This window comes from Protomyctophum bolini (assembly GCF_963924005.1).
Source record: "Protomyctophum bolini genome assembly, chromosome: 12".
NCBI lineage: Eukaryota > Metazoa > Chordata > Actinopteri > Myctophiformes > Myctophidae > Protomyctophum > Protomyctophum bolini.
This window is the reverse complement of record NC_137873.1, coordinates 23,326,850-23,398,938: the sequence shown is the minus strand read 5'-3', so window position 1 is coordinate 23,398,938 and position 72,089 is coordinate 23,326,850. Positions and strand designations below refer to the sequence as shown.

The following is a 72,089-nucleotide window of genomic DNA, read 5'->3' as shown; positions in this document are numbered from 1 at the left end:
TTCATCTCTTATTTACGTGTTTCACCCTCAGCCGTCTTGCAAAGACATTAGGGCAGGCAGGAGAGATCGAGCCAGAGACTGAGGGCATCCTGATAGAATATGATGTGGATTTCTCTGACTTCCCAGACGAGGTGCTGGGCTGCCTCCCCCAGAACCTGCCCTGGACCATCCCACCCGAGGAGCTGACAAAGAGGAGAGACCTGAGGTGAGACTGTGCAGCTTCGGACATGCTTTTATTCCTTGAGAGAGTGTTAAAGGTCTTCGGATCACTAGTCTGTTTTTGAAATCCGCTGTCATAATATCTTTGTAGTTTTCACACTAAACGATTGATCGCAGACAAGGGATCACACACTGCAAGAGTTCACCAATTATGCGCTCCAGACCCGATACATTTGGTTTTATTCCAATTAATTTTGACGTCTCGCATACATGCAGGCTCCCGTGATACATGCGCGAGACCGACACAGGACGCTTCTCTCTCTCTCTCACACTATATGGAGTTGAGTGGGTGGGGCTTAGCGAAGGGCTAATTATTGTCTCCACCAGGCAGAAGGCATAGGGAGAGAGTATGTTTTTAACTCCATCCATGTGTGTGCGTCCGTCCGTCCGTCCGTCCGTCTGTTACCAGCTAATCTAGTCATGTGTTCAAGACGGATCTGTCCAATATTTCATATTCCATCCTAATTGGCATAGGGAGAGAGTATGGCTGGAGAGTATTGGCTTTCAAAGTTTGCAGGATTGGCCCGTTTTGAACAAAAAGCCTCAAATCATGAATGCAGAATGTAATTTACTTGAAATCTTTCACAGACTTTCCTACTAGGCTGAGGAATATATCCCACCCTTTTCACATTGGCCTGTTATAGCACCACCAACAGGGCAGATGTTTTTTTTTTTTTTTTTTCACTTAATTTTTATTGAAGGAAGAACAGACGAGAAAAACAACAAACAAGACTATACGGAAAGAAAAAGAAAAGAAAAAGGCTGCATTTTTCATATTACAAAAAACATTCAATTAAATCCTATTGCAATATCGCTAGGCTGAGAGAAGAGATTCCACTTTTCCCACTTTTTATAGAATTTATCCTCTTGTAGTCTAAGTATGAATGTTAGTTTTTCCATAGCATACAGTTCCTCAATAATGTCCATCCATTGATCTTTCGTTGGTGGTTCCTGTTGACACCAGCGTTGTGTGATTGCTTTTTTACTTGATGCTAAGAGGATCCTGATTAAATATTTATCATGTATTAGAAACTCTTCCCTGTTTTGTTTTTTTTAACACATTTTTGGAACAAAATGCCTCAAATCATCTGAAATATATTTTGTGTGTGAGCTTGTAGATCGGCTATTTTCAAATAGCCAATGTAGTCTACTCTACTGTATACATGCTTGAAGTGGTTAAATAGATTTTCATGATATTTATATATTTTGCTGGGGACAGGAAAGAATGTATATTCACCATTGACCCGGCTACTGCCAGAGACCTGGATGATGCATTGTCTTGCAAACCACTCCCAGATGGTAAGTGTATTGGAAACCAACTAAGAGGCGGCTGTGTCTCAGGAGGTAGAGCAGGTCGTCCAATGATCCCTGGGTCGGCGGTTCGAATCCAGGCTCCTCCTGTCCACATGTCGAAGTGTCCTTGGGCAAGACATTGAACCCTACATTGCCTCCAATGAGTCGGTCGGTGTAAGCTTGTCACCATTGGTGTGTGAATGTGGGAAGTGAGGACGCTGGCGTCGACTGTTCGCCGCTTCACCTCCCAATGTATGAATGAATGAACCATTGTAAAGCGCTTTGAGCACTTGAAAAGCGCTATAAAATGCAATTCATTATTAAGACTATTTTTGAGTGGTGGCACACTGTCTCCAAAGAACAGCTTTGTGTGTCCATATCCCATATGCATGTTCACATGATTACGGCAATACTATGGCCCGAAAGTGTCACTGACACACACAGACTCATTGACCACTGCAGCACACGCACACACACACAGACCAGGAAGGAGTGGTCATTACAACCCGCCATAGCTACCACTCACTTCACATTATGTTGTGATTTATTTTTATTTTTTAACCAGTAGCACTAAATACAGTATACCTTCAGAAGGCAGTGATCAGAGCTACTGCTGTTGCGTGGTTGGCTTTGCTAACCATTTAAACCGATGTTCATGTTTTAGGTTAGGAGAAAGTAAAAGATGAGTGTTAAATTGTTTTCATTTGCTGCTTTCTTTTGTTTTAGCGATTTTAGCAATTTTTGACGGGGGGGGGGGCCTAATTTGTGTATTGTTTTACAAAGATTTATAGCGATTTTTTCATTTTATTATTTACTATAGTCCTTCTAGACCCCAGGAAATTACATCTGGCCACAAAAGATCACAGGATCTACTGAATGAAAGAAAGCAGCAAATGAAAACACTCATCTTTTACATTCTCATAATAACATAACAACCTAAAACATGAACCTTGGTTGAAAAAAACTAAAGTTGTCCTTTAATTTAATAAGCTCTTGGTGTTATTTTAATCATACAACAATGCATGCTTTACAGCAAAAACTATGAATCAGATAAAATAACCCCATGTTAATAAAGGATTGTTGTTTGTTTATTTGGATCCCCATTAGTTACTATCTTAGTAGCAGCTTCTCTTCCTGGGGTCCACATTACATAACATGAAAACATTTTACATGACCGTATAAGAAAAACTGTTAACCATGATTTTTGTAATTCATTTTATTTATGTAATCCCTTATGTATTGGCAGGTAATTTTGAGGTGGGGGTCCACATTGCTGATGTCAGTTACTTTGTGCAAGAGGGCAACGCTCTGGACACTATGGCCAGCAAGAGAGCCACGAGTGTATACATGGTCCAAAAGGTTTGTTCTCCATAACATCAGGATTATTATTTGTTTGATATTTTGTAGGCCTCTATACTTGGTCCTCTCCTTTTTTCCTCTCTTTGCCAAAAATCGACGGTAAATGTACACGCTCGCAACATGCTGTGGGCTTGTAGACCTGCTCTATTTGTCGATAGTTTGCCCCTTATGACATGCACAGACTGGGGACCCTATAGGGTTTATGTGGTCCTTATGACATGCACAGACTGGGGACGCAGGGGTTTACAGGGTATGTGGTCCTTATGACAATATGACATGCACAGACTGGGGACCCAGGGGTTTATGTGGTCCTTATGACATGCACAGACTGGGGACCCTAGGGTTTATGTGGTTAACTTTGTATCATCCTCTGTCAACACTGTGCTCCTCAGGTGATCCCCATGTTACCTCGGCTGCTGTGTGAGGAGCTGTGCAGTCTGAATCCTCTCACCGACAGACTCACCTTCTCAGTCATCTGGACTATCACGCCGCAGGGGAAGGTATACTGTGTGCCAGTGATTGCCAATCTGTTTTTATTTTAAGGACCCCCGGTTTGCTATGCATTAGGCCCACATAACTCCCACATAACTCCATTTGTACACTCAGAGTTACAAATCCTTTAGCTGGTTGCCCCCTGTAACCCCCTCAAGGACCCCTAGTGGTTCCCCTGACCCCACCGCTTCATGCTCCTCTACAGCTTCATGCTGTGTCTGTTCTCTGTAGAGTCACTTCTCCACTGCAGGTCTCAGCATACTCACCTTTTAGGTGTTATTGATAACCTACTCACCTTTTAGTGAAAGGTTGATCACCTAAAAGGTGATTTTTGTGCGCTGAGTATTAAAGGTCTCAGCATACTCCACTTTTAGGTGTTATTGATAACCTACTCACCTAAAAGGTGAGTAGCTTAACAGCTGAAATGGTAGCATGCAGCCACATTTAGTAAACCTTTAATCAATATTGAGCAACTCCATGACCTATTTCCTGCCTAACCCTTTATCAGAACATTTTATTTATTTATTGGGCTGTAGTGTACAGGTTATAACAAGATAATTTATTAGCGTTGGCTTTAACTTAGCATTCTTTTTTAACCATCCGGTCACTCTACTCTGAGCCACTGCTGCTCTGAGTAGATGCTAAGTGCATTTCCAGCATGCAGTGCGTTTCCAGCATGGCTTAAAAAGTATAATGATTCAAAACTTTGTGTGTGGTTTGTGCCTGTATTGTGCCATTTTAACACTTTCCCATTTCTCCCAGATATTGAGCGAGTGGTTCGGCCGCTCGGTGATCCGCTCGTGCGTGAAGCTGAGCTATGACCATGCACAGGGCATGATCGAGGCCCCGGACAAGATGTTCTCTCCCGAGGAGCTGCCGCCCGTGGCCTCCGAGCACCTCATCGACCACATCCATCGCGCTGTTCTAGACATGCACGCTATCGCCAAGAGCCTCAGAGCTCAACGCTTCATAGACGGAGCCCTCCGGCTGGACCGGGTTAGTTCTGGTTGATTCTAATTTGATTGTTGTTTTTTTTAGTTTTTGTTGTTTTATTCAGCAAAGGTTGAAATGGAACCGCAATGGCACACATAAACAGATCTGCGTTAACCACATGAACCCTAGTAGTTATCCAGTAATTTGAAGAGGCACAATTGTTGACGGGCCAATTGTCTTGTTTTGGTTTTCATAAATGAGTACCTACTATGTGTCTGTTTTGTGTTTCAGCTGAAGCTCTCGTTCACCCTGGACAAAGAGACCATGATGCCGCAGGGCTGCTATGTTTACCAGTACAGAGACAGCAACAAGTGAGTGACGAACTCTTCTCACAAACATCTGTGTCAGCCTCTCACTCTGTCCCCTATGTCAGTGGTTCTAAAACGTTTTCGTGCCAAGGACCCCAAAATGATTCAAAAATATAAGAAATGTGACCTCTGAGTACTTTTCCGCCAGTGCTGCCTTCACCATGTGAATGCAGAAAAGTAGTTTCCATGGACTCTCTGTCGTCTGTGTCAGGCTGGTGGAGGAGTTCATGTTGCTGGCCAACATCGCCACAGCGCACCACATCTACCGCGCCTTCCCAGAGCAGGCCCTGCTCCGACGCCACCCTCCTCCCCAGGCCAAGATGGTGGAGGAGCTGCAGGAGTTCTGCGACCAGATGGGCCTCGACGTCGACTTCTCCTCGGCTGGAGCTCTGCATGTGAGTGTATTGCTGGAAATTTTGTGTGGTGTCCAATTATGTCTGTGTTAGATGTGTAAAAGTGAAGGAATATTACTTTTCCTGTCAATCGGTGGTTTTTGTTTCGCACTGTGAGGCCTATCTGTATGTCATTAACCTCCTATAAATGCGCACACAGTGGGCAAAGCTTAGACACAAATACAGCCATTGTTAGGCTCATTGGACACTAACACTGCAAGCTTTCATGGAGGTTGTAGTGAGGTTTAGGTTAAATCCTTCAACATTGCTATACGTGGAACCTCGTATGCATTTTTTTATGTATTATAGAAGGGTTTCTGGGTCACATGGAAGCAATATGTAATTTATTGCACCCTGCTATTTAGTAGTGTGCCACTAGACCAGAATGATTGCTGCTGTAGAGGTAAATGGATCGCTTCCAGGGAAGTCTCTCTGAGGGGTTATGCCTGATTTATACTAGAAAATGAGTGTGAAAAATATTTTCACTTTAGGGACAGTGTTTTCCCCAGGGCCCAATTAATTAGTAAAGGAACGTTTTCACTCAGTTTGGAAGTCTCAAGCAGACATTGTTTGTTTTTATTAATGACTGTAAATGTGTTCTTGTCCTAACCCTCAGAGGAGCCTCCGTGATATCTTCAGTGACGATGAGTATGCCACTGCTAGGAAGGAGGTCCTCACCAACATGTGTTTCAGACCTATGCAGGTTGGAGGAGTCATACAAAATACAATATACTGTACACACATACTGTGTCTCACTCTGCATGTGACCAGCCTGTGAGTCATCTATGACGTATGACTCCAACTTTGGGAAATGCTTCAGCCCGGCCACAGCCCCTTTGACTTCCATTATGAAATGAAAGTTTAAGATTTAAAAAAGTATAAAGCATATGTGACAAATGAATAAATGGCGCAGATACTTCTGTAGCTACTGACAGTGCGCATATAAAGTTTGGCACTCATCGGTCCAGTGGTTTGCGAGATTAGCTCCACAAAGCCTCACACAGACGGTTACAGTAGCCTTTTGCAGAGCCACGCCATAAAATCAGAAATTGCATAAATATTCAACTGCCATGTAAGCTCCAAGTTTAACAGATTAAATAAATTGCCCTAGCGAGGACACTGCTGTTGACCATTTGATAGATAAAAACCTACTAATTAACCATCCGATCAACATTATACAGCTGTCAAAGCTAAATTGCTGTTACAAAGCCATCTGATCAGAATTTGGTGGCGTATAAAGCCACCAGTGCTGTCGCATAGCTTGCCATTCAGAACTGCAGTGTTAACACAAACACATTTTTTGGCATATTAATTACACAAAAAGAGAAGTTGGATTGTTGGGGTAAAAAAGATACATTGTCAAAAACCATTTGCCAGTATGTTTATTGTTTTTGTGCATGCTGCCATTCCCCTTGATAATAATCAGTTTTCCTCTGTGAGCCTTTCAACAATAATTAATTGTTATCTTCCAGATGGCACTGTACTTCGGCACAGGTGTTGTCCAGGACGAGGCTCTTTTTAAGCACTACGCCCTCAACGTTCCTTTCTACACGCACTTCACCTCGCCCATCCGACGCTACGCTGACGTCATCGTACACAGGCTGCTGGCTGCCTCCCTGGGTGGGTTTCAGGATTATTCAATACTTTCAAGATTTGTTTTAAAAGATATACAAGCTATTATATACAGATACTGTATAAATCTGCTATTTTTGAATAGCAAATGTACGAAAAATAGCTTAAAATGATTGTGACAGCATCACAATCATCACAATCATTAACACATTTTGCTAGAGACCCTCTGGGACACCCCCAAGGCTCTGAGCCTATGTCCAGTTTTGAGGGTTTGTGTAAACTCGAACATTGTTTTGCTACCATTAACTATGACTAGTTTTGAGTGTTTGTGTAAAAGAAAGTGTTTAAACAAAATGAGGACGCAAATTGTGATTGGCCAGAATGGTTATGATGTACAGTATGATGATAAGAGCGCCCCTCACTTCACACAGGCGTGATTTCCTTTTTACTTTGTTACGATGGAGGGGTTGGGCTTGAATTTGTTAATAGGAATCCTAATTTTCAGGTCTGATTATTTGTCTGTATACTTGTGAATTTAGCCACACATTGATTATTTAAGTCAGTACTACACTGTTCAGTAGACATAATGTAACATGTTTCCTTTCTGTGTGATGCCTTTGTTTTCTTTTTGCTCAGCAACACATCATAATTTAAGCTTAAACTGGGACTACAACACTATTGTCAGTTTGTTGTCTACGTTATTTGATCTCATTCTCTCTAAACGCAAATGGCGATTTTCTACAAAGGCATGAGACAAGCGTGTCTTGTTTGAACAGTGATTTCATTTGTATCACTTCAGATACAGAGAGTGATGTGGAATAGCAATGCAGAAGGACAAAGCAACCTCAGATCTCACACTGGCTGAAAAAGTGGCTTGCTCCGTTGTCTATAGTATATAAGTGTTGTGTGTGTGTGTGTGTGTGTGTGTGTGTAGGTTGTGGCCATCGTGTAAGGCTGACCGGAGATGCGGTCGACAAACAGGCATCCCACTGCAATGACAAGAAGACCGCCTCTAAGAGAGTCGGGGAGCTCAGCACAGAGCTGTTCTTTGGTGTATTAGTCAAGGTATTTAATCAACAAACCCACTTAACATAATCTCACTGCTGAATGATGCGTCTACCATTTTGCTTTGGCTCTTAAGTGACATGGGTTTTAATGCCTTGAGACATAATGCTGTCTTCGGACGTTGATACTCTTTCAGTTATTGGAAAATAAGCTAATCATATCGATAATGCATGGCTGGCCTTGTAGCCATTTACATAGTTCAAGGTTAATGCCCATTTCCTTTATACATATTGGGGGGCAAAGACACGCATAGAAACAAGCACAGACAAATGTTTATGAATAATAATCAAAACAGGTGTCACTGGATGCCAGTGATTAAATTGCATTGGTGGTGGGTGGGGCAGTCGCGGCAGACTGGTCTGTTTATTTTATTTGATCCACCATCGTTCTTCTCCTCTAGGGTGTCCAGTTTGCAACCCAGAACCAAAGGATCCCAGCCCTACTCATCATCTTGTTTAGCCTGTTTTTATCCACAGCCTTGATGCCCCAGCCAGCACACAACACAAATACATAGAATGGTTGACGCTACAGCCGAGTCGTAGACGGTCCTCAGTAATGAAATGCAGCCTCCGAAAGACCTGAACCTCCTCTTTAAAAAGAATGCACTCTGTCTTGTATATTGTCCCTATTTGTCCAGCTTGCCAAAGAGAACTGCTATTGATTGATTGAATACATTATTAGTCAGATATGTCAACAGCTCGAGGTACCGTCAGACATTAAGGCTAACAGGATCCATGTCCATTGTGGTCTTATGTATTCCGACCTTGTTGAATCATAAAAACGAATGAAAAATGAAAAACTACTAACTCGCATAAGCCCCTCTAGGGTTTCTTCTTCACCGGCACAATATATCGGTCGTCTTTCCTAGGGAAAGACCTGCTAGTATGTCGTGTATGATTGTCTATATATGTTCTGTTGTGCAAATTCTAATGACAAAAACAAACCCTGCCCTGCCGGAGAGTTGTCCGGGTGTTGAGTTGACCTGCTGTCCTTCTGTGTGGGTGCTGACCTGTAGGAGTGTGGTCCACTGGACTCTGAGGCCATGGTGATGGGAGTACTGGACCAGTCCTTTGACGTGCTGGTTCTCCGCTATGGTGTGCAGAAGCGGATCTACTGCAAGGTTGGGCTGCTGGCAATATTTAACATTTCTTTGCATTTTTGTCCCTCTCTCTTAGTTAATTATGCTTAATTTGTATTCCTATTAGTTTATTTTTAAAAAAAAGTTCACTGCAATGAAGGTAAGCACAGCAAATGGCTGTCGATTGCACTCCTATACCCTTTATTATTTAATCCTTACAGAATGTATTACTCTAGTCTAGACTAAGTGAACTAGACGATGCAAGTATGGAATACATGATGATAATCATACATGTTATGATGACCTCTCTACAACTTCCCATACTGTACCTTCTGTTCTCACGGTACCACTTGTATTTGAATTTGATGAAGATGCCTTCATTTTCCTCCTCCATCATTACGCACGTTCCAGAATATCGATATTGTGATATAACACGATACTCCTATTACTGCAAAAATGATCGATATACTGCTGGCAAATATCTATGTTGTTTTACACTATGCATGTGGTCTATGGATTTCCCCTGTTTTACACCATGTTTTACACCATGCATGTGGTCTATGGATTTCCACTGTTTTACACCATGCATGTGGTCTATGGATTTCCCCTGTTTTACACCATGTTTTACACCATGCATGTGGTCTATGGATTTCCACTGTTTTACACCATGCATGTGGTCTATGGATTTCCCCTGTTTTACACCATGTTTTACACCATGCATGTGGTCTATGGATTTCCCCTGTTTTACACCATGCATGTGGTCTATGGATTTCCCCTGTTGTTTTACACCATGCATGTGGTCTATGGATTTCCCCTGTTTTACACCATGCATGTGGTCTATGGATTTCCCCTGTTTTACACCATGTTTTACACCATGCATGTGGTCTATGGATTTCCCCTGTTGTTTTACACCATGCATGTGGTCTATGGATTTCCCCTGTTGCCACAGAGTGTCCTGTCTGTGGTGGGGGTGCTATTGAGATATGAGGCTAAAGTGGGCAGGAGTAAACAGTGAAGAAGGGAGCCATGCACAGTTGCACACACAAATACATGCTTGCACAGTGCACACACAGTCACCCACGTAAAAAACACTTTGAAGTCAACTGAACACACACACACACACACACACTCCATTATTAGATCTGCCAATATAGCAATACTAATAATGATAATATGATTTCTGGTTTACTTGCATATATCCTAACCTCTGATATTAGCCCAGGATTTAATTTCATTTTTATTGTATTCAAACATGGTAACCACTGATAAGAGCCCAGGATTTAATTTCATTTTATTGGATTATCAAAGCAATGAGAACTGACATGGACCCAAGTTTACATTAAACACACATTTCTTGTAGTTTTATTGTATTCTTATCAAAGCAATGAGAACTGACCTGGGCCCAAGTTTACATTAAACAAATTGGTGATGCTTGCTAAGCCCTGCCAGGTTTACATAAAACAAGTTGCTACTTTGTATCTTTTCTTGTGGACAGTTTGCAGTCAGTGTTGTACTGTTAGGAGGAGGCACTATGCATGCCTCTTAGTAATGCACAACAATCAAATACATTTCTGAATAATGCATAATTCCAGATTTCTGCCTTTTAGATTTTTATTTTTATTTTTCAGTTACAAATATTGTGAGTGATATATTGTTTATTACATTCCTTGCAATATATCGAGTACTGCAGATATCATGTATCGTGATATTATCGTTATCGTGGGCCACATATCGCCACAGATCCTATCATGGCTTATGCCTAGTTTCCTACTTTCCGTTCCATTGCAGTCGTCAGTTGTCACTTATTTTGCTGCTTATGTTATATTGGTCATGCGGCACAAAATGTTCCGAAGCTTGACCAATCAGTCAAGACCTGGACACTCAAGACACGCTCCATATATGGCCACGGCCAGTACAGAATTCATTCCATATGTTGATCTGCCCCCCCATGCCAAAGAGCCAGCGCTCGTCCAGCAGTCTGCCGTCACGCAGGCGGACGCGTGCACACAACCTCGCCCTTTAGGGCTTCTCACCCTCAGCGCATCTTACTCGTAGTATTAATATAATTATAGATAGATATTACGATAATGTCACACAATCCTCTGGTGTCCACACAGCCCTCCCTATGATTATATGATATTGTCAGATTGAAATGGTCTGTATCTTTTGTCTCCATCAGTCTGTAGAGGGTTTGGAGACATTCCAGCATCACAAGGTGGGCAAGAAGTCTGAGCTCACACTGGTCTGGGCATCAGACGATCCACAGAAACCCTCAGAGCGACAGGTAATGCCTCATTTACACATCTTCACACACTGTCATGCAATGGAGTATAAATTGAGCTTAAGAACAACAGCTAATAAGCATAGTGAAAGCCATGTGTTACTAAAATGGCATAGGAAAAGTGACATACAATAAAGATGTTCTGTTTAAAATAGCATACAAAGCATTAAATGCTGAGTAGAAAGGTGGCCTATGTTGAGTTAAAAAAGAGCTTATCAAATGGGGGTCTGTAGCCTAATGCATATTACATTTCATTGAAATTTTTATATTCGAGACAATCACTGTATTTGATAGTGTTTAAAGAACAACTTATGCTACTTTTGTTAAAGTGGACGATGTCCAGTAGAGGACATGTACATTTACTTACTTAAAAATATATCTTAATGACTTTGACTCTACATTTCAAAGACACCCACTTTACCTTTGACTTCACTACATTTTAGGAAGGTACCCTTCGGACCCAGGCTTATGGGAAAAAAACATTAGGCACTAAAGTCCTATTTTTATTTTATGTACCTTTTTCCCCCAATTCAGTAATGCATTGATAATAAGAAAATTTACTTTAATTTGTACAAAATCACAGTATTTTGTTTTATTTAATTACGTCCTGAGACTCCTGACTTTAACAGTATTTTTAAATGTAATTACTCCATGACTTTAACTCTAAAGTACAAATTTGACTGAGCAACTTTCACTAGCAGTTGAGTAATGCAATTTGACCATGAGTATCTATACTTTCATTCAAGTACTAGAGTTGAGTAGTTTTTCCACCACTGACTGGCTATGTCCCGTACGTTTTCTGTTGTGTTCATTACAGGTCATTTCACTCTTCACCTTAGTGGAGGTGCAGCTGAGAGCCGACACCGTGGCCATGAAGTACACCGCTCTGCTCAAGAGACCCGAGGAGAAGGCATCATAAAGCCGCATTAACATGTGTCATAGGTACATCACATGTCATACATCGTTCACATATGTCATACATCGTTCACATGTGTCTTAGGTACATCATGTGTCATAAATCGTTCACATGTGTCATAGGTACATCATGTGTCATAAAAGAGAGAGAAAGAACTGCAAAGATTTACTTGTATGCTTAAAATCAATCTTCATACTATTCGTGCCCACTGCCCAACACTCCCTGCTGACAGGTGCTGCTCCAGCCTGTAGAAGTATGTGCAGTGACATCCCCGCCCAGCTTCCCTTCCCCCGAACACGGGCCAACTGTGTTTGTATATAGACGCTCGACAAAGCCGGATGCACCGCGGTGGATTCGAACTCCCATACTCCACTGACAGGTATTTTATCACTGCCCCACTTCCGACGGCTTGAATCATGAGTATTTATAATGCGTGATAATTAGTGAAATGGTTTCATGATAACCGTAGAGGAGGAATGTCTACAGATTTTAATACTGCTCAACAAGTCATTCAAAGAAGTCAGTTCAAAGTGTCCGGCAGTCACTAGGACAATTTACCACCTCAGAACCTGGATATAACTTTGTCACTCGAGACCCAAAAGATACATTTTCTCCCCGGGACCTATAAAAATGGGTCTGTCACCCACTGTTTGGGAAACACTGCTTTAATAAAGAGCAATTCTACATTCTAGACACAGATCCATTTATATCATTATAGAGGTTTCGACCAACTGTAGTGCCCACTAAGGCATTACACCCTAATGAAATATTGGATTATTTCTGTAGTATTGTTTAACACAATGATGGGAATGACTTGAATATTTTTTGCCTCATTAATGCTGCTGTAAATTGTGATTGTGTGGCCTTGTTGTCTAAATGAGTTTTATTTTCAGTTGCTTTGGTCTTATTTATTTAAAGTAACCTCCATCCACAGTGGAAATGTACAGTATGTGAAGTCAATGCTGAGCCCTGTTTTCTTAAAAAAAAATCTATATTCATTTGCCACCTTCTCTTTTGAGTTCATACTTGAACCCAGGCCTGTTTCTATCTGGCTTCAATGTGATGAGCTGAATAATCCTTGCTAGCAAATTGAAGTAGCAGTGTACTGTGTGGCCTACCTATCCTTTTTTGAGTGTGCCTTTCTTTGATTGAATTCTCTTATATTGCACACACAAGTGTCATGATCCTAACTCAAAAGGGATGATTTATTTGCAGTTAAAATGCACACCGTCAAAAGTTAAACTTCTTAGTTATTTTTGGGTTACACAATTTAGATTTTATTTTATTTTATTATTGACACATTTTATAATGAAAGTGCGTTAATAAAATGATATTTTAATTTTAGTTAATATTTTCATTTTATGTTTTTATTTTTTTATCCTCAAATGTATATGGTCTTAATGCAAAGATTGACTGAATTGGACATCAAAGCATGATACTTTAATGTACGGTATTTTAAAATGGCAAATGTTTAAGTTTGTGTTTTTCAAAGACTGGAGCTAAACAGACGTTTACTTTGACATAATGTGGGACCTAAAACTGAAGGGGGAAAATATTTGTGCAGTAGTTGACTTACTCAAATGTACACATTGGGTCCATTAAATGTCCAAGTAAAAACTGTTAACATTTGACATTAGTATTCATCACTGTTACATGTAACTTTTGCTCTGATCTAACAGTACTGTTCTATAACTTCTGTCCTTGTGCAGATCAATAAATAGATCCAAGGGATACATCAAACTGTGATTATTTTCTTTAATATTGAGTATAACGGAACCTAAAATCATGTGGCTACCTCATCTATATCAGTAGTCAGTCATATTAGGAAAAGTACTGAACATTAGGTTTACTTACTGCAGTGACTCCCATCTGTTTATTCAGGAAGGTGAAGGAGTAGTATATATTCTTGATTATCATGGTGTCTGAAATTGATAATTCATAAACACACCATGGCAACTGCAGTGAGCGGTTAGAATGCTGGTGATAAGCTATTGCCAATCTGTCAAAGTAGTGTACTGGCTTTAATGCCTTCAACTATACCACCTTTGTGAACTTGATTGGGGGTAAAAAAAAAAGTCTTATCCATATCTGTTTAATTTATATTATACTATTGATGGGCTACTCCTATAGATTAGTGGCCTGTGTAAACTATGGTTCATCAGTCCAGGAGCCTACCCGTGTTTTAAAGGATTTATTGTGATGGTGTCATATCTATTGCACAGCCAAATTGACACTCAAGGTTGTACAGTGTGTAGTATATTGGCCCCAAGCTACACAGTGTATAATAATAAAAGTACTTTGTAGTTAAATGAACACTAAGAGTTTTATTGTGTATATTACTAGTAAATAGTAACCTGAACCTCCTGCATCATCCACCCAATTTTTCAGAGAGTTCATTTAAGAGTTCATTTACCTGATTTATTGAGACCCACCCAGAGTTTTAGTAGAAGCCTACCTATGTTAATGGACTTTCTAAGAACTTGAAACTTTCTTCCAGTAACTGACCAACAGTCATTCACCCCCTCTGAAGCATGTACCATTTTCATATTTGACAAGATTCACACGGTAAGCTAGTAATATTTATGAGATTTGGTAACTCCTATCAATGTGTAGCCCATTATTGTATAATCACTATTTAGTGTGAACCGAACGAAGAACCATCTAAGTCCCTACTAATTATCCATAATCAGTCAGGACAGATGGGCCTTTTTGGGAAGTGGTCAGAATAAATGATGGACTTAGATGGTTATGCGTCTCATCCAACATATTGCTTAACAGTATTTTCACTTTAAAAGTGGGATATTATAGACTAATAATTGCTAATTTCAAGAAGGTTAGAAGTTCGCAAGGCTAGAAGGTTCCGCAGTCACCTATTATTGTGATACATTTCATATACTTTTATATACACCGGAAGCCCATATTAAATAAAAGTATCCAACGGATATTTATGTCTGCTGGCAATTCCTCTGACTATATTAATTTCTACTCTACTGGAAGGTATACCTGGTCCTTCGATTACATAATTGTGTATTTACAGCTTTATTGCTTTGATTGTCCCAGAGTGGTTCACCAGTGGCCCTTCTGATTCACATCGCAGAGGTCCAAAGGCTGTTCCTTGGTTTCACAAGGCATTTTTCAAGGTAAAAAGGAATTAGTTAGAATGTAGCCTACTATATGTTCTGTTTCATAATAGCAATGTAGCCATCTACAATATATACCCAACATGTTTGACTGAAATGTAGGCATTTACTGTATTCCCAATCTGCCATTTCTAATATATGCGAATAGCATGGACGAGAGACCTTATAAATCACAGTAGGCTAATTGTTTGATTCCTTATGTGTGCACATAGTGACCAGGAAGACGAGAGGTTTCACTTTTTCCGACTTGAGTGTGCAGTTCAAAGTCAAAGTCCCATAAACTTTGAGTTGACTGTTTCCACCTTATGTTAACGACACTCGGCTACTGTACTAACACAAGATCCCTTTGTGTGCGAATGAAGGACTGGAACTAGGATTTTAATGAGGAATCAACTAGAAAGTGATTTCAGGTAAACCTGAATTATTAAATGTTTATACAGGATATTTGCTAATTTGTTGGTTTAATTGTGTTTTCTTTAATGACACTGAGCATCGTCATAGTCAGAAATGCGATTCTATCTAGTATATCCCAATGAAATATTTATGAATTCATCAAAATGTAGTCAAAAGAAGCCATTAGTCAGCTGTAACATAACACCATTCCTAGATTTCCTACACACATTTTATAAATATGTATAGGAATGAATGGAAATATGGAATATTCCCTCATGTAGGCTATGCTTATATTCTGTTTAGGGAATAGGAAAGCTGTGGTTTGGTGATGCTGAGGAAGGTAAGCCCCCCCAAATCTATTTCCTTACCATATTCTGTACAAACTCATGAGATATACAGTATATGGGCTTTAATGAAGTCATAACTTTGCCAGGTAATTACTTTTCAGTTTGATAATAATGACTCTGGATTTAGAGATAGACAATTATAGGTTTTTATTTCTCATATTTCTCGTTTAAATTTGTTTAGTTTCAGTTAGTTTCCAGAGTGGATTTCCTCGTTTCATTTCAGCTTTTGTTTCAATATTTTGTTTTTGATAGTTTCATTATATATATTTTTTTATTATTACGTTTATATATTTTATTATTATTTACTTATAACAGGGGTGTTTGTCAGGGAAAAAGGTTAAGACATTCAGAGTAGCTATTAAATACACTGTACAATACAAACACTTTGTGAAGGCAATTGACTCTAGTCTCAATCAACACCAATGCACCTTATGCTTGTTCTGTTTTTGAACAAATTGACAGAGAATAGACACATTTTCCTGACAGTTTTACCCTTGTGCTAATATGCTTGCTCTGGGGATAAATGTAATCTTGACAACCAGGTCAAAATTAATGTCTAGGTGAGACAATGTGAAGATCAGGGCGACTAAATACAATTACCGGTATATTGTATTTACATACTCTGAACAGATCACACAAAATATTTTATTCCTAAAATATTTTATTCCTAAAATAAATAAATAAAAGTGAAACTTATTTTTTGTTAGATAGATAGGTCTTTATTTGTCATTGCAACGTGTACAACGAAATTAAAAGTGCCAACCAATCAGTGCATTATATCACAAACAACCTATACAAGCTAAAACAAAACACACATGACTTCTTGTTATTGCACAACCCCAGCAGCATAATGCACAAACATGTAATTCCATCTATTATCGCACAACAACAAACCCTTATTGTACTTTAAGATAGCAGATAAAAAAAAACTAAAAGTGTCGCAGTAACAGATCATTTTTTAGCAGCATTGAGTGCAACTACCGCTGTGGGATAGAAGCTATTACTGAATCTGTTGGTCTTGGACTTGATCACTCTGTACCGTCTGCCTGATGGCAGCAGTTCAAACAGTGAGTGAGCGGGGTGGGAAGTGTCTGTCATAATGTTCAGAGTTTTTTTATGACAGCGGTCTCTGTGTAGTTCTTCCAGTGTGGGGAGAGGGCAGCCAACGATCTTCTGTGCTGTATTTATGACCCCCTGGAGCTTTTTCCTCTGCGCCACTGTACAGCTGGTGTACCACACACATATACAGTACGTCAGTATGCTCTCTATGGAGCACCGATAGAACGACACCAGCAGTCTCTGTGTGATGTTGTTCCCCCTGAGCACCCTCAGGAAGTAGGCCTTCTTCAGCAGCTCAGAGGTGTTTGTGCTCCAGGTCAAGCCCTCCTCCATGTGGACTCCTAGAAACCGGCAAGAGGACACCCTCTCCACACAGTCCCCATTTATGAACAGGGGTGGAATGACAGTTTTTTTCCTCCTGTAGTCTATGACCAGCTCCTGGGTCTTGGACGTGTTCAAGAGCAGATTGTTTTCTCTGCACCAGTCTGTCAGCTGCACTACCTCATCCCTGTAGGCAGACTCATCTCCCTTGGAGATGAGCCCTACTACTGTGGTGTCATCCGCGAACTTCACCAAGGTGTTGCTGCGGTGGGCGGGGGTACATTGGTGAGTGTAGAGGGTGTAGAGCAGCGGGCTCAGCACACAGCCCTGTGGGGAGCCGGTACTGAGGCTGAGGGACGTTGATAGATGCTGTCCCACTCTCACCCTCTGACTGCGACCAGACAGAAAGCTCTTGATCCAGACAGAAAGCTCTTAATCTTGGATAAACCATCGTGTTACTGTTGAAATACAATTCCTTCAAGGAAATACTGTAAAGTGGAAACTGTGTGGTGGACCGTGGTAATAACTGAATCATCATGAAACATTAACCCTACTTGTACTGTTTTCCGTGTTCCCAGGGGGAGTGGGTGTGGGTGGACTCCAGTATTGGGGTGCCCATCGGAGCCAGGGTCAAAGTGACAGATTCTGGTCACCAGATTCTGGTCGACGATGAAGGAAACGTAAGTGTGTGTGTGTGTGTGTGTGTGTGTGTGTGTGTGTGTGTGTGTGTGTGTGTGTGTGTGTGTGCATGTGTGTTATTAAGACCACTGCTGTTTTTTTACACACCATATCACACCTCGCTTCAACCTTGTCAGTCAAGTTAGTCTTATTCCAGGAATTTAAAAGACAAAAGGCGCCCTTTAGAAAACACACACTCCACATCTGAGATCTCAGATATTTACACATCTGCTGAGTTGAATCTAAATTCAATGTAGTTGCTAACGAGTGGAAACAATTCTGAGATTATCGGATCAGTGACACGGTTGATTCTCAAAGCAGTGGCCGTACTGTAGGTATGTTAAGCCCACCACACACCGGCTGCGTCCGTCTGCGGCGCGGCGCGTTGCCGCGCGGCGCCGCGCGGCAACGCCTTGAAAATAGAACTGTGTTCTATCGGCGCGCCAGGCGAGGCGTGACCGCGCGCCAGCGCGCGTCGGACGCAGCCGGTGTGCGATAGGTTCATTGAAAATAATGGAGGCGGCTGTGTGCGCCGCGCGGGGGACGCAGCCGGTGTGTGTCGGGCTTTAGTGGTCGTTCTTGCCGCAGTTGTAGCAACATTGAAATTAGGCAGAGATGTCCAATCTTCTGCCAAAATAAGATTATACTTAACCTATTTGGGGTCCCATCATTGTCATTGTCATTGTACTCCACTGTTTGATGCAAAGCATTCTATATGTCGGTGGTTCACAAAGTTGGGTCTCGGGACCCAGAGGTGTCCTTGAGGGACTTCCAGGTGGTTCCCCAGCTAAATGAGTTAAACACAAATTAACTTTAACCACTTTAACTCTACATAGGCTATTTTCAAAATGATATGGAATATTTTTGAAACACTAATCTACTATGGGGAGTAGGCTACCTGGGACAAATGGGGGTCCACAGGCAAAAACATTAATTTGGGCGTCCTTTAGGATAAACACTTTCACCGCATGAGTTTTCCTGATGTGATAAACTGTCAGAATCAGCTTTTGTTGCGTTTGTTTATGTGCTAAAAGAGTGACTTTGAGAGCTGTTTCCCCATTACAATGGAAGTCAATGAGACCCTATTTTTTATTTCTTAAATAAACAACGCAACGGAGTGAAATAATTCTAGTTTTCCCATAATAAGGTAAGAAAACAGCCCAAACCTCTAAAAAAGTGGCCTTACACTTTAAGTATTTTTGAGGGGCGTAGGTTAAAAAGATGATAAAAACACGAAAATGTCACGCGCACGCGCCCTAAGGGGGCCCTGAAAATATTACCGGCCCAGGGGCCCTCGTAGGGGTTAATCCGTCCCTGCTAGCCCCTCCTATACACAGCTTTGTGTGTACTGTAGGTGTGTTTGAGTGGTTTGAGTGTGCCTTTTTTATCGTATGCCTGACTCCATTCATTCCCGCAGGAACACAATCTCTCCCTGGAGCAGCAGACCTCGCTCAAGGTCATGCACCCTACGTCAGTGGAGGGGGTGGACGACATGATCCGCCTGGGTGACCTCACTGAGGCTGGACTCCTACGGAACCTGATGGTCCGACATAAGCAAGGCATCATCTATGTAGGTTCCTTACTTCCTTCCTCAACATACCAGTATACTCTGTAAAATCCTGATTGTTCATTTAACTCTGAGTGTACAAATGTAGCCAAATGGATCCATAAGATCCAACATGCTACCACAATATGCATTCTCTGAATGGGTTAAATTAACCCTGATGATTTTGCTGTGTAGGCCTATCTAAGCATACACATTATGCATGAGCTACAACAGGTTTGGCCTGGCATGATCATCATATCATGGCGGTCTGATAGACACCATTTTCATTCATATATCGACTGTCCATATTCATTGATAGATGTGCTCACTCAGAGATCCCGTGGAGACATCTAGTGCCAGCAGCTCAGTGATTTATGAATAGTTTCTATGGTTTGTTTCTTGACCTGTACCTCACCTTTGTTTCTTGACCTGTACCTTACTTAGTGTTATTTTAAAATTATATATTAATCATCTTGTTGGATTATTTAGAACCTGTTTATTAGCCATATTCTACTCTGCGATTATTTGCATGTTATGTAGAAAGATGCCAGGTCATTATTGAGCTGGCATCCTATAGTGCATTTGATGTATTACCTTGTGTTGTCCTTGCTTATTGTAAGCTCTGAATTAAAGGAGCATTCAGTGATTTAGGTGATTTGGAAAAAAACACGGTCCGCCCGGTAACAAGATGTGCACATGCACGCACTACAGTGGGGGGGACACAAGACAGGCCAACAGCACACACACTAAGGCCCGCCCCTGCTCGATCATGATTGGCGGAAGGCCCCTCTCTATCCTGATTGGATGAAGGCTGGGCCACCTAGCCAAAAACGAAACCTACGGGTTTTTTTTACCCTCAGGGGTTAACTGAGGACATGTAGCAACTTCTTATATGGTCAGCACACTCGGGAGGATTATCACAACAAAACAAAAAGTGATATTTGTATAAGTGAAATCACTGAATATACCTTTAAGAGCGTCTGCTAAATGCCTAAATTGTAAATTGTTATTCTGGCGAGGAGTGGGAAACCCCACCCCATCCAGTCATATGACGTAAGAGGAGTGGGAAACCCCACCCTATCTAGTCACATGACGTAAGAGGAGTGGGAACCCCACCCCATCCAGTCGCCTCTGTACTGTATGACAGTATGAACGGTCAAACATTTACAGGCAGAGAAATGCAAGACACTTCACCTGTCCCTTTCTTGTCTCAGATTCCATGGCTGTCAGGTGGAAACCTTGTATGTCCAAAACAGATTACTTTTCTGGAAATGTAAAGAAATCACCTGCCTTCCAATGGATCCAGTGTAGTTCTTATTTTTTTGTCTGTGTTAATACTTTTCATTGATTAGTTTAAATATTTATAAAATCCAGCACAGACTAGACTTAACCACTTTCAGCCTGGTTCAACCTTGATCAATAATAACAAAATACGTTCTCATTTATTAAAAAAATTAAACAATAAATAAAATATGGAGATACAATGTTTCTGCCCGGACAGACAATACAGTATTGCTCTACTGTAAATGTAACTTTCTCATGAAATACTGTATTACCACAATAAGGACATGTTATTTTTAACATAAGAACATGACCTTATGTTTATGTTATGTTTAGGTTATGTTTAACAAAAAGACATGCTATCTTGGATTTATATTGACAGCCATCAAAGTTTATTGTCGCGCTGTTATTTTCTGTTTCTTATCAGACATACACAGGCTCCGTGCTGGTGGCAGTGAACCCATACCAGGAACTACCCATTTATACTGGTGACCAGGCAAGTCTGAACCTAGAACTGATACATACTTTCTGCCTTAACCCGTTGAATTGTTTTAGCAAAATGTTGACATTTTCAGGTGGGGATCATGTGGGTTAAGTGGTTAATATTGTGCTTTGCTGCAGGTGAGACTGTACCATGGTCGCAAGCTTGGAGAGCTCCCCCCACATGTCTTTGCCATTGCGGACACTTGTTACCACAACATGAGACGCAACCAGAAGAGCCAGTGTTGCATTATCAGGCAAGAATATCCACATTCTAAAAAATAAGTCTCCAAGGTTTTTGGTAACAGGCCGACATTGATGGATAAAGGATCAAGCGATAACCATTACTAGTTGTAGTAAAAGGTAAATGGGGCATTTATATAGTGCTTCATCCAAAGCGTAGATTGTGCATTACATTCACCCATTCACACACCGATGGCGGAGGAAACCATGCAAGGCACCAACCTGCACATCAGAAGCAATTAGGGGTTCAGCATCATGCTCAAGGACACTTAGACACTAAGGGCCGATTCATACTCCTATTTTAGAGCCGAATAAAAGTCGGTTCGGTGCTGTAGAGCCTACAATGTGACGTCATTTGAGGTTCATCCTAAAGTCACCTCTTCGGTGCTACTGAAAATTTCTGACGAGCCGAAATCATTTCGGCACTACAGCGCCGAAACAGCAGGAGCCAAATAGGAGTATGAATCGGCCCTAACTCGGGGGGAACCCGAGATCGAACTGGAAACCTGAGACCCTGCCGCCGCTGTGTAGTAGGAGCAGCAGTACTAGTAGTAGTAGTTCCGTTTTCAGAATATAAGCTCCCTCTATTTTATTTTTCATTCATCTTTGGTTTGGTTCATAACTTCTTGACTCATAACTTCTTGACTCGTATGACCTTTCTTGTGTTTCATTCTTATTACTCTTTCTGGTGCTGTCATATACCTGCATTCCCCTCCAGAGATCAATAAAGGTGTATCTTATCTCATCTCATCTTATCCCATCTTATCTTATACTGTATATACGATAATACGAAATACTTTCTGTTTCTGTGAATTCCTTCCGCTTTTGACTTTTTAAAATGTCTCTCTCTCTCTCTCTCTCTCTCTCTCTCTCTCTCTCTCTCTCTCTCTCTCTGTTTCAGTGGTGAGTCCGGAGCAGGAAAGACAGAGAGCACTAAGTTGATTCTGCAGTTCCTTGCTGCAGTTAGCGGTCAACACTCCTGGATTGAACAGCAGATACTGGAGTCCAACCCAATTCTAGAAGGTACTATATAATGGCGGTACAACACGTGCGTGTGTGTGACTGTGTGTGTGTGGTGTGTGTGTGTGGGGGGGGGGGGGGTGGCACACACACACAAACACACAAACACACAAACACACAAACACACTAAAACAGTAAAAAAAAAAACTTTTTTGCATCCTACTACAGCTTTTGGAAATGCCAAAACTGTTCATAATGACAACTCGAGTCGGTTCGGGAAACACTTGGAGATCTTCTTCAACAAAGATGGAGTCATTGAAGGTGCATGTGTGGAGCAGTACCTCCTGGAGAAGTCCCGTGTTTGCCATCAAGTAAATACACACCCAGTAGTCAGAGCTTACTTTTCCTTATCGTTCCCTATGGGCAATCCATAAACTACATCAATAATTGTATATAGTATAGGTAATTAAATAATGTACATAGTTATTGCCTGGGTCAAGAGTTCAAAACGTTTAATCCCTATCAGAGTGGATATCTGATCTATCCACTTTTTGGGTGTTAAACATATTTGATTATGGTAGTTCAACTTGACATATAGTACTGTTTGTAAGATAATTCTATGGTCATCACAGATTGGATGTCAATGTTACTGTGAAGAAAACAGACCATTATGCTATAGCTATAAGTGTATTTCCTCACAATATTGTGCATACACGTAGGGAAACATGAAAGCAGCTTATTTCCTTGATTTGGTTTTGTGTGTAATATTTAAATCACTCATTATGTAGTTATTTGTACACAGTAAAATCCTCAGTGTGCAAATGGACCTAAAGGGTCAATTTGGCTCCATTTGCACACTCTCAGAGTTAAATGAACATTTTACAATTGTAAAAGTGAACTGTTGTTGCCCAACCCCAGGCCCAGGGGGAGAGGAACTACCACATGTTCTACTCCATGCTGGCAGGCATGACAGCAGAGCAGAAGAAGACTCTGTGCCTGGAAGACGCCGCAAAATACAAATTCCTCACAAGGGTAATTACAGTTCCATTTGGAAACCCAAGTTCTAAAATAAAATTAACCAGACTCCCCAAAAAATGTTCTCAGCAAATTCGTGACAGATGTGTACAAAATGTTGATCTGGTATTGCTGTGTAAGATACATCTGACAATTATAATCAATATAGCATTTAAAAGTAGGTAAAGCAAACTCATAGAGCCTTTAAACATACAGTAATACCTTACTGAATGTCACAGGCACACTATTTCCTAATGACATTTTCCACCCCTGATCACTGTGATTGGCTGAGACGTGCAGACGGAGCGGGTGGATGAAGCACGGACCGAGAGACGCACAGAGGGAGTGCTTGTTTAGTTGTTTTGTTTCACGTGATAACCTATGCTGGCACTCACTGGCCTAGCGGCTTGCTGGAGCGGGCCTCATGAGCCTCAAGGCCTTGCTGGCTTGTTTACGAATCTCAAAAAAATTGCGTGAAACAAAACAAGTGCTCCCCGAACAAAACGAAAAAAAGAGAATCACATACAACCAAATAACAGTTGATATGATCTCCCTATAACTCGTCTGATATCATTGTGCAGGGTGACTGTATATTGTGTGAGGGACGTGAAGATGCCAAGGACTACACACGAATCCGCTCTGCTTTGAAGATCCTGACCTTCACAGAGACCCAGTGCTTGGAAATCCTCCAGCTGCTGGCAGCCATACTGCATCTGGGGAACGTCGGTTTTGAAGGTAGAGCCTCTCGTTGAAAGTCACACACTCACTTTTCCATATTTTCTTTGCAATTTTGTTATTGCCTGTGGTCCCTGTCACTGCCATTCACTACTGCTGGCCTGGGGACACACAGATTTGTCAGCCGTGTTTTGACAGTGAGTTTCACTGAGACAATTTAACAATTCTCCCCCCCAGATCCACTCTTCCTGTACTTTTAAACAGCTTTCAAACAATTACTTTGTCTATGAATCTCCTTCCTCTGTCGTAACCACATGAGAAACCCAAATCAACCCACCTCCTTACCAAAGACCAGGAGAACACTGCAAGATTTCTAAAGTGACACTACCTGCCACTGAATCAGAGAGAAAACTGCGAGAAGATTGGTACAAACCCTGACAACTTCGGCAGACATTAACAACAAACGTGGCCCTGAATCTAACCATAACTATTTCAAATTTGATTGTCAATTGATTGCCAGGGCAGTGCACAACCTGGTAGTAAGTGCTGCCCAAGAAGCGAAATTCAGGGCAAAAAAGTCCCTTAACCAAGATGCACATGCACATTAGGCTATGTATTGTACCTGCTCAAGAGCTTAATACAATAGAAATATATATTATATAATTTATCTACCTAATAGTCAAAAATTGTATAATGCAACTTTACTCTTTGTTAATTTCTTATAGAAGAGATTGATCCTCTTTTCATGTTTCCCATCAGCTACGACCTCCAGTAACATGGATAGCTCTGATGTCAGCACCTCAGAACACTTCAGCCTTGCGGCTAAACTCCTTGAGGTGAGCCTTTCTCTCCTTGCGCTATTATTTATGCCTAGAACAAAAATAGCTCACATCTGTGTCATGGGGATATGAGTGAAGAGGAATGCTTCTAACACAGTAAATCAGTGTCTATTGTCTCTCTAAAATTAATGGTAATAATTCAAATAACAGAGTGAGAACGACATTTGCAAGTATGAGGTTTATACAGAATACATTCATTGGATTTCTTACTTGCTGAGCTATTGTTGCAGATTTTCCTTTTTTGGGGTTGAAAGAAATAAACACAAAAGGTAATTGGCACAGAGATATTTGGTATCTCTGTACTTTTGGTCCAATATTTCCTCCTTTTTCTTCAGGTACAGAGTGCATCGCTTGCTAAGAGTCTGACCCATCGGTCGTTCCGCACCAACAGGGAGAGGGTGACTAAACCGCTCAGCACTGAACAGGCCTCTGACTGCAGAGACGCCTTTGTCAAGGTAACGGTGGCCAGCTGTTCTTATTTACTATCAGAACAAAACATAACACAACATAACCCAATCTGGTGTGATGGCTTTCATTTTTCAACATCTGGGTCCTGTACATTACAACTTAAATGATGGGTCTGTGACTCTTCCAGGCAATATACAACAAACTGTTCATATGGATCGTCAAGAAAATCAACAGCGTCATCAATAAGATGGCAGCCAAACGCCCCAAACATGCCTCTCAGTCCATCGGCCTGCTGGATATCTTTGGCTTCGAGGACTTTGAAACAAACAGGTGATGTTGAGGTCTCAGTTCTAGCTGAAGACTATACTCAGTGGTTCTCAACCTATGGGGGAGGGGGAAGAAAGAAAGAAAGAAAAACAAAATTAAGTAATCAACAAACTATACTATAAAAACTGGTCTAACATTGGCCAAATTGTCAAATAATATAAGAATGACGCAAGAATTGTGAAAATAGCCAATCCACAAGCTTGTAGATCACCTATTTTCATAATGTTTATCTGTGGAGCTTGTAGATCGGCTATTTTCACAATGTTTAACTGGGGAACCGAGTCAAACAAAATTGAATGCCTCAACTCCTACAGGCAAGACTTGCCTGGGTGGGGGTCCCCAGTTCATCTTGGGGGGTCATGGCCTGAAAAGGTTGAGAACCACTGCTCTACCACAGTAGATTACATCTATAGCCATTTCTAAATTAACTCAATAAAATATCACCGCTTGATTTGACAGCTTTGAGCAGCTGTCCATCAACTTTGCCAACGAGCAGCTCCAGCAGTTCTTTGTGCATCACATGTTCAAGCTGGAGCAGGACGAGTACCTGAAGGAGGGCATCGTCTGGAACTACATCGGGTTCTGCGACAACCAGCCGACTCTGGACCTGTTGGCCGGGACATCCTGTAACCTGCTGGCGCTCATTGATGAGGAGAGTCATTTCCCAAAGGTATCGTCCTGTTGTTGTTCTCATCATGTCAAGTAATGATTGAGTATAGGATAATTTTAGAATATGTTCATGCTGCTCAGTATATATTTTTACGCTCACTCAGTTTTAACTTATGAGTTCAGGTAGCCTAAGAGCCCAGGTGTCAGGGACCCAGGATTTCTAGCCTGGCTGTAATTCATATGATGGGTGAAATTAGATTTGGTGGTTCACTACACTAGTGGAGGGGTTATTGATGATTGTTTTTGTCGGGTCAACAGGGCACAGACATGACTATGTTGAACAAGATGAACCAGCAGCATTGCAGAAACATCATGTACATCCCCTCTAAGAGCGAGCACGACACAGATTTTGGGATCCACCATTTCGCTGGAGTAGTTCACTACGAGTCAGAAGGTACACAAACTAATCACTTGACCTTCCTTATTTAATATCTCATTAGACATAATAATCCTGGCCCGCAAACAATAGCTGCAGAGTAATGAGGTTTGAGGTTCTTTTTTCTTTTTCTTTTTTGTATTCAAGGATTCTTGGAGAAGAACAGAGACGCGATCAGTTCTGACATCATGAAGACGATTGAGTCGTCCACAAATAAGTTACTTCATGTGATTTTTGAGTCTGAGCTTAAGATCAATGGAGTGAAGAGCACCGGCAACAGCAAGTTTGTCATGACACCCAAGGGTTCTCTGCGGGTATGAAACAAGTGTAACTTTAATTCTAAAGAGCCAACAAAAAAATAGTCTAATCTATGATCATGTCAGAAACCAGTGTATATGGACATAGCATTTAACAGTCACAGTTGCTATAAAGTTGCTAATCTGTGTGATGGACTATGGCAAATCATCATTGTATCCGGTGAGCCAGTAGGGTAGGCTACAATAGCAGTCTGGAGACAATTGGCGTAACGCCTACATTGGGAGAAAAATGTGGTAAAAATAATTGGCTATTTCTAAAACAAATACATAAATAGTCGTTATTGTACGCGTCATTGAACAGTAGTGGTCTTCCTGCTGTGACTTCACAGGGCAATAAGGGCATGGCTGATGGCCGCAAGCAGATGCCGACGCTGAGTGCTCAGTTCCGCCAGTCTCTGGACTCCCTGATGAAGAAGCTGTCTGCCTGCCAGCCGTTCTTCATCCGCTGCTTCAAGCCCAACGACGATAAGCAGTCCAATGTGAGTTCCTAAATGCCCAGAACCCCCAAATAGCATAGCCTCTGGCCCCCTATTGGAAAAACAGATATCAAATAAAATAAAATATATATTATATAAAAAATAGTGAACATATAATATATAATAACACCACACAAAGTGTCTCTGTGTTTCCAGAGCTATCCTCACAAACCTCTGTACTGCTCAGCGGCAGAATATTTTGCACATACCCTGTATTCTAGTCTCGCGTGGTCAGACTCTTGCCTCCCAAAATTTGCTTACAATGCTACAATTCCAATGCTTCCGTCATACAGTCTGGAGAACGGAAGCTCTGATCATGAGCAAGTGATAAAGTGGAAGTGAAGCCTCCTCCCCACATCTATCATCTAAGCATGTAGCTTGCTGTTTAGCAGAAATGGTTATGAAAAAAATAAAGATATATTAAAAAAATATGCCATTGTGGAATAGTTGGGCCAACGAAGAACCTCTGTGCATTTAATTCACCTATGTGAATTTATCGGTACCTTTTAAAATATTTAACTTTCATATTTTATAATGGAAATCAAAGGGGCTCCCTTGCTTACTGACGTCATCAGTATAGTGTTATGATTATCCATATGTCAGAAATAAATAATAAAATCAAATGGCATGCAACCTTTATTGTCCCTCAATACAAATCGAATCATGCAGAGTGCAGACATGAAGTCCGAGCTCAAATCACATTTGAACCCATTGTTTATTCTTTCACTGAGCAGTTTTGTGCCATGTTACAGTATAATTCATTCATTCGTGTCACCTTCAGACATTTGACAGGGCGTTGTGTACACGCCAGCTGAGGTATTCCGGTATGATAGACACCATCCGTGTCCGGAAGTTGGGATTTCCCATTCAACATACCTTCAAAGACTTTCTACAACGTTACAGAGTGCTTCTCAGAACGACAATCTGTGACCCTAAAACAGTAAGTCATGGCCTACTCATGATGATGTTAATATATTGCTTAAGATGCTAGGTGACTCTGACTGTGATATATACAGTACGTAACATACAGTATGAACCAGCCTTGTGGTAAGAATGTGTGCGACCCACTACCTTACTTAAGTGTCAAATTGTTTTGTTGAACCTTTAGGCAACAACTGTGGCCTGTTGTGAAGCGATCTGCAAGGCTACCATAACAGAAGGGGGAGACTGGAAAATAGGCAAGACCAAGATTTTCCTCAAGGTGCAGAAAACTTGTATAATTTCGCCTTGTTTTCCAGGCGTTAACAAATTGTTTTGTGTACTACATGTGATAACAATACTATGAACTTATGGCCTCATGCTAATTGACAACATTATGATTGTTCATCATTGGTTGGATGGTATGGTAAATTACACCCGTGTGAAATGAGGGGCGCTCTTATCATCGTACATCATCATGACGTAAAATAGACACTGTATATTTTCTCAGACACTGAGACACTATGATGTAAAATTGTCCATTCATTGTCAATAAGAATTTAATATTTGTGTAGGACAAAGTTTGTGCTAGCAGCCCTCAAAAAATAGGTACTGTAGAATGTGCAAGAAGCAATTGTACAGATTTATGCTTTCAGTTTGACTTTAAATGGACTATTGGATCAGCTCATGAATTGAAACACAGTCTTAGCAGAGGTATTATCTTAATTGACATTTCACCCAATTTCAGGATGCACATGACTCTCTCCTGGAGCGCGCGCGAGAGGATGAACTCAACAGGAAGGCTCTCGTCATACAGAGAGTCATGCTGGGATACCATGACAGGTATGACAGCAGTATGACATTACATGATGGGGTCCCTTATTTGGGGTACTTCCGGGTGCTTCAAACGCCACTGAGCAACTTTCACTGAAATTAATAGCTGGGGGTGGGCAGGGCAGTCCACCCTCTAGATATATTATAACTCTATGGATATACAGTAATACACTTACAGTATGTGACACATGCGGTATATGACGCATACATTCCCCATAGCCTCAGTACAGATGTAGAAGTATTTATTTACATTAGTATAATAAGGGGAGGCAACTAGAAAAGTGTGCTCCTCTGAGCACAGATATTTACCAGGCCGGGTTGCTTACCCAGGGCTCTGTCAGTTGTGCGATGTAGCTGCAAGATCACAAGGAACTGAAGCTGCAGCCAAAATAAAGTCTGTATAACAGGTGGTGCAGCTTTTCACATTTGTAGCACAATCTACGGGCAAAAGTGAAATCACTACTGGAGGTGCGATCGGATGTTGCGTTCCTTTTGAGGATTCTTTGTAAAGAAGGGTCTGCAATGTCTAAAAGCCCCTTGATATGTGATCCGAATTTGGGGTAGATCAGATGCTTCGTTCATCATTTTTGGCATTCTTTGTAAAAATGGGTCCCTCCCGCAAACTTTGGAAGGCAATCATTGCCAATGGAATATGGATACATACCGGTAACTCAAGAGATCTTGACCTACCGATTTGTGTTGAGTATTTGCTGTCAAAGATGTTGTCAATTTAAGCCTTGTTTAGTGAAGGAAGATTGATGGGTCGCATATAGTTAGTTATTAATCAACACAATGATGACTTTTGTCTATTTTCTCCTTTTGTAGAAAGTGCTTTGTGAATAAAAGGAGTGCAGCTGTGGTCATACAGAGACATTGGAGAGCTCACACGATGGACAGACGTTTCAGAAAGGTCATTGAACATCTGAACAGACAGCTCCCAGCTCATACAACATGATGGGTTTCACTTTGTTTATAAATAGAGGTCACCTTGGGCTCCATTTTCGTTCGATCTTTCTAAATACACTGTTTGGGGATTTAGCAGTGGGTAAGGGATGTTCCCCCACTAAAGTTGGTATTTTGGTTACCTGTCTAAATCCCTAAAACACCTCCGTTACCCGTTATATTATGCATAGGTGTGGTTTGGGCGTTACAATAATCAAACCAATCACCGGTCCACGTGCCATTGCCTTTAATATCCTATATCCGTTGCCCGTTATGCCCAGTTCTATAATGCTTCATAGCCTTACGGTCTATAGCCCATGGAAGAGTGATGTGTTGTGCTGCACCCGGAATCACGAGGCACAATGCCTGCCACAAATAACTTCTTTGACTATAAAATTATATAAACACAATGGACACAAGGAAGTGGCAGGCACTCACTTCTGCTGATTATAGGAAAATTACAAAGAGATGCATAGGAGAATAAGGAGAGATGACGCAGCCTGCACTACGTGGACATCTCCATGCAGGCGCGTGGTGCGCGCCGCTCTTTACCAAACTAATTTGGCATACGGTTTACGGGTGCTTTTAAACTCCACTTTGCGCCTTCCCAAATGTGTGTGACCAAAATAGCAATTTAGGGGAAAGCGTGCCAGCACGCCCATGACCACAACTCTAGGCGCAAATACCTGTCTCTGCAAAATACATAGCGGGTGACGCTGGACCAACATACTATTAAGGGACTGAGCAAGCTCCTATATTCGTAATTTTCGGGCAGTGGCCCACTTTTTCCCCCTTTTCTCCCAATTTAACCAATCCCACTTCCCATTGTACACTATAAGTACTGCAGTCCCTTGTTGCTGATGACCACTACCGCTTCTTTTCACTTCCTAATTTCACTAGTCGGTCATAACACTAGGAGGGCGTAATGCATGTGGAGCAGCATGCCCTAGGCTCACCCAGCTTCCCTCCCTCGAAGGAGGCCGATTAGGCCCCCGGGGCTTAAATTACCCCTGTGCCACCTGAGCAACCCTTAATTAGACATTCTACCTACACACATGTAGAAATTATACACAGTTCCAGTTGCTACTCCAAAGTGTAATGGTAATTCAATCTGAAAATGTGCTGTGGTGTTTTCTTGGTTCCACTCATGATTCGTTGTCCGGCGCTCCTTCTAGGTCAAGCATGGCTTTGAACGCCTGGTAGCAAAGGTCCACGCTCGCCAGCTTCAGCTACAGTACCAGCGTAAGAGAGCAGCGACAATCACCATTCAGAGCCAGGTATAGGCAGTGTAAAACTATACTGTGGCTTTTGACTGTGGCTGTGTTTTACTAGTTCTTTGTAATGTTACACGACTTCTGCATTCACTGTGAGTCATGTGATTGCCTATGAATATAAATGTAATCCAAATTGTATGATTAAAACTCTGTCACGTATTACCAGTCTCACAAAGGTACCAGTCAGTAATAATAATATTCCTCAAGGGAATGATTACTAATGGAAGGTTGTTACAAACTGAAGGTACGAGGTCACTTGGCCAGGAAGAGCTACAGGGAAAGCAGAGGGGCAGTCACACACATCATGAGGACTGATGTAAGTGTATGTTCTTGAGACTGAAATTAACATCATGAGATATTTGTGCATTTACACTGTATTTTGCACTTTTCATACATAGGATACTGATCTTTTTTTCTCTCTATCTCCTCTCTCTCTTTCTCTCTCTCTCTCTCTCTCTCTCTCTCTCTCTCCACCCTCCTCCTCAGATCCACCTGTCACTTCTGGACCAAGAGGCACAGAAGCAGAATGCTCTGGAGCTCCAACGCCGACTGGAAGAAGTTCTCGCTCAATCGCGGCTGGCCGCCAAAGAGCCCGAGCCAAACAGTGACAAGGAGATGGAGGAGGATATGGTCAGACCGTTCGCCGTGTTGGGGCGGCAAGGGCCAGCACCAGACGGCTTAGAGGTTAGCTGCCAACTTAAGCTTCTCCATATTGAATAACAAGTTAAATGGGTTGTATGTGTCTCCATTTCATTCAAATTGAACTAACGGTATTAACACTGAATATCTTCCTCTAAAACCAGATTAAGCTCAATGAGGGGAACTAGTACATAAGAGACAGGAAAGGCGGGAGAGAAAGGGCGATGACATACAGCCAGGAGCCTCCAGTCGGAATTGAATCGCAATGTGTGTAAACTGGAGGAACGGAGTCTGTTAATCTATGTTAAATAAAGATTAGATTACTAATGACCATGTTGAACTTTACCTTAGTGAGATATGGCGATAGTGCTACACGATTCTTGCTGAAATGTGAATCTCGATTTTCCTCCACAAGAATTAAGATCACGATTCTCAAACGATTCCAATTTTTGCCATGAAAATATGTATTGTCTTTAGTCTGTTGCTGTACATTACTACATTAAACATGTGGCACCTGGAGACAACTACTGTGGCTTTAAACGGACAACATTAAAGTGCTTGACCTCTCAAGTCTCTCTCAACATAAGAGTAACTAAAATGAAGTGAACAGTCAACTGCTGCACGATTCTTGCTCAAATTTAGAAATGAGATCGCATAGGTGTCTGAATCTAGATCGCAATCTTTTTTTTATTAATCGCACAGCACTACATGGCGACTGAGTTTTATCCTATTCCGTCCCTCATGTTTATTTTATCAGGACTTGGAGAGGGAGAGTGCCACTCCAGAGCCAGTGGAGGACACCCCAGAGCCAGAACCAATGGAACCAATAGCCCTAAATCCAGTGCTGACTGTGGACCAGGCGCCGACTCCGATTACGGCCCCAGCTCAAGCCCCGACTTCGGCCCGGGCTCTGGCCCCAGCTCAAGCCCCACCTCCGGTGTATGCTCCCATCCCACCTTCTATCCCAAAAGACTATGAAGATGAAGATGAGGCGTATGATGACTATGACGATGGCAATCATGAGTTTTCCTTCAGCAAGTTCAGCGCTCTTCACTTCCAGGGCAACGCCACGCATGGTCACATCACCCAGAGACTCAGACAGTCACTTCTCCCCCACGAGGATGAGGGGGACACGCTGGTGAGAGGATGGACAGCACATGAACTGGACTATTTGCAAGTGCAAAATTACTTTATGTAGAGTTAGCACGTGTTGTAAATCACCTATTTATTTCCTACCATATGCCATCGTGATGACATCCCTCTTTTTTCTTGTACATTTGTGTCTGCTCCTTCTCTCTCTTTTCCTGTCCTGCCCCCAGGCATGCCTTACAGTGTGGTGGATGATTCTGCGTTTCATGGGGGACATACCCGAGCCTAAATCTGAGCCCACCAGCCCGCTCATCAATAACCGGGCTCAGAAGCATGGGGGGAGAAGGCTCAGCAACCTGGTGGGATTAGACCAGGTGAAACTTAAATCTACCTATCTGTGTATCTGAGGAAAAGATTTTTGAGTGGTCATGTGTTGATGCAAAATGTAATTAATTCTGATTGTGTGGACTTGTGGAATATTTAAGTACACTCTTAGTGATTCAATCACTTAATGATTACTTTGAAGAATGGTACATTTCATTGCCATACACAAACCTTGGCTAGTAGGCCTAAAGAATTCCTGTGATCATTGAATTTATTATTATATCGCATTATTATCTTACTATTAATCCATAACTACATCCAATAAGAATCTATCTGCAAAGATAGCTGATCTACAAGATCACAATGTGTGGCATCACAATGCATTTTTTTTATGTTGAACATTTAGAAGAAAAAATAAATTTTCTTTTTTTAATTTGACCAAAATACCAGGTTTAATGTGGTTAAAGTGCAGAGTATTACCCATAAAGCCATCTGGTGCCACAGTATAACGGAATATTTATAATGTCATGAATTGCAATATGTTGTCGACAGAAAATTCTGAGAAAGAACAAGAAGAAGGAGAAGACAGGACAGAGGAGAAGATCTACTATCTTTGAGGAGGTGAGTCATTCTGTCGCCATCGCACTCGCACATAAAGCTGTGTTGCTTTTGTATACAGTACAATTAACATAATGAGTGTTTGTCTCGTCTGGTTTCATTTATCATCACCAGGTTGAAGAGGGAGAGGATGGAGAGGACATTATGATCGGAGAGGGGCCTACTCTGGATCGACCCATGTCATCCTTACAGAAGCTGCATGTCATCGTTGGCTACGCTCTGTCAAGACCAGACATAAGGTACAAAATAAATACTGCCATATACAAACAAATAAATATATGCCTTTAGTAGATCAGGACATCAGTGCCGATATCATGATATAGCCTAACCTTGAGCATTTATTTTAATTATACCACAGTTTATAATGATACTATTCTGAATTTTTATAAATAATTACTAACAAATAGCTTTGTTAGTAACAGTGGCTGGCGGCCTCTAGGTAACAGGGAAGGTAAACAAGGTGGATGCATTTGGAGTACTGATATCAGTAGATATAGAATGCCTTCCAGACAATCACAATGCAAGGTCATAACTAACTGTCATATAATATTGTCCTTTATCGCAACAGTGAAATAGTAGAACTATGCTGTTAGGGACATTCCTACGTCTATCGTGTTTACCATCGCTTGTCATGTTTTGTGTTTCCCTGCCTTGGTAGAGATGAGATTTACTGCCAAATTTGTAAGCAGCTGGTGAATAACAGGAACAGGCAGAGCTGTCAGCGAGGCTGGTTGCTCCTCTCTAGCTGTCTAGGGATCTTCCCTCCTACAGACCTCCTCATGAAGGTTAGTTCATAATGGAGAGACTGGTACTGTAATGCATCCCTTTCCAAAATGCTTTTACAGTGCAGTAGTTTAGTTTAATTTTAGTTTAGTTTATTTCGCACAATAAAAACAGTACAAAAAGGTAACATCAATAAAAGAGAAGTCTCTCTTCTCTTCTAGTCAAGTCTTGTCTCTTCTGCACTGCCTTCCTATTTTATTCAAATTCTCACTCTGTTCTGTTTGACAGTACTTGGAAAACTTCCTCTGTAAAGGACCGGGTGGCTATGCTGACTATTGTACTGAGCGTCTGCATCGCATAGTAGCCAACGGACAGAGAGGGGAACCGCCATGTTGGATAGAACTACAGGTAAGTGTGGAATGTTCAGACTTTGCAGCACTTTTTCAACTTTATTTTCACACAGACACATTGACACCTGTAACAAATGATGGGCACGTGTCCCTCATCATCACTTATGTTAACATTCTTTCTATACAGTCAGTCATCAAGTCAGTATTGTATCTTTGCATTCAACCTAATCATCTCCATAATTGCATAGGCGTCCAAATCCAAGAAGCCTATGGTTGTATCTGTGTCTCTGATGGACGGACAGAGTGTCAGTCTGTCGTTGGACTCAGCCAGTACTTCTGCTGAGGTCTGCCAAATGGTGGCCAAGAAGATCAATCTTAAAGACACCTATGGCTTCTCTCTCTACATTGGCATGAATGATAAGGTGAGCTGGAAGTGTATTAGTTGTATTTGTTCAGTTAGTCTGTAGCTGGATGGAGTCCATGTCTTATTGCTTTTCACCAGAACACTGCCGATAAACCTTCCCAAGATTTCTAATGTATCTATTCTGATTCCCTTTTATTTTGGCATTTAAAAGAGAATTCCATGCTAGAAGGCTTTCTTACCTTTATTTGTAGTTGTTACGTCCCGACCAAAGAGGTCCAGGTGTTATTTTGTGCAAAAGCACATTATTGGCTATTTCCCCTACCATAAGCCCTCAATGAATTGAATTGAATTGCATTGAATTGAATGGGGCATTGGGGTGTTGTGCTAATTCGCTTATTTCCATAGATTTTTTTGTACTATATATCCTCTCTTCATAATGTAAGTAGTATCCCAAGCGGCACACTTTACTACTTATTTCGATGGAACTAAGCGAATTAGCACAAAACCCCAACCCCCATTGAGGGCTTATGGGAAATAGCAAATAATGCACTTTTGCACAAAATAACACCTGTACCTCTTTGGTGGGGACGTAACAACTAAAAATAAAGGTAAGAAAGCCTTCTAGTCCGATATTCTCCTTTAAGTTGACACTTTATATGATATTGTTATCCTCAACATTTGTATTCCAACTCCAGATGTGGTCTCTGGGAAGCGGCAAGAGGCATGTATTGGACGCCATCTCCCAGTGCGAGCAGGAGGTGAGGAGGCAGGGCGAGGAGGAGCAGCATGCCCCCTGGAGGCTGTACATCCGCAAGGAGCTGTTCGCACCGTGGCACGACTGCTCGCTGGACCCCGTCAGCACGGATCTCATCTACCGGCAGATCATCAGAGGGCTCAAGTTGGGTGATTACATCTGTAACAAGGTGACGCATATTCAATTCTTGCCGGGAGACAATGGAGGGATTTTCATTTCTCATGTTGACTTGTGATATGAGATTAACTGAAAACTTTTTTGAGTGGTGTAACCACTCCTATAGACGGCTATGTGTGTGGGTACGAGCAAGAACATGTGTCCGAGCACGAAAATGTGTCCGAGCACGAAAATAGTGTTCTAGTGTTTGTTCACCACCAAGTGTCACTATTGCACAGCCTAACACACAGACACAGACACACACAGGCCAGGGAGGAGGGCTTGTACAGTACACTCGCCCTACAGTATGTACAGCAGCCGTAAGAAAGTCACAAACAATCAGATTTGTTGTCCAATAGAATCATTGTCTAGAATGTCTACTGGTTTTGTGAATGAAATTAATATCACAGTATATTGCCTGTGTTTGCTGATTCCAAGACAATTTAAGTACACATTGGTGCGAATATGGTAACTATGGTACTCTAATAATACTAATTCCTGTAGAATAGTTGAAGGGTTCCCAATCCTTTCAGGCCTCAAAATAATCATCTTTGAACTGGCAACAAGTAGTAGTACATACTCCAAATAGTCAAACTACTGTAGGGTTAAAGTGATTTTGCTGCCTGCTATATTCACTTATTTTGCTGGAGACCCCCTGGAACTCCCTCAAGAACCACTGGGGGTCCCCAGACCCCACTTTGGGGAACCACTGGGTTAAAGGAGTTTACCTGTGTCATTCAGGAGGATGAATACGTCCAGCTGGCAGCCAAGCACTACCGCGTCCAGTTTGGCTTGGACAACCGTCCCGAGAACACACGGCAGGTGGTGGAAGACTGCATCACTATGTCACTCGTGGAGTCCAAGTCTCTGGCAAAATGGCTCCAACTCATCAACTCGGCCCACATACAGGTCATACAGATGGACGAAGTTTTTATTTTTTCACATTAACAAACTAAACTGATCTTATACAACATTGTAACAGAACGTGCTGTTTAGTAGCTTTATGTTCGCTATTCGCTAATGAGAAATGTTGCCACGCAGGAGATTAACTACAGTGACAAGAAGACAGCCGATGACGTAAAGGGAGAAATAGTGGACTTTGCCTGTGAGAAATGGCCCGTCGACTTCTCCAAGTTCCATGAAGTCATGATGACCTCAGGTTAGCACCACCACCACGCCGGATAATATACAGTGCACTTTGAGAGAAACTTAATTCCGACATTGCTCATCACGGGTAACGCTTCACATTTTGTCCTCACCCATACAGGGCCTCCACTGCCTAAAAGCAGGTTTGTGGTGGCGATAAACAGCAGTGGTATCTTCTTCATGGATGGAAGAGACACAAAGTTGTTGGTGCTGCCCTATATTGAGGTGACTGGAATTCATATGACGAGGTAAGCAGCATAGGAGTAGGACCTCGAAAACACGAACAAGCCATAGGGCTGATAAGGCTTATCACCCTCTCAGTGATTTTACCACTCCCCTCCCCAGGGCAAATGAAGGCTGCGCATGTGATAATATGAGTGCACATGGCTATTAGGGTTAGAGTTGTAAAAAATCCAAAAGAAAAGAGACAAATTGTATTTCAGGCTATGAAAGGCAATTAAAACTAGCAAATGGCAACACCTACGAGTGGGTCCAATACTAATAGGCTAGGCTATAGGAAATATATCAAAGCCAGGTTACAGGTATTTGACTTTTATGAGGTGGTGTTTTGCACCTGCAGATAGGTCACTGCCTTCATGGGACATGAAGACATATAAAAACAATTGACCTTATCTTTTGTCTACATGAAGACATGAAGTTATGTATGCCAATAATTTGTTGAAGCAGACATCTTAAACGGCTCAATTTTCACAGATTAACAATCTTCTCAATGGTGAAGGCTTGTAGAGATTGTTCTTGAGAGCTTGCAATGCTACAATAGCAGCAGTAAGATCATTTTAACATTGAACCGGTGTTATTGTACAGTATTAGGTTGCATTTGTGTTTATTTATGCCATGCCTCGTGTATAGTTATATAGAGCTTGTTTTAGATGAATCGGTTAAAAATGTACAATGCGTAAATGTGTGCATGTTTACACATGTAAACATTTACACCCCCAGTGGTTTTGTTAACATATTAGACATGGAGGTAGTAGTACTCTTACCCAGTGTGGCTTCACAGACTATAGAACGTCACGTTGCTCAAGTGAAAAAAAGGGAACCTTGTGCAGAGCATGGAACCGGCCAGTTGCCTTAATAGTGTGAGATTTCCAAAGGGCAAAGGGCAGGTGCTCTAGCACCCCCTAGTGTCTATCTGTGCACGCCACTGCCTGTGAGTGATTACATTCTGGTTACTGTACATCAATGCATCATCAGTACATCAATCTATCCATCTCAATATCCAGCGATGGTACAGCCAGCGGGCAGTTGGTGAGCCTGGACATGCTGGATGGGAGTTACGAGCTGAAGTGTCTGGATGGGGACGACATGGCTGCTCTAATGCAGCTGTACCTGGAGGGCCTGAAGGAGCGCTCCGAGTACGCAATAACACAGCAGGACGCCAGCAATCCAGGTAGGACGTTACAGCAGTGGATTTCCACCAGGGGGGTTCCACGTGGTCCTCAGCTAAATGATGGAAAGTAGGTAAACAAATGGATCCTTAAAGATCTTTAACTCTTGAGAGTGTAAAATGAAACCAAATGGACCTGTAAGAGTTCCAATTGGTTTCATTTTACACTCTCAAGAGTCCATTTGTTTACCTACTTTCCGTCATTTAGCTGAGGACCACCTGGAACCCCCTCAAGGACCACTGGTGGAGGGTCCATTTGGTTTCATTTTACACGTTCAATAGTTCAATTATTGTTAAACATCTGTATTACTTAATTGACAAGAAGTCTACACAATTTAATTGTTATTTTGATCAACGTTTGCCTGTTATCTCTCCTATAGTACCAACATCAATACAGCATGGAATTGTGGACAAAATCGTATTCAATGACAAAATATAATGGATACACATTTACATGGATATAGACACATAGTATATTACACAATTGTACACAGAAGTACTGTACACACTGACATCAACGCTTAAGAGAAAAACGTTCAAATTGCATCATGGTGCGTTGTGAACTTGTAGATCTGTTATTTTTCCTATCCGTTTTAATATTATAGATTTTTTAGTGTGAAATTGTGTGTGTGTGTGTGTGTGTGTGTGTGTGTGTGTGTGTGTGTGTGTGTGTGTGTGTGTGTGTGTGTGTGTGTGCGTGTGCGTGTGTGTGAGAGTGTTTTTTGTGCAAAACTAATGCTAAAAAAACTATATACCAAATGTCCCACTTTAAACAAAAGAAGCCTATTGGCTGCCGGACCCCTATCTGTCTTTACAGGAATAGTATAGATTAATAATTAATGTTATCTGATAACATCAGTGCATCTTGTTCCCTCTCATTCCTTTTTACTTTGCTTCTCTGTTCAACTCTCTCTTTTATTCTCTCACCAGACCCCATGTTTCTGGCCTGTAGACGAGGTGACCTTGTGGTCGTGAAGAAAGATGCAGACTTCAGTGTGGAGAGCAGCTGGAACCGGGCGACACATGAACAGACCGGGAAGACTGGTGCAGTTTACACCGATAACCTCCGGTTTCTGGCCACCCTCAGCAAGCCCGCTGATGCCACACTGGTAGGAAGTAGGAAGTTACCTTGTTACATGTGATCATTAATGGGGAATACCACTAATTTTCAACATTGAACTACCGGTATGTAATTAATATGCCTTAGAGTTGTTGTGTGGAAATAATAATAAAATAAAATAACCCCCCCCCCTCCCCCCTCCTTCTGTTTAGCCTAGAACTGGTGGTCTAGAACTTGGGATCATGTGATCAGTGACATCACGTCTGTGTACTCACTGATAGCATGACCCCAAGTTCTAGACCTCCAGTTCTAGGCTCCAGTTCTAATACCGAAGTCCTGACTTCACCCCCTCATCCCCAGGTTCACGGAAGTTTTTCCCTATGGAGAATAACATGTGGTCATCTTAAAATCGTCTCGTATAAGAATTGTGGTCCAAAAATAAGGTGGCTCTGTATTGTTTTCGACAGTCAGTGACTTATATTTGATACAGTCTGTTTCTAGCGAAACTTTAACTAATTGAGCAGCAGTAACATTAGTGTTCTTATATCTAAAATCCCTCTATGGAGATTACAATGCAAATAAATCACACCTGTGTGAAGTGAGCGGTGCAACTGTACCGTGTGGGGGTCCGTGGGGGAACGCGCCTAGGGGGCCGGCCTGGTTCCGGCGAGCCGCCCCGCATCCGAAACGGTCGAGAAGTGACAGAGTTACGGTGTTGCAGTTTTTCGTGCTCGGACATACAGAAATACATACATACGGACATAGCTGCGTAATGGAGCGGAGGCACCGCTCAAAAAGTACATGAACCCGTGGACTTAGGGCCCTCTACCGATATTGACGTCAGACATGAGTGCTCTATTGCTGCTGCTGTTGTTTTGTTAAAGCACTGCTTTCCCCTGGGAAGAAATGTAGTGAAAACAAAATAAGGTCAATAAATTGGAGACATTTGAAAGAAGACTGAAGTTAGTAGGAGTAAAAATAATAGCCTTCCCTATATTTCAATAATTTTCATGTAGACCAACCGGATTCCATTTCCATTGAGAGGCAAAGACACTACAGTTTTTAGCATGGTTTTAGTTACCTGCAACTTTAGGTCTGGTGTGAGTCATGATGGATAAAAGTTATGCCCCTTTTTGGTGTTACTGATGAATTGCCTTTGAACCACCCAGAAACTGCTCACTGTGAGTCGAGAGGGAAGCCAGAGGAGGATGTCGTCAACACCACCATCACCAAAAGGCAGAGATGAAGCAGTGGCCCCCATGTCCCTCAGAGAGTTCTCCATTGAGAACTTCAGGTGATGAGAAACACAGCAGGGTGACACTAATGAAGGCTGAATAGCCGAAACGTCTGCCATGTGATGTAGAAAATAAAGCAGTTGAAGATTCATACTTGCTGTGTGTGACCCTTTACCTATATTTCTAAAACACATGACAGCAGTCATTTTTTGAGACCTGGTCAAAAAATGCAACACAAATTTACAGATGGTGACAAAAACCTTCATTCTCTTGCTTTCAACAAATGTACACAAAATTACACACACACACAGGCTACAGACAGTAATGTGTGTGTAATACTGTGTATGTACAGTATACTGTCTAATTGTCATCTTGTGTGTTGATCTCAGCTGTTCCATTCTTGACCACAACTCTGCTACAAACGACTCTCACAGAATGTCACGTTCTGCCACATGTCACTCACAGACAGCCAAGTAAGGATGGGGGACGCCATGGCCCGTCCAGAGGGGGCACCAGAGAGAAACTGTGGGCCTGCTCCAGAGAACCTCTCAAACAGCCGCTGCTGCCTAGCGTGGCCCGTAACTCTGAGCTCAACCCCCTGGCCTGTAACGCCTTCACTGATATCCTTCTAAAGTAAAAATCAAGCTGTGGGAGCCCCGGTTTCAATCCCCGCTTCCGCGCAATGCTACACAATGTTTGCAGTTAAGTTAGCAAGTAAGCAGTAAGCAAGGAAAATACACGGTAATGCATCAAATGCATAGAAAATTGTAATCTGGGATCATAATCATCATAGGTACCTATCATAAGATCACAAGAGCTTATCATAGGATCATAAGAACCTATCATCAGTCTAAACAGTATAATATCAAAAGATCTATAATGTGTACTTTGAAACTATACACTCTTGGTGTGTATAGTGACTATATATGCCAGGTTTACAAATTACCTGGCAGCATCTAAATTACATTTTAGCCTTTGGATAAGCCTGCAAGGTCATTGAGGCTACTAGCAAGTGCTACGGGCTAAGGTGGAGTCTGACGAGATGTGTCTTCAGATTACGGCAGAAGATTGGGAGTGAGTCTGCAGTTCTAACTGCAATGTACCTGGTCTGTTTTGTTTTATCCCATATCAGAGATCTATGAAACATCTACCCCACCAAGACAGACAGAATCCCTGATTGGCCAGGAGAGATATTATAACCTTAAGACAGTACTACTTGTCAGTGTCAGCCAGTAGGTGTTCTACCCGACACTAGAGTTAAAATGTCTCAAAGGAGTACAAGGTGGTGGTGATGATAATAATAATTATAATAGAGTCATATCTCTTGTTTTGGGGTTACTACCATAGCATGTGAAATGTTTCACTTGCATTAACCTATCCTAACTATTCGTAGCAGTGGGGAAGTGGCATCAATAATTGAATACAGTGCCACTGCCAATACCAGTTGGGGGTTAAGTGTCTTGCTCAGGGATAAACATAGACTGGTCTGGGAGGTCCGAGAGGTAAACCAGTAACCTTATTATTACCGACAGCTTGTCTACACACTCAGCTACGGCCACCGGTAATGGCTGTTATTGTATTAGAAAACAGATTGGTTAAAATAAAGTTGTATTCAGTAAAATAAGTTCAGGATTGCAGCTTAGACAGACAAAGACAATCTGTTATTTGTAGTCTTTAATTTCACAACTAAAACCTATGTATAGTATTACAGTAGCTAACAATCCTGCCATGCATGGCAGTGAATTGTATTTTCTCTTGTGTGTGCATCTGTCTGACGTGTCTGTCTGTGAACAAACACTGCAGTCTACAGATTTTCATGAAGGTTTCTGGCAATGGTTCAGGCTACCCTATACTGGGATGATAGAGATGATACATTCTTTGGTGGAAAAGGTCAAAGTTCAATGTCAGAATTACATATTTGGTTATATCTCAAGAATGGAGTGGTGCGGAACAACAACTAGTGTGGGGCTAAGGTTTTTTATTTTGCTATGGACCATCCCATACTCTATGGAGAGGAGTCTTCCTTGACCTTGGCCTCCACCCATCCTGAAGTACATGGGGGACTACCCCATCAAGCATGCTCGCAGCCCCCTAGAGCTGACGGACCAGATCTTTGGACCTGCCACCCAGTACGAGGCTCTGCAGGATGAGATCTACTGCCAGATTATGAGACAGATGACCAACAACAACAACAGGTACTACTAGCTTGTGTGTGAATATGCGTGCGTGCAGTGGCGTGCGCAGACATTTAGAGGGGCAGGTGCTCAAGTGAAAAAAGGGCACCTTGTGCAGCACGTGGAACCGGCCGGTTGCCTTAATAGTGTGAGATTTATAGATTTTGGGGCCTAAATAATATATTAGAAGCTTTTTTTTTTCAAAAGGGCACATTGCCAAAAGGGCAGGGGGTGCTCTAGCAACCCCTAGTGTCTATCTGTGCACGCCACTGCGTGCGTGCATGCGTTTATACTTACTAAATGCTATAATGATTTTGCTGTAAGCTAAAGAAAGTGCTGTAAGCTAAATCATTATAATCTCCTCTCCATCTCTCTCTCTCTCTCAGATTGAGTATGGAGTTTGGCTGGCAGCTCATGTGGTTGTGCACAGGCCTGTTCCCGCCCAGCCAGAACCTGGTGAAACATGCCACGCGGTTCCTGGAGTCGCGGCCCAGAGACCCTCTGTCCAAGGGCTGTCTGAAGAGGTTACACGCCATGGTCAGGTACACCTGTGGTCAAATAGCATGCACTGATGGGGTTGTGCACGCATAGCAAAATGCAAACTGAATACAACTGTCGGCACAACGTTTTTAGACTATTTGAAAGTTAAAGAGTTAAATTATAACACGCATAAATGCTCTCTGTTGTACCTCTTTGTGCCGTTAGAATGGAGCCCAGACAGCTGCCTCCCCATCTAGTGGAAGTGGAGGCCGTCCAACAGAACAGCACACAGATCTTCCACAAAGTCCACTTCCCCAACGATACAGACGACGTAAGACCAAACCATATAAACTGAAACCTTGTCCAGATTTGGAGACAAACTCATTCTGTACACATTAGATGACTGATGTCATAGACTGGCCACATGAAGTCCAATATCCACATTAAACCATGCCATTATTATAGTTAGCAACTTATCTTGCTTTGCTTATTTCTTATTGGCTCTTGCCTCAACACGAAAATACATCTACAAATATTTCATATAAAACATTTGGTATTGCCTCATTGATACAGATTGATGCTTTTTCATGGTGAAATATCAATCCATTTTTTTTAATACACATTTTTTTGGAGCGTCGCAGTCCCGCCCCCGACGAGGGCCCAGGAAATAATTCCCTGTTCATTTTCCCCATAGACGTTTCTCAAACTCTTTTTGTGACAAATCATGACAATAAAGGGAAAAAAGGTAGGGTACAACAATTTATTTTAGTTTTGTTTTTATTCCTACTAATTATTTGATCTGCCCAAAACATTGTGTTTATTGTCATGTTTTGTCACAACAAGAGTTTTCTTTGTCCATGGCGTAAACGTCTTTAACTAAATACTTTTTGAAATGTCTATTGTAAAATTAATTAATTATTTCCTGGGCCCTCGTCGTTCTGAAAGGGGGCGGGACTGCAACGCTCTATTGCTACGTAATATACGTGGTCTGTCAGCTTACTCATGACACAAATAATTGTCTACAGATATACTGTACCATACAGTATATACTCAAAGTGGACAATTCAGTGTATGACTGTTGGACTGTCACTTTTTCACTGTAGCTGTTTGAAGTGACCTCAACAACCAGAATCAAGGATCTGTGTCGTGGAATAGCCTCTTCGCTCGGACTTAGCTCGTCCGACGGCTACAGTCTGTTTATGAAGACCTCACTCAAAAAGGTGTGCTATTGTAAAAGAAATACGATTTTTGTTTTTGTTTTATTCTTTTTTGTTTTCTTTTTCTGTATCTGTATTCTGACTGTAACTGCATTCAGATTTTTTTTATAGAACTGAGTTCTAGCTCTGTAGGCATTAGAAGGGAATGGCGCCAGATTTCTATTTGTAAACACATCAAGACACCAAAAACGCTTCCATCTGTGTGAACATTCACTTCTAATCGATAGATAATAGAGAGATATCAGAATATTATACATTGTGACATAGTGGAAAAGTAATTAAAACAAATATTTGTCTATTATTGCAGTATATAAATCACACACCTTTGTTCTATTTCTACCAATGGGACAACAACTGACAGCTTTAGACTTCTTTTTCCATAATATATCAATCTTTTTTCTCCCATAGACTGTTAGTTTGGACGACCGGAAGTATTTCTTTGACAGTTTAAGGGTGACAGACCAGCCTAAGAGAGCAAAGAAAGTCAAAGAAGGTGATGGTTCCTTAATTAATATTAGTTTATGGATCTTGTTGTTCCATTTTCAAACATGCATTGTATTATATTTATTAGGTTGTACAGACCTGATGTACAGTATGTGTGTTATTTCGTTTTTGCTGTTATTTTCTGTCTTTCTTTCTTTCTTGAGATGTGATCTCTTAATATCTCTGTGCTTTGCCATCATAATTCTGTCACAAGTGACTTAATCCCTTTTCTTTTCATCACCAAGCAATGAAATATTTTTATGTTTTAATCTATAGATGTGAATAAATCACTTTCTTTCCCAGGCATAGCGACCCCTGCTCCATACCTGGTCCTCTTCATGAGGAAGCTGTGGTTCAACGTTACTCCCGGCAGAGACATAACCGCTGACCTGTCCTTCCACTTCCCACAGGTCAGACTCACAACAGCCACAACACATTCTAGACATAACCGCTGACCTGTCGTTTCACTTCCCACAGGTCAGACTCACAGCCACAACACATTCTAGACATAACCGCTGACCTGTCGTTTCACTTCCCACAGGTCAGACTCACAGCCACAACACATTCTAGTCTCCATCACTTCCAATTCCTTTTCACAAAGTATGTACGTCGTCCATGCATTCATAAAGCACATTAAAAAAAACAGATGTTGAGTGCTGTAGTACCCTCAGAGGGACCAAATAAGATAACCTCCACTTACTCTCATTTAAAGGTAGTTTTAAGTGATACTTTCTTTGTTCAAACAACTTAGTTAAAGTTAAACCTTTGGGTGCGCCGATGGCTTAGTTGTTAAGGAGCGTACTACAGTCTCATGTGCAGCCTGTTGGCGAGTCCCGGGTTCGATTCCTGAGACTGGCCCATAGAGTATTAAAAGGATAGAGACTGATCTGGCGCGAAGCTCCGCCCCCTCCGCTATTCATGTCAGTGGAAGTTGCTCAGTGGCGTTTTGAAGCACCCGCAAGGACCGTCTATTTCCGCCTTTTGGGGCGCATTTCCGCATTGGACCACAACATTTTGGTGGTCCAATGCGGAAATGCAACCGAGCGCTCAATGTTAAAGCCCAGCTGCACGGGGTTTCCTCGTCATGAATCCACGGGTCCGCCTGCAGTCCTTCCTCTTACCACTAGGGCCCAGCGCTTCAACGTTGGAGTGCCTCACTGGCCTCTTGGCCTGGCCCCCTTTCTGAAACCAGCTCCTCGCCACTCGCCCTACACACTTGCCCTCGATATGCGCGTTCACGCGAGGCTGCGCCATATTAAGTGTCGTCCAAAACCAAGCAGCCTTGAGTGGAAGTGGCTTATAAAGCCCTCAAGAGCGAGTCTGTGCCGATCTAGACTCGATTGCCTTGTGCAGCCCTGCTCTCTGTCCGCATGGAAACCGCGACCTACAAATGGAAGTACCACCACAAATAAATGATAAAAATACTCCTCCTAAACAATCTTCATCTGATGCAGAATAGACAACGCTCCAACTGATGTTCACAAGGGCTCTTTATTTACCCCACCGTGAAAAACTATAAATGAAACCACACAAACAAAACAACTTTTAACACAATGATCTATAAACACCATGGATGTATATGACATATGTCATTTTTGACAGTCACGCTGTATTTCCTTTTTCCATGTTAATGAAATCCACATGTCACACAAACACGTACATACACGATGCAAACACATACACGATGCAATGCAATATAACTTTAGGCCTACAAACAAAATAAAAGGTAACACAATTGCATGATGGTAACCATGGCAACAAATGGTGTCTGTTTCCTGTTTCTGCACAAGGAGGGCGAGTGTATTTCCAAACAGTTTTTTATACCCAGCACCCTAATCAAGGGAACTTGATTCAGCTGGGGGCACTTCCTGACGAGGGAAACTCCCGAGAGCACTTCAAGTCAAGGGACTGGTTTCAGAAAGGGCCTGGCGGACCTTTACTGCGTACCACTCCCTGGCTCTCTCCCCTGTTTCCTGTCAGTCTCCACTGCAGTGCCGGTTCTAGGCCTTTTGAGGCCCTAGGCAACATATTATACAGAGCCCCCCCCCCCTCCTGCTTTGCCACGCCGGATAAAAATTGTAAATTTGCCATGAAAATGCTTCAATCTGGTGCACTTTGAGATCAAAATTAAGAAGCTAGGTGGGGGCCACATATGTTTATAAACAAATCCCAAATGTTTATAAACAAATCACAAATGTTTATAAACAAATCCCAAATGTTTATAAACAAATACCAAAATGTTTATAAACAAATCACAAATCCCATGAGACTTGGTCCTACCCCCCCGACCATGAGACTTACTACAGGTCAACTGGTAGTGGTCCTACCCCCCCATGAGACTTACAAATCCCAAATGTTTATAAACAAATCCCAAATGTTTGTAAACAAATCCCAAATGTTTATAAACAAATCACAAATGTTTATAAACAAATACCAAAATGTTTATAAACAAATCCCAAATCCCTTGGTCCTACCCCCCCGACCATGAGACTTACTACAGGTCAACTGGTAGTGGTCCTACCCCCCCCATGAGACTTACAAATCCCAAATGTTTATAAACAAATCCCAAATGTTTGTAAACAAATCCCAAATGTTTATAAACAAATCCCAAAATGTTTATAAATAAATCACAAATGTTTATAAACAAATCACAAATGTTTATAAACAAATACCAAAATGTTTATAAACAAATCCCAAATCCCTTGGTCCTACCCCCCCGACCGTCCACTGTACTATTGAAATAAAGGCAGAAAAGCCCCAAAAATATATATTTATTTAAATGTTAACGTTCTATATTCTGATATATAGTATACACGCACAACAGCTCTCCAGCTCTTTAATAAACTGAAAATATACTTTCAGGTGGGTTGCCAATTTCAGCCAGTTGCAGTCTACTGGGGATAGAGTACCGATTTATAAGCTTCATGTTCCAGTTGGAGCTAGTGTTCGAGTTCAAATGTTGTCATCACTTCCACTTTCATTTGTTTATCCTCTATTTATACTGTTTAAATTCTCTTTCCTGACTAGATTAAATTGAAATCCAATCTGGAAAGGCATTTTCTGATTCAAATACATATTTACCCTGACTGTGTGCATGCTTGGCAGGTTATTGGTGTCTGTGAACCAAATAACGTGAACAGATGGGTGAATCTTCATGACAATTGGTGGGAATGTGGTAGTAGGCCCAGGGCTCATAGGCTAAGCATGGGCTACACTGAAGAGATTTGGGTCAAAACGGTCAAACGTCAACTTTTTGACCCAAATCTCTTCGGTGTAGCGAGATTTGGGTCAAAAAGGTCAAACGTCAAAGCTTTAGCTTTTATTAAGACTTAGTCAGCATTATTCAAGGAATGTCTGACTTCGGTGTTGCCTTGAGTTGGTGGCAGAGTACAAGCGTCAGGAAAAAATATCCTCGCATCGCGATGCCATACGCTACATTGTTAGCTTGGAGAAATGTTCCTTTCAGCAAGTGATGTGTGTGAGCGATTATAAATGAGATGCTCTTTTCACCGCCACAGGAGCTGCCTAAATACCTACGGGGGTGGCATAATTGTACCAAGGAGGACATGATCAGCCTGGCTGGACTCCTCTTCAGAGTCAAGGTAGACTCAGACAAATCGCAGTTTGTCATGATCCCGAAGATGCTGAGAGATCTAGTTCCTGCTGACCAGATGAAACTCATGTCCCCTGATGAGTGGAAGAAGGTAGGACGAGAATGGAGGTTTAAAAGGACGATGGCGATAACAGAAGTCCAAAATGCTTGATTGTTACATGATTCACGCAGACCTCAGTTGGTTCCAGTTCCAGTTACATTGATTCAGATGTGATCATATATTATCCAATTCTTTAAATGTCTTACCTTTAAGTGTATCACAAACGGTCTATCCCACTGTAACTCTGCTAAGCTGCTGGTGTTTGCTGCTATCTTCTGGGAGCATAAGGATAATGATTGGTAAAAGAATTGTTGGCCCATTGAAGTGTATCTCCATACACTTCAATGGGCAAACTATTCTTTTACAGATCTACTCTTCCATTGCTATGGACAAACACAGATGACATGCTATTTTGGTCAGTATAGAAGTACAAAAGACAGGCAATGGTGAGGATAAGGAGGAACAAGGAATAAGTGCCTTTTATGTGACTGTTATTGATGTAACTTTAGTGAATAATTTGAGCTGTGCTATTATTTGCAGCACATCATCTCCTCCTATAAGCAGCAGGCTGGCATCACAGTGGACGAGGCTAAAATCGCCTTCCTTAGTAAAATTTTCCTCTGGCCGACCTTCGGCTGTGCTTTCTTTGACGTAAAGGTAAGCAATCTTGATCGAATGGAGATTTATTCAGGGGAGAAAAGAAATGTGATTTCAGTGCTGATTCATTTTTTTTCTTTGCAGCAAACAACTGAACCTAGCTACCCAATAGTGCTCAGAATTGTCATCAGCAAGCAAGGTGTCAGCTTTATAGACCCAAAGACAAAGGTTTGTGCATGACTCGTATTAACTAACACTTGGTGATTGTTTCTCGCTGATCTACTATATCTATATCACTATAGTAATAGTATTCTTGTCTCAATAATGGGACGTTCACACTGTATGTGTTCAATGGCAATAGATATTTACTTTGTTTATTGTTTTTTTCACAGAAGCATTCAAGTCAGGTGTTTCAATAATTATAGTATTGACAGCTTCTCTTTAGTAAACCCACAGTAACCCTACAAGTCAAATTTTAAATAAACACATTGCATTTTACCCCAAAGAAAAAACAACAGTATCAATAAGAGTTGAAAATAAAAAGCAGAAAAATAAAGAGACAACACAAGACAATACAAAACAGTACATGTCCAACTCCATGATACATCCATAATCTGCGTTACAGCACAGCACCCCAACCACAGTAGACCTACAAATCAACACTCCAGACCTCACATATCCTCAAGCAGAGACAAATTGAAAGAATGAACCCCATATGGTCCCAAATCTACCGGAAGATCCGTTTAATGAGAATCTAATCTTCTCCAATTTTAGACAATACAAGATGTCCTTTATCCAGTGAGTGTGGGAAGGAGTCTCCGAGCTAATAAAGTGACAAAAGCCAAAACATTCTTCTCTGGTTTAGAGAGTGAGGGTACTGAGGGGAAAACACCAGATATTGACTGCTAAATGCTAATTGAGAGTGATTACCTGGTTGTCAGACTTGTTATGCTCTAGGGTGACTGTGAGCGCAGCAGCATTCTGTCTGCACCGCTCAAATGTTCAAGCAAATTCAACTTTGACCCATCATGTCACCAACCTTTCAATCACTCACTTCAGATTGGTCTGATTTTTTTTCACCACTTGCTGCTTAGCTTGCGCTGACTGCATCCGGTGTAAGAATATTAGCTCAATCAGTCGTATTTATGTCCCACTGCTGCATACTGTTGGTTATTCTTCAATGTACAGTATGTTGTGAATATTTTACAATACAGTTGTATTCCATCATGTCGTTTCATAAAAATGCAATTTAGTTTTGATAAAACAACAGTACTGCTATTGTCTAATAATTATGATATAAACCCTTTAGGAGCTTCTCGTGATGCATTCTTTTAACCACATCACCAACTGGTACAGTGACGCCACGTATTTCCAAATAACCATCGGTAACCTATTGGGAGCCAGCACCTTCACCTGCGAAACCTCAGATGTAAGTGGCACGACCTGTATCTCATAGAGAAATGTTTCACCCTATTTATAGTTTGTAGGATAAACCAACATACCGTACAAAGATCAAAGGGTAACTGATTATCTCGTTCTCTAGGGCTACAGAATGGACGACCTTCTTAGATCCTACGTCAACATGTATGAGCAAGAGAGGAAGACTGCTTTGCGGCCGAGAAACAAGATGTTCTCATGAGACCCTGTGGGAAAGAAGAGAGTACAGGCTTAATACAGGCTTAATCGTTTTTAGACACTTTATTTATTGATTTTCATTTCACAAAAGAAAAACAGATGTTAACCATGAACGCTAATTCACTGAACCCCTCTCCCACCAAAACCCCAGTGATTGTGATTCTTTTGACTACCCCTGGAGCTAGCTATGTTGATTGTATCTCAATTTCTCTGGAATCATAGAGAATACTTTCCGGCCTTAAAATGTGCCATAAGTGTAAGTGATATATATTTTTTGTTAGAACTAAAAGACACATTAGTAATAGTAAACAGATAATACATTTTCAGGTGTGTCACCAATTTCATCCAATCAGGAGAGAGAACCTATTTATCAGATATTCATCAAATTATAACATGCTCTTATATGCCAGTTTAGCAATATTCCATTGTGGGGGTAATGTGTTGTTGTTGCTGTTTTCTTTTTTCTGTAGATTTTAGACATACTCCCTTAGCACCTATTGCACTTTTAGGTGGCAAGGAGGGAAATGGAAATGTTCTTGGCAAAACTATGCACCTGTAAGTATCTGAGAAAAAAAAGAAGTTATTTGGAATATTATAATCTGTCTGCAGTGTTTTAAATGAAAAGATACGGCTTCAACAAAGAGGTCACCAAAGAGCCGCAATAGTTTTTGTTCTATGTGATCAACAACTAAAGGGGTGCATTTGTGTAATCTTGACATACGTTGAATGAAAAAGTACGGTTCAACGACAGGACTGCCACCAAAATGAAATGGCGTTTAATTGTTTTTAAAATGTATAGCCATGTCGAGTGTATAAAGGCTTTTTAATTTAATCTTTGCTCCAGACAAGAGTCTAGAGTGTGCTTGAAGCCTGTCCCGATGGAACCCCTCTTCTCCATATACAAAATGTTTTAACTTCGACCACCTCGTTTTCACTACAAGGACTGGAGTCCTTGTAGTGAAGTGTAATACTTTCTTGCTTTCACAGATGTATTCTTAATCTCCACAATAATTAGCCAGGGTGAGATAGATTTAATCAAAATATCACTAGGACAGTTCTATTTCTTTGTTTGTTTAGATGTCAGTTTGGTTTGCTGAAGTGAAGTCCTTCCCCAGGTTCCTCAATCCTTGCTTCAAACATTTGGCAAGACACCCTGGCATTTATTTTGACTAGCCACTAGATGGCATCGATGGTAAAATATTGTGCACATGAACCCATGCCCAGAGGTTCCATAACTGTTTTTATTGGAATATTCTGAAAATAAAGGTAAGACCACCAAGAGAATATACAATGATGATTTAATTTATTCCCATATCAAGACAAAAATATTTCCTTTTTTGTATCAATACTGCAATATTGAAATACTCCGTTACAAGTAAATGTCCAGAATGCAAAATGTACTTAAGTAAAAATAGTATTGGCATGATGGCATCAAAAGTAAAAGTACTCATGTAAAGTTTTCAAATGTCTAAAAATCTTTTGAAAATAGCAGATGTACAAGTTCACAATGCGTCACACAACAGTATATAGGGCTGAAGTGGTTGAATTGACTTAGTTAATTTACACCACTGAACATGACATTTGGTGTAGTTAGCTGGATCCACTTCTTAATGGCATTCCAAACTGAAATTCTAGAATGCTGCTGTGTCGCTAATATTTGGAGTATTCAAAAGTGAGTTGTGAGCCTCAGTGAGTTGTTCCAGATTCATGAAACATACAGTAGGCTACTAGGCTACATCATACACTGTGATATACATGCTTGACAATATATCAGAATATGAGAACTGAGGATTAGAAATAGATGTAGGCCTACAGTATACATTTTACATGCACTTGCTAAGTAACACATTCAGTATCACCCCAGTATCATGGTTTCAGAATGCACTACTTTCAGGCACAGTTCTAGTAAAACAAAACGCCTGCAGTCTCTGAGGCTACAGTTCTATTAATGGTCACGCCTAGCTGTATGGCATGTTTGGTGGCAAAAGGCAGTCTTTCCAAATGGCAGAAGAAAAAACTTTTGGGCCTTATCTGATGATGGGAGTTTGTGATAACCGATGGTAATTGTAATTGCTTCTGTACACACAGTAGAGAAGTCATGTATTAATGTATTATTAGGCCAAGTCGCCAAGATAAATTATACAGGCACCTTGTGGAGCCACAGTCATTTGTCATCTCTGCACAGGCTGAGTGGGTTTCCAAAATGGCAGCCAACTCTCCTTACCTTCCCTGGGACATATGTGATGTTTCAGGAATGCAGCTGACTGTCACCGTTTCCTTACCACACAATGCATCTCCAAAGTCATATCTGTAAAAAGGATACCAATACACCATGTGAGTGTGCCTATCTGCATTCAGCTGTGTGGCGTCGACTACTTATACAACCCGACTCATCGCCTGTCAAGACTATTGCTCCGTTACCATGGAAACCCTCTGACCAAAAAAAATCTGGTTACCATGGGCAGGTGCATAAGGGGTGCAGTATGATTGTTTGTAGCTCTCTCTCTGTGTGTGTGTGTGTACTGATGCAATCTGACTGCAACTGTAATAACAACCTGCATGACATATAGGCCCACCTGTGAAATACCTATTTACATACTGTAAATGCTTCCATTTGATTACAGTAAGTCTGAGTAACATTATATATATATTGTTGTAATATACAATATATATATATATATATATATATATATATATATATATATATATATATATATATATATATATAGTGTGTGTGTGTGTGTGTGTGTGTGGGAGTTAGACATGTCTCAGACTGTCAGACAAAAACAAGAAGCATAGACTACTACAGTTTACTAATTGGTTTGACTCTTTGCATAGGCATGCCAACTATGTCTATGAGGAACAGCATGCACAAGCACACTCACTGACATTTAACACACTCTTGAAGTAGGGGTGATTTTATGTTCCAAAGTGAATCAGAGGTATGAATGGAAAGACAAGTGATAGGTTAAGATGTAGGCCAAACTAAAGTGTGAGTGTGTGTGTGTGTGTGTGTGTGTGTGTGTGTGTGTGTGTGTGTGTGTGTGCGTGCGTGTGCGTGTGTGCACTTCTGATGCACTGCACCAAATTTGTAACAAAAGACCTTATAGGGGCAAACCACATCGATACCTTCCTCCCACCTGCACCCCTCCCCCTCCTAGTCACTTGTATTTCAACACTAAACAATAGGATCGCATGAGAGAGCCCCACCTAACGCAACACACTCACTGTCATTGTATTATGTCCTATATACTATTACTATTTATCCTACTTTTAATTCCGCTCACGGATGTCCTATCCTATCAACCTATTCTAATGGTTGTTAATGAGTCCATATAATCACTGATAGTCGGCGTAGTATTATTATTGATTCAAGCCGTTCACACACTGTCTCATCTCATCCACAAGAACTTTCGGCCATTTTTCCGAGAGGGTGTTTGTTTTCAGTCAAGTGTGGCTGTGGGGAAGAAGAAGCTGGTCTCGGGTCAATGTTGATTCGCCTTCCGTTGAACATAATCCCAATTTCGGGGGAGTGTAAAATGATCCCAGATCAGTGACTGCTGTGTATGTGTCGGTGTAAATGCCATCCCTATCCCTCCTCCCCTTGTGCTGCTGACCGCGCTCCCTCCGTTGCTTATATAGGTAGCCAAAAATAACAAATCTACAAGTCATCGATAGGACGGGTCGCACTGCGACGATACCTTGTAGATTTGTTATTTTTTTGGGGGGGGGGGTGGGGGGTCCACGCGACACCGCCGTACTACAGAGGTGTAGCACTGCCCCCGCCCCCAGCTCTCGCGATAGTTTAGTAGCCTCCTGTCTTTCTACCAGTGTTGCCATGTGCGCTTATTATAAGCGACTTTGGTCTTATTTGTCTGTAATGTTCTCAAATATTTTCATCTCTATGTTCAAACTGTACTAAATTGTTGAAACCTATTACCAATAAACATATATTAAAAATATATATATTTTCATCTCATGACCCCCCCATCTGAAAATGTTTTGTGCTAGGGAGGTTCCGTAATGTTATAATGTTTAAAAAAATCTTCCAAATATTTCCACCTTCTTCTCCAAGAAAATAGCAGATCTACAAGCTCACAAAGTGTCTCATCGTGATGCATTGAGCGCTTGTAAATTGGTTATTTTCAAAAAGCAGATCTATGTATTACAGACAGTCCAGGCTTAAAGTCTAATACAGTTGTCTATTTATATTTATTTTATTTTATAAAGAGGCACTTATATTTATTTGTATGTCATTAAAAGTTCTGATGGATTGAAAATGGAGGACCCCAATGTAAACAAGCCATTGTGCTTTTCTGGGTATTTCAATCTCAAACTGTGCTTATACCAGAAAGTCGCCTGAGGGCGAGAAGCGACTCGAGGTCTTGTGCACGCATCCACCTCGTTGACGGCAGACTGCTGGGTGCTTTGGCATGGGGGGTCAGATCAACATGGAATGAATGAGTGTACAGGGTTTGATGAGGGCACAGGTAGGGCCGGGCCTTAATTTTCGAGCCTGTTGAGAACTCTAGTTTTCGCCGGCTGCACTAATAACTTTGGGGCAGGCCCGTCTAGAGTTTGAATGGACAGGTATAAGTAAAAAGGGACTAAAGGCTCATACATAGTCTGGATTTTCGGTGGTGGGGTGACCACCGAACTACAACATGACGTCACGAGCCGTGTTGAAGAGCAAACCACCGCCACCGCTCCAGCCCTTCTCTCTGTTTTTACTCACCACCGCTCAACGTTATTTCAGCTCCGGTGGTCAGCTCACCACCGGAGCGGTGGTCACCTCACCAACGAAAATCCAGACTCTGAATAGGCCTTAAGGGAGACATCGAAGAGGAAGGATGGATGGGGAAGGATCAACATATGGTCTTTGTCAACTATGCAAACGGACAGGCCGACATGACGCTGGAGGAGCTCCACAACCTCCTGCAGTCCGGTGACACGGCCACCTGCAAGCGTTTGTTCCACTTCGGCTCCCACCTTCACGGCACAGCCGCTTGTAAACGTGCATGACGCTCTGAGCTGCTGGACAATCACATGATGGACACCAAGGGCCTCCCACATTTATTTCTCACTTGGAGTTCACCTGACGTGCACTGTCTGGAACCTGCTCCAGCAGATGCTGCAGCAAGCGGAGGGGAACATCCTGAGCTCGAAGTGAGAAAGAAATGCGGGATGTGGATGTGCTTTCCCTCTGAACCGCTACTTATACTGTATTGCGATAGCAAGTCACATTTACTATGACATCACATTAGTGATCTCCATCCCTGATGATGTCACGTGACCTGGGCTATTTGGGGGCTTTCCCGTGTATGGGGAACAACAAACTCAATCAATCAATCAATCAATCAATCAATCAATCAATCAATCAATCCCTTCTTTGGGGCTTGTTTTCCTCGACCTGGTTTGCTTGTTTCTCTCGCAAACCTGGCAACACTGCTTTCTACAATCAAAGCTCCGCTCGCGAGCGAAGTGAACTGGATGCTGACAGTCAGGCGCGCGAGCGAGCGAGCGGCGGTCATCATGCAAAGGTTACATTGTATCCATCTGAGCGGATCTCATACATGAACGTCGGAGCAGCGGAGGTCGCTGTTTATGGAAAAAAGAATGCACTAAAAAACAGCGCACAACGGACCGTCTATATATACGTACGCATATATATTATACAAAAAATATATATATTATACACGCGTACCAGCAGGTGTCAGAAGAGAAGATGATGGACGCAAGTTTGGGGAGGAATTCGGGCTGTTGTTGTTGTTGTTCGCGGACTACTACGGCCCAGGCGTGCTGCTCGTCGTGTGCCCGCCGATCCCCGGCACCTCCTGCTCGGCGGTGAAGAGGCTTCTCCTTCATGAGTGTCCAAAGTAACAGTGGTGGAAGTGGTGGTGGAAGTTTGGAGGCGACGCCATCTTGGTCGCAGCTCTCCTCGTCCCCGACGGTTTTTCAACAACACATCATAACGGCGACCGCGAAGACCAAGGAAGGTATATTAATACATGCATTATGTCTGCCTTACAGGAAGGAGAGCTAGGGTGGGGTGGTGGAGGAAAAAGAAGCACCGGAGACATTTAATGTTCGTCCCTTTGCGGAAGAGAAGCAGGAATGTGAATGTCTCGAGTCGGGTTGCTTGGAAGTAATAAAGATGGATGTCAAGTTCCATGATGCCGTGAATTAGAAGCCAAACGTCAGCTGTCAGTTCAGTTGTTTGATGGCTTCAGTCTGGTTTAGCAGCAAAGCTGTGTCACCGTTTGTTTGCACACAAATAAGAGCTTTAGTCTGTGTCGTTATGTCTGATGATCACTATTTACAGCTGTTTATGTTGGAACAAGAAAAAAATGCTCGACTTTGGTAACATTGTATCGACTGTATCAACATCATGCAATGGATACATTCATTGCATGCATTGCGATGCAGAACGCCCAGCAGTTTTAAACTTAAGATATAGGCCCCAGGGTGTTTAATTTGTGGACATTTTAGAGATCCTCGTTCCCCCATTTTAATTGGCTTGTAAATAAAATTCCAATAACTCGGATGAATGCAGAAGATCATGATTTGACCAAATTAACAAACATTAACATTTGCCCACATACGGTCGTTTGGGTTATGCCAGCGTGAAATGCTCAGCTAATATAGCTTGACCAGTCTATGAGCTTGACCTATGTCAAATGATGATGGGCAACATTATGAAGTTAAAGTTGCAGTACGTCTTTTGAGAGAATTCTTAACGTGAGTTCTCCATTTGGCTCAGAATTGCCTGGGTGGTATCGGAACAGAAGGCCCTGTATATACCTACATACATTGTCTTTTTTCCTCCATTCTGTCTATCCTGCTATCCTTGGATAACCTCATTTGGGCTGCCCTAGCTAGCCCATTGGTTCAAGGCACAAGGTCCTTTTGCATAATGTCTTTTTAGACCTTTTGGGGGCTATTGTTCACTAGTCAGGTGCTATGCAAAGATGACACCCTGGAACAACACATGCCAACAGTCACAAGAGGGCACAAGAGCTGTGTCTTTGGAAACTAGTTGTCATATAACTAGGCTAAGGCCCATGTCTTTCTTTAGCATTCAATATAGTATCCATAGTGTATTTGTATTCATTTTATGCACAAAATGTGCTGCTGTTTTATCACAGCGAACGCCACGGCATGGTTAAAGTTCTCAAATCCTTGTAATAAATTGGACACAAATCTTTGACTCATAAATAGTATTTAACAAACTTGTGAATGGCTTGCAGCAGAGCAAAGTCACATCTACTTTTTCCACAGCAGGGGAAACATTGATGGATGACTGAGCACACTGGAGGTTTGGACACACGTCTATCACTGGGTCCAAATCAATTTCCCCTGATATCGAGTGCCAGGCAGAAAGATAACGGCCTGGGTATTGGTTGGAAAGACTTGAGGATGGAACCTCCATCATTCTAAATGCTCCGTTTTTATCCCACTCTACTCTGCTATTGACCTTGCCGGGCCTCAAAATCGCTCATAAAAGGTCATAATAGTCTAATGCAGTGTGGTGTAAACACTGCGTGAGCCCATTTTTAACAGCTGTCGGGTTAAGCGGAGAGGCTGGTTGATGATTCCATTCACGATGGATGTGTTGATCTGTTGCTAGGCCCCATGGAAGAGCTGCACAGCCTGGACCCCAGGAGACAGGAGCTATTGGAGGCCAGGTTCATGGGGGCTGTCAGTGGAAACACTGGAGGTAGCACTGGGAGTGCCAGCGGAGGCACTAAGGTAACGCACAAACATGCCATTGGTATTATGTAGCTTTGAGGACATCAACATTTTATAAATGTACAACTAACCCTAAAGCCTGAGTTATACTTCTTTGCTTGTAGGTTTTGCACACCGAAAATAGACTATATCAAGCTCGCACCCACACCGATGCTCAACTAAGTATAATACTGTATAGGCATAACTACAACACTAACCGCTAAACCTAAACTTTTAATTGCCTAACTCTAAAAAGTATTTTTACACCATCAAACAACCATTTATCTTGTGAGGAACAGGAAAATTGGCAACTCGTGTATGTGTATTTCTGAAATTCTACTATTGATATAGTAGAATATTAATATTATTAATATATTACTAGTAATTGTAATAAAAGTAGTCAAGTACACACACTCTTAATGTAGGGTGGGAAACAAACAGCAACCAACTGCTGTGACATTGTTAGCTAATTGGATAGTTATAAGATTGTTTATTAATGTGAATTATGTGGCACATGACTCCACATGACAACAATACAATGACGCTCTTCTTAATCCAGAGCGATTTACAGTAAGCAAGAACAAAATACATTGTGTACATACTGTGTATGTCTACATGTAAATGAAAACGCATACGTGGGCAGCGTAGAATTACAGGTTTTAAAGAGAATCATATACAAAATGTGACTGTGTTTTGGAAACTTGGCTGATTTTCAACCATTATATTCCTGATCTCCTCACATCAAAGATGTGGATTCCCTTTAATGATTACATCCAGGATTTGTCAGCACGGTTATCATGCGCTTTCTGTTGTTGCCGTTCGTTGGATTACAGTGGACAGTTTATAATACAGTAACACCATGTAATGTTTCAAAATTCAGTATGTTATCCCTACAGATTTGCAAGCAGTTTAAAGTTTGGTGACTAATCCAAGGGCTAGACTAGGCCTAATTAGTCTAGCTGCCTTATTTTTTATTTATTTTAAACATAATGTATTACCACTGTGAAACAGACACCTCACAAACACAATTTTGAATAGTAGGTATAAGACTAGAATAAAGAACATACACACACATGCGTGCATGAGCACATGCACACGCATGACCAGTTAACACAGACACACCTACAGTACCGTATATATTTGATGAAGTCACCACACGTGTAGTCGGGTCATTTTGTTGTCCTGTTCTCTCATATTCTCCCTCTGCATAGGGTCTAGCCAATGAGTGCTCCAACCACAGCTATGGCAGCTTGGGCTCCTCAAGTGACAAGGAGTCAGAGGTAAAACACGTATGCACTCTCTCACTGTCACTCGGACTCACACAGCCAGGTGTGCACAACCCCTCACACACCTACTATAATCTTTCAAGACATGACACAGTTTTTTGTTTGGTGGGTATGGTGTGTGGTGCACCCCTCACACACCTACTATAGTCTTTCAACATATGACAGGCACAGCATAGTAATTGTACATAGTAATGTAAATCCACATAAATAGAACATGATTATACACAGTGCAGTGCATACAAATAGTAGTAGTACACAATGTGTATATACTATTTAGAAAGACACACATGGCACCTTTAAGCACTTCAAAGTGTGCCATGATATAATGTACAGACTTGTGCTGTTTTTCTTGTATCTTTGTTATAGGTTCCATAACTGTAGTCCCACGGGTTTCCAGAAGGTTGCATATCTGTTTCCTCTTCCGATTGAGTTTCACATAACTTTGACTGGCTTCACAGCAGATTTGACCTGTAAAGAAGACACATAACACCTTCATATGTGATCATTGTTAAAAATCTGCCCAGTCAATGAAATAAATCTATAGTATAGAAAATCTGAAAGCAGGTATGCCACCTTCATGAAACCCAGGTCTATAGTTATGCACAGACTTATTGTTATTTCTGCTACAATGTTAAAAACTAAAAACAAACCAAAACTAAATAACATTACTCTTGTGTACTCATGACTTGAGATGTAACAATAAAAATCTGTTGCGGAATAGATCCATGCAACCACAAGGAGTTGATCAGGTTTTGCATGGGATTACAATTATCCAATTATCCACAGCCTTTGGTTGAATTTGAGCTGTCAAGAAGAGACACTGCTTCCCTTATGTGCCAAATTTAGTAAATGTGTTTTGTACTCCAGGCAGGATATTAACTGCAGCCACTAGTGTAGATTAAAAAGTTAGTTTCCTGCTGTTTTTGTATACCACTCACTGACATGGCAGCAGTGGCGAGACCAAATGATACAGTCCCGCTTTGTTCGTGCTTCTCACTCCCAAATGGTGTTTTCTTTCTTGTCCATTCCCACTCTACCTCTCCATCACTCTCCTAGAACTTAGAAACTTAAGTCTTTGTCGTTGTACTGAGAATACAATGACACTCCTGGTTGGTGTATTCTCTATTCTAGGGCGAACATCCAGCTAAATGAGCAGATCTACAAGCTTGCAACACATAAAGTGAAGATGTATGGTGAATAGGGAATAGCGTAACTAGAATAGAGCCTTGGGGGCCTCCGGTCAACCATGTACATAGGGTTTAAGAAGTGTATAAAAACACAACAGAGTTCCTACACAACGCAAGTCTAAATATAAATAAATATACTGTGTATATATATATTATGTGAAACCGTGAAGCATATTATAAAGCTGTACAGTACATTTATCTCCATTTGCTTTGCAGAACTCTGATATGAAGAGAGGGAGTTCCCCTGCCTACACAGTATGTACTCTTCCTTTCCAATGTCTCTTTTCGTCATATGCAATGCTGGAATTTGTTTTAAGTAGAGGATGAGGGATTTATCATATCGATATTTTCTTCTCCCTGAAGACCCCAGAAAAGAAACACTCGGAAACTTCCAGAGGAAGAAAGAGGAAGGCCGACACCCAATCGGAGAGCAGCCAAGGTATGTTTGACACACACCTGCAGCTAGAAGAGCATTTGGGAGCCACCCTGAATTATAAGTTTATTCATGTATTTTTATATTGTCTTCCTTTTTTCACATCACAGGGAAGAACTCTACACGCGGGCCCAAAATCAGCGACTACTTTGATGTGAGTATCACCTCTGTGTTTATGGGCTTTCTTATAGTAACCATTTTGCTCCCTTTCTGTCCATCTGTTATTGTCTTATGTTATGTATTCATCTAGACATACCCGTCATACCGTATACGGTAGGTGTGGTGTTTACCTGGTTACTTTGTAGAACTCAGTTGTTTTCTTTGCGCTTCATTTACTGTACATGACCATTTAATTTGCCGTATCGTTTGTTGACTAGGATTCCTTCCGCTTTACTCCTATCTTGTACTTTGTAAGTTGTGTTGGATGAGAGCATCTACTAAAGCCTAAATTGTTGAGGTATTTCTGGCCATTAGTTTTCTGTGTGAGTACTAGTTAGATTTAAGAGGTGGTCTTCTAACGGTGCATAAAGTAGAACCCCAGCAAGTGGATTAGGGCGCGTACCTCTCAGACAGATTTGCTGTATGTCGTTCCTATCCCTCCACAGGCTTAAAATGCCCCCCAACACAACTTAAAAATAAAAAAATATGTAGAATGCATTTTATCACAGGATAAATTGTCAGTTATTTCATGCTTTTTTTTTAATTAATGCGTCTGACCCAATTTGTTTTAAATACATTCATTCCAAATCTTTGACAAACTTTAGCAGATGTTGTAGGGGTGGGCAATATGGCCTGAAATTCATATGTAATTATATTTTTATATATTTTCTTCTGTTCTGGCAAAAACATTGCAACATAATGTTGACTCATACTTTATGAGTTGCTCGTACTTTGCGGATGTCAAAATGCCTTTCTGTTACTGTGAAATGCAGCAGTTTTCGTCATTTTACTAAACCTATTAACCATTTCATCCCTAGAGGAGCGCTGACGCAAATTAGAGAAATGTTTGTTTTAGTACTTGTTATAAGAATCTATGTTTAAAAAAACTATGTGATGTATACGGTACATTCCTCAGTTTTAATTTAACTACAAAGAGTGTACAATACATATGGAACCAAATAAGTGTCCATCTGGTTCTACCATTATGTACACCGTACACGCATGTCCTCAATGTCCTTTACAATGCCACCTTTCCCGCTGTGTGTAGTTCCAGGGTGGAAACGGCTCCAGTCCCGTCAGGGGTCTTCCATCTGCCCTCCGCTCGCCGCAGAACTCTCACTCCGCCCCGGGCTCTATCGTAAGTAGTTTGCGAGGAGAAAAATGCTTAACCGGGCGGTTTTTACTGATAGTTTGTGCATGTGTGTGTGTGTGTTGTAATGACATGGAAGATGTCATGTGGTTGCAGATCCGACAGAACAGCTCCTCTCCCACAAGTCTGTGTTTTGGTGAACACTTGATGAATCCTAAAGCCTCCTCCAGCAAGTGTGTCCAGGTACGCTCGCATGCAAAGTACATGCTTTCTAAATAACTATAAGCACTTGTAAAAAGGCATTTCAATTTGTGGTTTTGTGCCCGGAAATACATTTTTTACAGACCCTTACACATTAGTATGATATATGGCATTTGACTTGTATATCATGTAGATCACTGTAGATTACTCCTGTAGTAGTAATATCATAATGAATCTACTTCATTGTAAGATCACTGGATAATGGGTGTAAAGTAAAGAAGTGGGTGAAATTACTTTTTGTGCAAGCTCCGTCAGAAAAGGGAGAAGAAGAGAAAGGCATGTCAAAGAGGGCAAAGTAATCTTACAAAGTGCAACAAACAAAAAATCCATCCTCATGAAGGGAGTCAGTTTCAAGTGGTGTTCTAGTTCACAGGCGGTGATCAGTCCTTGTTCAGCAGTTTAATATAATGGTAATACATAGGACAGTGTGGTGTTGTGTTCATGGGTATGCTACATACTAGGGCTGCCGTAATTGTCCAAAAATTGGATTCGGATATTCGTTTTAAAAACCCACGTGGATTCGAGCAATTCGAGCCATTCGGATTTCGGATTTCAATTCGAGCCAATCGGATTTTTTAATAATTATATTTACACCAATACAACCTTAGACATAACATTTAAGATCGCATTGCTGGCGCAACTCTCTCTCTCCGCGCATTGGTGTTGCTGAAAACTGAGATGGAACGGAACGCATACATTCTCCCTTCTCCAGTAACATTTTTTTCTTAAATGAGCAATCCTACCACACAGCCTTATCAAAACGAGGCACGGAGGCAGTGTTAATTCTGCTGCATTATTATTATCTGTGGACTGTGGGTCTGCTGCCGACGTTATGAAACTTTTTAGCTGGCTAGCGCCTATGCTCCGCTGTTATGCTCAAATTAGTGACCCTAAAGAATTCTGAGGCAACATGGCTGGAGACGAGGCAGCCAATCAGAACTGCGCTGCGCTGTATAGTCTGTGTTTAGGAAATGTGCGAGGCAGCTGATTTATTCTTCAATGTATGCCGTTGTCGGCGTGTCGCATGGCAAATATAACTAATCTACAAGCTCACAAGTCACAACGCTTACCCATGGCACGGAAAACTAATAATAATAATAAATAAAAAAATATTTTTTATTATTATTTTTAATTCGAACCTTAATTTTATATATTCGGTTATTAATTAAAAAAATTGATTCGAATCTATATTCGGATATAGAATATTCGTTGGCAGCACTACTACATACTGTAGCCACCATCTTCTACGTTTGTAGCCAGCATCTTCAGTTGTAACATTCAGCTACATGGTGTCATATTATGTATATATTAACTAATCCACATCTTTGTGTCTCAGACGGAGCTCACAGCTCTGAAACTAGCCGCCCTGGAGACCAACAAGAGTCTGGACTTGGAGAAGAAAGAGGGACGCATCGATGATCTACTCAGGGTCAGTAGTGTGTATCTGTGTTTCAGCGCGTTAATTTGCAGTTTTGAGCAATAGTGTAGTACTACAAAAGTATATAGTGGTTGAAGTAGTTGGCGATTCTTACAGTAAATGTCCAGTCACCCGATCACCTAATTAACGGTAACCTCCACTTCTCTCTGGAAAAGGCCAACTGTGACCTGAGGAGACAGATCGACGAGCAGCAGAAAATGCTGGAGAAATACAAGGAGAGACTCAACAAGTGCATCACTATGAGCAAAAAGCTGCTCATAGAGAAGGTACCTGTTTTGGCTTGCATATTGTTGCTGTCGGGTGGATACCTTGTCTCTCGATAATCACGCCGTGTAGCAACAGTGAAATCTAAGCATCCTTAAAGAAAATCCTTAAAAACTGCATTTTACATATACTATATAGTAGGCTATACAGGCTACATATATTTCTTGGTATGACAAAGTAGAGCATTAATTTACAAAAAAAAGCATAAAAAAGAGATTAAAGGTGTCTGCCCAATAGCAACGATATGTGTACATGTATCGATCGACCCAACAATATGTGTTTGAAAAGCTTTGGGTGGTTACTTCATCTCTGTGTGTGTGTTGTGCGCGTGCGTGCGCAGAGTACCCAGGAGAAGCAGTCGTGTCGTGAGAAGAGCATGCAGGACCGTCTGCGTCTGGGTCACTTCACCACGGTGCGACATGGAGCCTCCTACACAGAGCAGTGGACCGACGGATACGCATTCCAGAACCTGGTCAAGTCAGTGTTTGCAAACACTCGCGTGTTTATATATATATATATATGTAGTATAAGTGGGAAACAGTTTGTTTTGGATCTACCAACAGATTAGGATGTAGACATTTTATTTTCATACTGGTAATTGTAAAAGAAATGCGACACATTGTGAGCTTTGAGATCTCCAATGTTTGCACCCCTGGTGTAACTCCCTCGTCTCCTTGGTGTGCAGGCAGCAGGAGGGCATCAACCAACAGAAGGAGGACATTGAGCGTCAGAGGAAGCTGCTGGCCAAGAGGAAGCCCCCCAACACTTTGTCCTCACCCTCTCTCTCAGTGGTCTCTGCCCCTGAGCCCAAACAGCGCAAGACCAAGGTTGTCAATGGCAACGACCCCGACCCCTTCCTCAAGCCCTCGCTGCCCCAGCTGTGAGTGTACACCAAGACAATTATTTACAAAATGTAATGTGAGCGTGCTTGGTAGTTTTCGTCCCTCAGGATGCTGGCTGGTGATATTTTTGTACACAAATCGGTACACAACAAGACGTTAGAAATGAGTTTGAGTTCATTTAAAACCTTTCAAATACACAAAAATACCACAATCAGCTTTACCATTATTGGTTTGAATTGATGTTACCTGCCACCTTAAGCCACAGAAAGCAACCTACAGTACAGATCAGTTATGAGAGTGTTATTGTGTTACACTCTCCGGAGAGCAGAGTCAACTAAATATGCTGCCATGCCGTCTTTCACATTGAGACATTCTGATTATATACTGAAAATACGTATTCCACAGAGGAATGCACTTGTATTTACCACAGCACTGTGTGCAGAGGTGCACAAAAATCTACGTGAACATTACCAAGTGGTGGATTTGCTGGGAAATAACTGATATCATGGCATCAGCACATGTGAGATTCTGTGCAGAACGGAATATTACAAAAAGTGTGACTAGGTGGGCCTGAGGCAGAGGAGGATTAATGTCACATTGGCTACATTCACTCATGCACACACACACACACACACACACACACACACACACACACACACACACACACACACACACACACACACACACACACACACACAGTAACCGGAATACTGACTCATATTCCTAAATAGGATTTCATTAAATTATCCACCATATTATTAACATGACCACAGAGGCAGATGATTGAGTGATGTTCTAACAAAAATATGTTGGTTTCATTGGTAGGGTTTTCTTGATCCTGCAATACAAATATATTATCTTGGATTTTCATCACTTTGTAGCACATTTCGCACTTTGATTAAGGGGCATTTCTGCTTGTTATTTCAACAGCCTGACCCTGGCTGAGTACCACGAGCAGGAGGAGATCTTCAAGCTACGTCTGGGACATCTTAAGAAGGTCAGTGGGAAAACAAATCTCTGTAATCGTCATCATGACAGAATGTAATAATCCCATCTCTTCAGGAATGCAATGTGACACAAAACAAAATATTTGAAATGCAGGCTGTCTGGGTCTGACCACACCCCGGCCCTAACAGCCTAATCTGAAAGGTCCATTCATGTGTCCTGCCTGGTGTTTTGTCCAGGAGGAGGCTGAAATCCAAGCTGAGCTGGAGCGCTTGGAGCGGGTGAGAAACCTCCACATCAGAGAGCTGAAAAGGATCAACAATGAGGACAGCTCATCGTGAGTACCGGCCACATGTTGACCCATCTGCTTTTCTGCTCACACTTATGGAGGATTTCTTTATGGTGGTCAGATTTTCAATTATAGCCGGGGAGCCACAGGCCCAAAAGCTCAACGGTTAAGGATGAACCTGTGATGTCATGCCGTACTTTCTATTTGTGTTTTTTCTATTAATTTGGTCATTAAGGTCCACAGAATGAGAGGCCTGCTCTGCCGGAAACATCACGAAAGAAAGTTATGCCCATTTTTGTATACCACACCATAGAGTCATAGACGACCAATATAAGGCAAACATTTTCATCATGCTTTAAGTAGTGTGAGACTGTGGGCTGTATTTTGCGTGTCTTAAGGACCAGGTCTTATTCCCTAACTTGAGTAAACTAAAGACCTGGAGGCGTGATCAATGCTCTTTGGCCACTCAGAATAGCCAAATGGCATTGATCACGCCTCCAGGTCTTTAGTTTACTCAATTTAGGGAATAAGACCTGGTACTTAAGACACGCAAAATACAGCCCTGTGAGTCATGCGACATGACAAACTAGGGGGTTTTCATCATTCTGAATCCATTCCAAGCATTTGTTTTGCAAGGAAAACACCCCTTGGCCTAAAAACAGCCATAGCCGTCGTCACAAATATGATGAGGTCAGCACAAATTAGGTCTGCACATTTGGGCACATTTTGGCAAGTGGCTATTGTCGAATTTTTGGCCAAGTAGTGTTTTTCGTGCAAAATGAATGCTTGGAATGGATTCAGAAACATGAAAACCCCCTAGTTTGACATGTCACAATTGTTACATGCTACTTAAAACATGATGACATTTGGGAAATGTTGCCTTATATTGGTTGTCTATGGTGTGGTAGGCCATACAAAAATGGCCATACAAAAATGGCCATACAAAACGCGATGTTTCCGGCAGAGCAGGCCTCTCATTCTGTGGACCTTAATGACCAAATAAATAGAAAAAACACAAATAAAAAGTACACACAGGTCCTGTCCAATGTTGGGCCTGTGGCTCCCCGGCTATTACATTGGCCTGCATTTGAACAGGGTGAAGGAATTGTGAGGTGCCAGCATTCACAGATAATTGGTTCTGCAAAACTGTTAAATGAGTGATCCTATAACAGTCATAGAACCATCTGAATGTTCTGATCTTGGCTTTCATATTCCTCTGAATAAGACTTAGTTTTGACATTTTTGATAGAAATACATTTCTAACGGGAATGCTGATGGGAATTCTGCCTTTTCGATAATGGATGTTTTTAGATTACACCTCCTTGGCTTCAGCTTTGTTTTGACATCCGGCCAAGAAGACATTAGCATTGAATATCTCCTGGCACCTTTCATAAAGGTTTTGAGAATTTGCTTGTCATCTCCATGTATTCTTGCCACCAGGTTCAAAGACCATCCCACGCTGAACGAGAGGTACCTGCTGCTGCACCTGCTGGGCAGAGGCGGCTTCAGTGAAGTCTACAAGGTAATGCTACTTTCACTCTAGTGATGACAAAAACTACAAAACCAGTGTGCCAAACAAGTGTGGCCACCTACAAAGCGGCCAAGTCATCGTTGTGTTGTCAAGCCACACTGCATGAATGGAAAGGGTAGTTTTAAATGGCACAGGGAACTGGTTAACAGCATGTATTAGTTATTTTGCCCTTTTACGGAACGGAGAAGGAATTGTGGAGAATGGGACGGAGAGTGAAAACTTAAACAAAAACATGATTGATTGACACTTCACAGAGTTGAAGCCAGGTAAACCATTTTTTTGTAGTGCGTCATGCAGCAGCAAGTGTCTGCAGTTGTAGCTTAGTGTCGATGGCTTTCCTTGAAGATGACTTGCAGCCTGTTGGCTTTGTTGCAGACCATTTAGACCAAAATACGTATTATTTTTGGCGAACAAAACTGTTGTTCTACAGAAGTATAAAATAAGGTATAGAAGTGCAAATCATAGAATGTGCATTCACCATGGAGACATTGTATCGTCTCAGCGACATTAATCACGATATTGCCCACTCCTAGTTACATGTGGCTTAACTGGGATTACCGGTAAATGTCAATCAAAAAACAATCAGAAACAACTGTTTTCTGTGGCCATGTATGAATGCAGTTAGTGTTCCCTCGCTTTCCTTGATTGTGTTTGAATTGAGTGAAGAAATTGACATCAGCCACTGTGACAGTAAACTAGTCATCTGAATCTGTTTTAACCTTTTGTTATGACAATGTAATTTATGGCTGGTAAAATGGTGAACGTGCCAGTGTATTTTGTTACTGTAGATGTTGAAAGTGTGTGTGTGTGTGTGTGTGTGTGTGTGTGTGTGTGTGTGTGTGTGTGTGTGTGTGTCTGTCTTGCCACACCCAGGCTTTTGACCTGTTTGAGCAGCGCTATGCGGCTGTCAAAATCCACCAGCTCAACAAAAACTGGAGAGAGGAGAAGAAGGAGAACTACCACAAGTAGGTCCTATGTATACATAACAAAATAAATGCAGGATACACATGAGCACATTGTCTCTTTCTTCCATTTTATCTCTCTTGCACTCTCTTGCTTAATTATGTGAAAATGTCTTGTTTTGGAAATTGAGTTTTTCTAGTTTGCTTGTGGTCAGTTTTTTTAAGATTTTTCAGCATGCAGTTTTATTTATAGGCCTGATGTCCTGCACAGCAACAGAATGACATGCCTAGGAGGCTACTTGAAACATCTGTTCCTCTGAAAAGAAATTGCAGATTGAAAATGTTTTGGTCAATACATGTATGTGTGACACATACACAGTTAAATTAAAGACAGGGCAACAGACAATAAATGCTGGAAATTTGAATATGTTATCATTTTGCTTTCTCGTAAATGTTAGTTACATTTTTTAAATCATTGTGACAGCTTTGTACGTTCTCTCAACAATTCTTTATGAGGTTGTCCCCTGGACTACCTTTCCAACAGTCCTGAAGGAGTTCCAACATTTGCTGAGTACTTGTTGGCTGCTTTATGCCTTTCCTTCACCCTGCAGTCATCCCAAACTGTCTCTAGTATAGGTTTAAGTCAGGTGATTGTGGCAGCCAGGACATCTGACACAGCATTCCACCATCACTCTCTGACTCGGTCAAATAGCCCTTCCACTGTCTGAAGGTGTGTTTTGGGTCATTGTCCTGTGGAGAAACAAATCATGTTCCCACTAAGCGCAAACCAGATGGGATGGCGTATCCTATCCGGAATGCTGCGGTAGCCATGCTAGATAAGTGTGCCTTGAATTCTAAATAAATCACTGACTGTCACCAGCAAAGCACCCCCACCCACACCACCTCCCCCAAGTTTCATAGTCGGAACTACGCATGCAGAGATCATCTAGGGCTGTATGACAGTATGGTATTTTTATTACTGCAGTAATAAAGCAACTTACACCCCGGCCACACACACACACACACACACACACACACACACACACACACACACACACACACACAGCATGTCTAAAAGTAATGATGGACTGTCATTTAATATACGTCTTTTTAACACAACTGATGGGCTCCAAGTCTTTAAGAAGAAATTCCACAAATGAACAAGGTACACATGTTAGCTGGAAGGTGACTAGTACCTCATGAAGGCGATTGAGACGCTGACACCAGAGTTAATGGGCGGTGCCTACTTTAAAGTCACTCTGCAGACACATTTGAAAGAATGTCAAAATATTCTGACATGATCAATAATTCAATATGTCATTTAACATGTTTTCAGAGATTCTTTTTTTTATGTTGGAAAAGTGGCTGGAAGCACATATCCACTTTCTACCTCCCTCATTGAGAAATTCTGGATTCATAAATGATTAACAATCCGTCTGTCTCTCCCTGCTGAGGCTTTATGAGAGATGCAAATGATGTTAGGAGAGAGGGAACAACATTTTTATATAAATGAGAGTGCGGTCCTCTGAAACATAATGTGAAGAGACGTCTGGTTATAGATGGCGACACGGCTGCACCAGCGTCGTTCAGTTTTGTTTCATGTTTCATGATTTCATAGTATGGATGTTTTCACTGATATTCTAGAAATGGTAGAAACAAATAATACAAAATTAGCAGGTGTGCCCTAACTTTTGACTGCGTATGTCTTCACCAACCACCCTCACTTTGCGAGTAATAACTGGGGTTTCCTTGGTATTGCCCTGGTAACAGGCACGCATGCAGGGAGTACCGGATACACAAGCAGATGGACCATCCCAGAATAGTCAAACTGTATGACTACTTCTCCCTGGACACTGACACGTGAGTGACCTCTGACCTTCCCATGCTGACCTCAGAGCCCCTTCCCCCAACCATGATGGTTGTGCACACACATCACCAGTGCAGTGTGACCCAGTTACATTTGTTACACGGAGAGGCCAAGTTGAAATAGAAGTCGCCACACTAGCTGTTAGTGCTGCCAACGAATATTCCATATTCGAACCAAAAAAATAAATGAATAACCGAATATATAAAATGAAGGTTCGAATTCGCGAGACGGTGCCATGGGCAAGCGTTGTGACTTGTGAGCTTGTAGATTAGTTATA

The 72,089-nt window shown here is 41.6% G+C and overlaps 3 protein-coding genes across 5 annotated transcripts in view; all 3 read left to right on the top strand.

Moving 5' to 3' along the window:
- The window catches only part of dis3l2 (DIS3 like 3'-5' exoribonuclease 2), a 24,533-nt gene extending 10,897 nt beyond the window's left edge, over positions 1 to 13,636 (top strand). Inside the window, exons 9-22 of one of the 3 annotated variants that reach the window (XR_013965078.1) lie at positions 32 to 205; positions 1,439 to 1,518; positions 2,759 to 2,871; positions 3,264 to 3,371; positions 4,126 to 4,359; positions 4,588 to 4,667; positions 4,876 to 5,059; positions 5,673 to 5,759; positions 6,529 to 6,676; positions 7,563 to 7,693; positions 8,709 to 8,813; positions 10,951 to 11,055; positions 11,870 to 12,052; positions 12,091 to 13,636. Coding sequence is in view for 2 of the 3 variants with exons in the window: in XM_080778777.1 (XP_080634903.1) it covers positions 32 to 205; positions 1,439 to 1,518; positions 2,759 to 2,871; positions 3,264 to 3,371; positions 4,126 to 4,359; positions 4,588 to 4,667; positions 4,876 to 5,059; positions 5,673 to 5,759; positions 6,529 to 6,676; positions 7,563 to 7,693; positions 8,709 to 8,813; positions 10,951 to 11,055; positions 11,870 to 11,971 (1,651 nt within the window). In the remaining variant the exon portion in view is untranslated. Of the gene's footprint in view, positions 1 to 31; positions 206 to 1,438; positions 1,519 to 2,758; positions 2,872 to 3,263; positions 3,372 to 4,125; positions 4,360 to 4,587; positions 4,668 to 4,875; positions 5,060 to 5,672; positions 5,760 to 6,528; positions 6,677 to 7,562; positions 7,694 to 8,093; positions 8,814 to 10,950; positions 11,056 to 11,869; positions 12,053 to 12,090 lie in introns of those variants that run through there. The other 2 variants (XM_080778777.1, XM_080778778.1) reach the window with 2 other exon arrangements.
- Positions 13,637 to 15,829: 2,193 nt separating this feature from the next.
- On the top strand, positions 15,830 to 51,622 carry LOC308326154 (unconventional myosin-VIIa-like; the record flags this gene model as incomplete). Its single annotated transcript, XM_080778961.1, is given in 49 exon segments — positions 15,830 to 15,841; positions 17,807 to 17,908; positions 19,324 to 19,476; positions 21,161 to 21,229; positions 21,355 to 21,470; positions 22,358 to 22,479; positions 22,645 to 22,787; positions 23,335 to 23,448; positions 24,012 to 24,165; positions 24,865 to 24,941; positions 25,280 to 25,399; positions 25,540 to 25,682; positions 26,139 to 26,349; positions 26,607 to 26,742; positions 26,872 to 27,038; positions 27,377 to 27,520; positions 28,299 to 28,457; positions 28,626 to 28,718; positions 29,184 to 29,278; positions 30,095 to 30,179; positions 31,387 to 31,488; positions 31,972 to 32,169; positions 32,882 to 33,262; positions 33,444 to 33,587; positions 34,090 to 34,158; positions 34,270 to 34,394; positions 34,814 to 34,940; positions 35,167 to 35,286; positions 35,477 to 35,650; positions 36,288 to 36,515; positions 37,244 to 37,411; positions 37,544 to 37,661; positions 37,770 to 37,896; positions 38,893 to 39,059; positions 39,987 to 40,165; positions 41,286 to 41,410; positions 41,817 to 41,979; positions 41,982 to 41,984; positions 43,404 to 43,546; positions 43,912 to 44,067; positions 44,231 to 44,336; positions 45,109 to 45,225; positions 45,631 to 45,715; positions 46,009 to 46,115; positions 49,224 to 49,409; positions 49,899 to 50,015; positions 50,100 to 50,183; positions 51,265 to 51,384; positions 51,499 to 51,622. Coding segments are annotated over 49 exon segments (6,450 nt in total). The 3' UTR covers positions 51,595 to 51,622.
- A 5,471-nt stretch (positions 51,623 to 57,093) lies between these two features.
- The window catches only part of LOC308325594 (serine/threonine-protein kinase tousled-like 1-B), a 22,654-nt gene continuing 7,658 nt past the window's right edge, over positions 57,094 to 72,089 (top strand). Inside the window, exons 1-17 of the mRNA XM_080778127.1 lie at positions 57,094 to 57,586; positions 59,218 to 59,339; positions 60,530 to 60,598; positions 62,008 to 62,046; positions 62,155 to 62,230; positions 62,335 to 62,378; positions 63,432 to 63,521; positions 63,630 to 63,716; positions 65,071 to 65,163; positions 65,328 to 65,438; positions 65,777 to 65,913; positions 66,122 to 66,316; positions 67,209 to 67,275; positions 67,463 to 67,560; positions 68,953 to 69,034; positions 69,917 to 70,008; positions 71,716 to 71,805. Coding sequence (XP_080634253.1) covers positions 57,454 to 57,586; positions 59,218 to 59,339; positions 60,530 to 60,598; positions 62,008 to 62,046; positions 62,155 to 62,230; positions 62,335 to 62,378; positions 63,432 to 63,521; positions 63,630 to 63,716; positions 65,071 to 65,163; positions 65,328 to 65,438; positions 65,777 to 65,913; positions 66,122 to 66,316; positions 67,209 to 67,275; positions 67,463 to 67,560; positions 68,953 to 69,034; positions 69,917 to 70,008; positions 71,716 to 71,805 — 1,625 coding nt within the window. The 5' untranslated portion in view covers positions 57,094 to 57,453. The remainder of the gene's footprint in view (positions 57,587 to 59,217; positions 59,340 to 60,529; positions 60,599 to 62,007; positions 62,047 to 62,154; positions 62,231 to 62,334; positions 62,379 to 63,431; positions 63,522 to 63,629; positions 63,717 to 65,070; positions 65,164 to 65,327; positions 65,439 to 65,776; positions 65,914 to 66,121; positions 66,317 to 67,208; positions 67,276 to 67,462; positions 67,561 to 68,952; positions 69,035 to 69,916; positions 70,009 to 71,715; positions 71,806 to 72,089) is intronic.